Source organism: Bidens hawaiensis, unplaced genomic scaffold (assembly GCF_021521415.1).
Source record: "Bidens hawaiensis isolate Kalapana, Puna unplaced genomic scaffold, B.hawaiensis_p1.1 tig00067079_1, whole genome shotgun sequence".
Classification (NCBI taxonomy): domain Eukaryota; kingdom Viridiplantae; phylum Streptophyta; class Magnoliopsida; order Asterales; family Asteraceae; genus Bidens; species Bidens hawaiensis.
The window spans coordinates 1-55,940 of record NW_027501883.1 but is presented as its reverse complement, the minus strand read 5'-3'; the positions used below and the strand labels follow the sequence as shown (position 1 = coordinate 55,940).

Sequence of the window (55,940 nt, the reverse complement as noted above, 5' to 3'; positions counted from 1 at the left end):
ACCGACGTGAAGATTTGGTTGATGTGCAATTCTTTGAGCCAGCTTGATATCTTCCTGTCAGTGAATTGTTTGCCATTGTCGCTCACAATTTCCATAGGAAGGCCAAAACGGCAAATGATGTGGCTCCAGATAAATTGCTTCATCGCCTCAGCTGTGATTTTTGCTAGTGGCTTGGCCTCAACCCATTTTGTGAAATAGTCTATCGCCACTACCAAAAATTTCACTCGCCCTTGCGCTTGCGGCAGGGGCCCCACAATATCAATGGCCCATTTGTGGAAAGGCCATGCGGAGGTCACTGGAATCAAGTTGTTCTTTGGACGCATGGTGTTTGGCGCGTAGCTCTGACATGCCTTGCATTTTTGGATTTCTTTTAGCGCATCCAAGTACATGCCTGGCCAATAGTAGCCTGAGCTCATTGCCTTGGCAACCACCATGCGCGGACCAGCGTGTATTCCACAGATTCCTTCATGAATCTCCCTAATCACATAGCTTGCTTCTTCAGCATCCAGGCATTTCATGAGCGGTTCAAGATAAGAGCGCCGATATAATGTACCATCAAGTAGTTCATAGTTCTGCGCCTTGTGTCTTATCTTTCTCGCCTGTGCGCGATCATCCGGTAACGTCCCCTCCTTCAGGAATTCCATTATTGGAGTTATCCAGGATGAATGGGTTGTATGAATTACAAGGACCGATTGCGTTTGCACTGACGGGTTTGCTCATCACTTCCACCCTGACATCTTTGCCAAAGTGATCAAAATTAGTTGATGCCATCTTACTCAACGCGTCAGCGGACTTGTTTTCGCTGCGCGAGATGTGTATGATTCTGAAGAAGTCAAACTGCTCAACGAACTTTTTTGCCTGCTCTAGATATAGAGGCATTGTGTTCTCCTTGGCGTCATATAGGCCGTTGACCTGAGCAGCTACCAAGTAAGAATCAACATGGGCCTCTAGCCTTTTAACTCCAAACTTGCGCGCAATGCGCAGACCAGCCAGCAGGGCTTCATACTCAGCCTCATTGTTGGTACTCTTGAAGTCCAACCTAATAGCATAAGTATATTCATGATTATCAGGGTCCACCAGTTTGAGGCCTGCGCCGGACCCTTCGCTGTTGGAGGCTCCATCAGTGAATAGCCTCCAAACATCTTCTTCATCATTTGCTCGCGGAGGGTCTACCTCGCGCTGAGCTTCTTCAATCTTTCCCTCTGGGATTTCCGTGATGAAATCCGCCAAAACTTGACCCTTTATCGCTGGACGGGGCTTATAAGTGATCGTGTGTTCACCTAATTCCAGCGCCCACTTTGTCAGCCTTTCGGAGAGCGCGGGGCGTCGCAAGACTTGCTGGATGTTGTAACCAGTCAGAACTTCAATAGGATGACCATTGAAGTATCTATAGAGCTTGCGCGACGCGTGTGTTAGTGACAAAACTAACTTTTCCATGATGGAATAGCGCGTCTCAGGGTCTGTGAGCACCCGACTCACATAGTATATTGGCGTTTGGATCCCTTGCGATCCACCAATAATACTGCGCCGATCGCGCGGTCTCCAGCTGACAGGTACAATGTAAGGGTTTCGCCAGGAAGTGGAGCTGTGAGCGCTGGCAACTTTATGAGACATTCTTTTATCTCAGTGAAAGCTTGCTCAGCCTCAGGCGTCCACTTGAATTGGCTCTTCTTCAAACAGTTCCTCAAGGTGTTAACGAATGGAGTAGATTTGCTGGCGTGGTTCGCTAGGAACCTGTTGATTGACACCAATCTACCATTCAGCTTCTGAACCTCTTTCATGGTGGATGGTGAAGGCATGTCAAGGATGGCTTCCACCTTTTCAGGGTTCACCTTGAAACCATCCTTAGTGACCATTACACCAAGAAATTTCCCCTCTTCTGCGCCGAAAGTACATTTGCTCGGGTTGAGCTTCATGTTAACTTCCGTTAGGCGCTGAAGAGTTTCGTCGATGTCTTTGAGCATTTGTCTCTCCTCCCTGCTCTTGATCACCAAATCATCAACGTAGACTTCTAGATTTCTTCCGATTTGTTCACTGAAAACCGAATCCATAAGTCTCTGATAGGTTGCGCCCGCATTCTTTAAACCAAAGGGCATTTTTGTGTAACAAAAAACACCCTTGTCGGTTCTGAAGGCAGTCTTGTCTTCATCCTGTGGTGCCATTTGAATCTGGTGATAGCCTTTGTAGGCATCCAGGAAACATTTGAGCTTGAATGGCGCCACGGAGTCCACCTTTGCGTCGATGTTTGGGAGGGGGTAACAGTCTTTCGGACATGCTTTGTTGAGGTCCTTGAAGTCAATACACATTCTCCATGACCCGTTGCTTTTCTTTACCATCACAGGATTGGCTACCCATGTCTGGTATCGGATCGGGCGGATGATGTTTGCGCGCAACAGGTCCTCCACTTGCTCATTCATGGCCTTCGCCTTTTCATCCCCCATGATTCTCTTTTTCTGAGCAATTGGCTCCACCGACTTGAACGTGTTAAGAGAATGTTGCGCCAAGTCTCGCGGGACCCCGTCATATCGGAGTGTTGCCACGCGAAAACCGACGTGTATTTTGTGAGCAACTTTTTCATTCTCAATCTCGTTTCGTCTGAAATGGTAGCGCCAATTGTGACCGTTTGCTCTGGGAATTTTGGGTTTAAAATCCACTTCTCTGGCGCATTGTCAGCCATTGGAAGTTTCATTCTCCCTTCCCGCGGCGTGCTTGTCACTGCGCACAAATGATCGCGGTAAACAAATGTTACGCCTGTTGGTGTAGGGAACCCCAATGTGCCGTGCGCTGGCGACGGTACAGCATTAAATTGGGCAATCGTTCCCCTACCCAGGATCATATTGTGGCATGACGTGGTGGGCAAGACCAAAAAGTTGACAACTTCGGCTCGCTTGTGCTCATCATCCCCCATAGTTAGTTCAAACTGAATCTGGCCTAGGGGATGTATGATTTCATTTGAGACACCACAGATTGGTGCGTTCACAATTTCGAGCCGCGCTTGGTCTGCCGGGTCTAACTTTCTGAAACACTGCTCATACATAATGTCAGATTCGCTTCCAGTGTCCACCAGGACCTTTGACACTTCTTAATGAGCAATGTGTGTGGTGATGACGAGAGGACTGCTTATTGAAGGGCCTCCCCTGATTCTTGGGAAGATGACTTGCTGCTCGCGCCAATCTCCGTGGATTTGCGCGCTTCTCTTTTTTGACGTCTGCCCTTGTCGTCCCCCTCAGCCACACAGATTCTTTTGTATTTCTTGCTGACAGAGGCTCCTTCCGGTTGCTCATCTTCTATTCTTTGGTTTTTTACCAAGTGAGCCAGCCTGCCTGACTTTACATCCTTCTCGATCGCATCCTTTAAATGATGGCATGCGTCGGTGTTGTGGCCCGGGGACCTGTGAAATTCACAATATTTGCCACTGTTTTGCGGTCCCTTGTAGTGTAGTTGCTTGGGGGGCTTGAATTGGACATTCTCAGTACTTAACACCTGTGAAGGTGTTTTAGTGAGGGGCGTCCATATTCTTGGCAGAGGTCTGCTAGGATCTCTGCCGCCCTCCCTCTTGTCACCCTCCCCGCGATTACGAACTTCTTTTTGGGGCTGGGGTGAGGTTGGTTGCGCTTGTTTTTCCGCGGAAGAAAAACTTGTTGGCTGCAACCTGGACCATACAGAGTTCTGTTTGGCCCTCTTCTCTTTGCTGCGCGGTGATTCTGCCTGATGCGCTCTTTCTCTTGCCCTATCTTGGGCAATCTGTTTCTCATTTCTCGCGAAAACTCGCGATGCCTCCATTAACTTGGCCCACGTGGTGGGCATACCATCTTTGCTTACGAGAGCCCGGCGGAGTTGATCACTGCGCGCGCCTTGTATAAAGGCCACGCGCAGGAGCTGCTCAGTTATACCCCCGATTGCCAGGGATTCCTGATTGAAACGAGTGATGTAATCTTCAATCGTTTCATCATTCCTGCGTATGCAGTGCATGATGTCATCAGGATCGCGCGTGTGCCTGCGCTGCTGTACGAAGTGGGCTTGGAACTTTTCTAATAGTTCCTCGAACCCATCAATTTGCCCTGTCGGCAAGCTCTCGAACCATACCCGCGCTGCGCCCGTGAGGCAGCGAGCAAACATATGACACCATGTTGGCATCGTCCAGCTCTCTAGGTTTCCCGTGTTATAGAAACCTTGCAAAAAGTCATCTGGATCTGTTGTGCCATCATATTTGCCCAGACCACTTGGCATCTTTGTCTTGTGCTGGATGGGAGCCTGCGCGATGCGCGCAGTAAACTTTGAGTGTTTTACCAGGATGGCTGGTCTGTAGGGCGTGGTCACGTCCACTTGCCCTCTGACCGGTGGGCTGTACGGCATGTGCAGATCCAGATCTGCTCTGGCTCCAGGCGCCATGTTCACAGGCGCGCGGAGCTGTGAGCCTCCTGCATGAGTATCCCGTGTCTTCCTCATGCTATGCACTTCTTCATCACTGAACTCAGTGTGTGCTGTGTGAACAGAATGTCCTTCTTCCGGCGCGCGCGGCCTCTTTGTAGTCTGCTTATCAAAAGCTTGCCTTTGTGTTTGGTCGGCTAGCTTCTTCTGCTTGACCATTTCGTTGTACTTTTCAATCAGACGCCGCTGCTCGTTTATGAGCCATTCATTCGGATCATTTGCTTCATCTTCTGGACCCATTGGTCCTTTCAGCTTCGCGCCGGCCATATTTTGTAACGTGAGATCGTCTGGAGGAGTTTCAGTCTGGCCGTGAGGGGTTGTGACGAAGGGACGGTTGCTGGTGGTACGCGTAGAATCACGCGGAACCCTCAGAACCTGCTGTCCGTCGTTAACACCCTCACGTTCAATATCCTCCAGAGCTTGATCAACGTTACGAACTCCAGAAACCATGGTGATTGATTTTTTTTTTATAGATCTGATGAGATCTGATTGCCGTTTGTAACAGTGGATGGCGCCAATGAAGAAACGTGGATCTCCTCACTGGTAGCAGATCTACTTTCCTCGGGTGTGATTATACTATTTCACCGATGGTTCCTCTGGGTCTGTGTTCTTCCACCTACAAAATGAACAGCGCCGTTACTTACCCCTCAGAAAGGGACAGAGGGGTCCTCTTTGGGGTAACCCTCCGGCGTGAGAATCAGTATATTTGTGGAGAAGATAATAATGTGTATAGGAGAATCTCAAGAGTATTGCTGAATAGCTGAATACCCTTTGATTGTGAGACTGTCTGTTTGTCTGTAACTGATTGTGAGTGAAAGTAATTCAATATGATTGAATGTGTTATCACTGCTTGTAACTGTCAATGATTGAGTATGAATGTGTCATCAAAGTGGAGTTGATGCTGTATTTATAGTGCTAGGGTTACCACCGGTTGGGCTCAACCTCGTTGGCTTCCTCCAATCGCACTGCGCCACGTGTCCTCTGGGACACCTGGCGCTTTCTCGTTGGTTGTAATCACGTGGTAACACATGTGTCATGCTGAGTTGTCGACCTTTCATTTGGCAGCTATCAACATCAGCATATTCTTTCTCCTTAAAAGATGCCTTCTGGAAGGTTGTCTGATGTGCACAATCAAGGTTGCCCTAATCCTGATTTGGATAAGGACGAGGTTGATTATGTGCACGTATGATATGCGCTCACCCTGAGGATGCGCGGGGTCTCCTCTTTATTCTCACGCGCAGATATTTCATGCGCAGATGTGATATGCACGAGCATGTGATATGCGCCGCGCGCTGATGCGCTGCGCGCATATATGATGCGCGAGCATATGTGTGCCTGGGCAGATGCGATATACACGGGCATGTGATATGCGCCGCGCGCTGATGCGCCGCGCGCTGATGCGCCGCGCGCATATGTGATGCGCGAGCATATGTGTGCCTGGGCATATGATGCCTGAGCATGTTTTGTATGCGCCATGCGCATAGGTTTTGGCTTTGTGCCTTCATAATTTCTTTATCTTGTGGGTTGACCCGCCTTGCTCGGTGTTGAGGCGGGTACATACCTCTTCATGTAGGTTCATATATGTATTGTGAAAATTTTATTATGTGCAGGTACAAATTGAATATTGAACATTTGCACTAGAGATCTTCTGAGAATTGGTTAAATTCGAAACGGTTTATAATGAACGAACTAACTTTGGATTAAAATTACAAAAAAAGAAAAAGGAAAGAACAATTTTGAGATAATAACATATTGATTTGTAACTTCCTCTTATAATAACTATTAGTTATCAAAAATGAAAAATAAAATGGACGACCTAATATACTCTTTTTAATTATTAATTAAAAAGATAAAAGAAAATTATGTGATTTGACAAAATCATCTCTTAATTTCCTGTTGTAATCTTCTTTCTCTCTCTCTCAAAATCCTACTAATATGAGAAATGTGAGAACGAATCAGAAAGCATAATACAAGTTACTTCAAACGGTCATTATAGTTCATTTTGGCTGATCCTTACAATTTTCTAATCTTTGCCCAGCTTATAATTATTTTTCAGCTTTCATACCACCTGGGTTTCAACAATCGTTCATCTGCATCTGTTCTTCAAAAATCACTAATGGAGATTTTTTATTTTAAGACGAATTTTCTTAGACAAATATTACTACTTCATAAATGATATGTGTTTTTATACACCAATGAATGATGATGTTAACACGTATTTTTGTTGTTATTTTTGTTCGTTAATGCTAATATTGGTTTTAAAATCTGCATTGCTATTGTGTGTTAGCTCTTAAGGAAATTATGTTTGTCTTTTGCATTTTTATAATGCCTATGTTTTTGTAAGGGTTTGTTGTTATTAACATGTGCTAATTTGTACTTCGTTGTTATTATTAAACTTTGTTTTTAAAATACCTATATTAAAAAAATTGTTGATTTAATATGGTTCAAAAGTAAATTAAAAAATTAATGAGTTATCAGAACTTCTGCTAAACGTGTTTATATTCAAAAACTTTGAAAAAAGTATGTAAAATTCCATTTTATATGTGTGAAAATAAAATTTTTGTAAGCTTCATATGTGAAACTAATGCAACATTCTCTGAGCATATCAAAAGTTATGCCTCCCTTTTTATTAATTATTTTTCTTTTTAAGGTGTGAGATTCTCTTATTCGTCTACCACTTTCTAACTGCTCCAATTATGAATATCTTATGGCCTCATGGGCTAAAACCAGACCACTATGAAAGGTACTTAGATTTATTATCAGTTTTTATAACAACTTTTATAACCATATAATGATTGGTGTTATCTGACGTATTTACAAATATAATATGCATCGTGTTTGTACTCATGAACCATACCACGGCCCATTCTAGAGTAGATTTCAATTATTGAGTTAAATTTATTTTTCTAAATATCAATTGAGTCGGTAGTGTAATTGATCTTCTAGTTCAGTGAAGTGAGAATGATGGTTAAGATTTTGGGATTTTTGAGGTTTCAGGTTTGTAACCTGACTTAAGTGGTTTTCTCACAATTGTGGTGGTGTTCCTAAGTGACGATTGACATCTTGTCTCAAGAAGTCTTACTCGTGTATTGAGGGTAATTCCAAACAGAAAAAAAATTTAGTCATTACTAAAGTACAGGAAAGCATTCCTTTGATGGATTCAGGATTTTTCGTCGTGTAGGGGCATATAATGAGAATGTCGAAACAAGTCAAATATAACAAAATGAAGTGGTTGAAACGGGTCCAATTATACCAATGTATTTGACTATTAGGCTAAAAGTAACCATACCGTAAAACAATCAATCAATTAACGCATCCAAAACATGTATATTGAGTAAGCAACTCTCCAAACCAATGGACAACAATAAAGTGTCCGATTAGCTAACCTTTTAGGGCAATAAGCTTCAAATTGTGGACTGAGTGACCAAACAAGCGTTTGTCAAGCCTTCACTCATCCGTTATGAAATAATACATGATTTTGGAACTTGACTAATTAGCTGCCATAATCGATTAAACTTCCAAGCACATTTTTTATTTTTATTTCAAAGGACATGTAACAATTTATGGGGCAACAATTTTGGTAAAAACTAGTAGCTCACCCGGCGCGTTGCGTAGGGGCAGGTTGACCAAATTCGCGTTGACTTACCGCCTCAACACTCGTGATTGACAACTTTTGGGTTTTACCATCGCTTGGGTTTTACGTGCGTTATTTATTGGACCTAAAACAAAAAAATATAAAATTTGAGGTGCCCAATGGGGTTTGTCGGTCGGTAAAACCCGAGCATTGTGAATCCCCGGCGTTGAGACGGTGAGTCGACTCAAATTCGATTGGTCCCCGTCACGTTTGTTACGTATCAGAACTAAACAAAAACAAATTTTCCATTCGTTCGGTTCTTGTTACGTTTGTTACGATACTAAAACAAAAACAAAATGTAGTGACCTTATGAAAATTCGATTGGTTTCCATCACGTTCCTTACGATACCGAAACTAAAACACAAAAGGAAAAAAAAATGCCATTCAGCCGTTTACGTTATGTTCACTACATTACCGGAACTAAAAAAACAAAAAAAATCATCAACCACTAAGGTACAACAAGTGACCCAATAAAGATCCTTATGCTACCAAAGTTGTCATTTATTATATATAATAATAATTTACAAGGAAAAAGGAAGTTTTTTTTTAAGTTGTACTTCAAACAAAAACGGCTAGGGGGCCCTAACCACCCCCCACCCACGATTGTGCATGTATCCGTTTGTCCATGGTATCATGACTCATATATGACTTAATTAACGTTTCCAATAATTTTAATAAGAAGAGGTATGATGTTTGTTTAAAGTTCTTATGGGGGTGTATGGCCTAGCTTTTTTATCAAAACTTATAGTTTTTTTAGCTTTTTTTTTTTTGTAAAATAAACTTAACTTAGTGTTTGGTTAGCTTTTTAAGCTTATGCTTATTAACTTATATAGGCTAATTTGAAGAAACTTGTTTGAAGATGGTTTTTTTAACTTATTTGAATAAGATTATTTGTGTAAGGAAATAAGCATAAGCCAAAAATTAAAAGCTAGGCCAAACACCCCCGAGTGGAGGGGGTGGGTTACTCCATCTTGAGCATGTCGGTTTGTGTTGGGCACCATAACTTAAGAGAGTACTACAAACGGTTTGATTGGCGAGTTATAGAACCCAAAGATGAACACGGAGAAGATAGAACCATATGAGTCATATGACAATAGGCAACTAGGAGTGGGTAGCGGGTTCAAGTATGAGTGTCCCTTCCCAGTGGCGGATGTTTCTTTGGGCCAAGGTGGGCCGCGGCCCCACCACGTTTTTCGCTCGGTAGTGTATTTTTTTCGAAAAAATCAAAAAAATATATAAATTATTGAGTTCGGCCTAGCCAAGTTATTTGAATCCGGCCCAACCATACAATTTGAGTTTGTGCCGGCCTTGAATTTTTAAAAAAAGAAAGTTTGTTTAAAGCCAAAAAACGAGAAATCATTTATGAAATAAACATATAGATAAAGAAAGGCTAAGAAATAAAACTACGCAAGACCAATGCCAAGCCCAAATAAATTTTAAACAAAAACCATTAAACCTAAAATCCAACCCTACCATCTGGTCGATGTTCAAACACAACAACAAATGGAGTTTTCATTGTGCGTTGGATGTTGTGTGACTTACTGACTTGTGAGGTTCGGCACAAAAGTAAGAACAAAAGCTCTGGTGAATTGGTGAAATCATTTTGGTTGTGAAATCGATTGATTGGGCAGTGTCGCTGTCTGTTGAGGCCTGAGGTTCGGAATTGACTCGTGTTGGAGTGAAATCGATTAATCTAAATAGTCAACAGAAGCAAGCAGAGACTAGGTTCGGCAATTCGCATTTCACCATATTGTATTTCTTTAAATTTGGTAGGTTAGGGCTTGGAATTATTATTTGACCTGGCACGAACCGGATTGTTGACCTAAAACTTAGGAGCACAAATAAAAATGTGGGTCTTGTGACTTGTGGCCCATGCATACTAGTGCCCAAAATCCGCCACCGTCCCTTCCCTTCTCGATTGAAATGAGTTGACACAGTATTACTGGATGGTGATATGGGTTCGTGTAGGTTGTGATAGAAGTGATTGTATTTGTTTTGGTTATCAAAATAAAACAAACTGATTGTATTAGTATTTTAGTGTTGTATGGGGAAAAACAATGGAAATTCCGTGCCAATGTTATGGTTTATTATCTATGAACTTCGAGTTATGGTTTATTATCTATGAACTTCACAAAATAACATAGATTTCATAGATTTTATAATCTATGTTATTTTGTGAAGTTCATAGATAATAAACCATAACTCGAATTAAGACATTTGTTTTGTTAGAACTATATGGAACTCTTTTGTTATGTCAAAATGTGAGTTTACAACAATGGATATGTGATGTAAATATGTAATGAAAAACTTTTGTGTGAGTAAAATGTAAATGTACTGATTATAGGGTTACAAAATGGGAGTTATATATGACATCCTCTTTACATAATTCTACCAAATAATATCATTAATTACAACATGATCTAACTTCTTATGCAAACTAAGGGTGAGAAGCGACTTGTAGCTTGCAACATAGTAATGTGAATCTTTGAGTCGGGAGCGGCTATGTGAATATTATATATGATGCATGGATTTTATTATTATTATTATTTTTTGTCTTTGCAGGTTGTTGGTTCATGTCATTGGCAATTGATATCTCGCTATTGAGATTCTATTTGTGCTCAATCTCCAAAACTTGAGATGGTTGATTCTCTGTTTAAGATGGTACATGGCACTGATGATGAAGGCATAATCCGGTGTCATCGTTCTTAGTTACAAATAATGACATATTGATTCTTTAAAATGATCTTATCTACACTTTTATTCTTGAACAATGGATATATATGTTTTCATTGATATTGTTGTATAGCAAGTCGTTTTCGGATCCCAACGCATCAAGTGGGTTTCCAACTAGAAATAATATACATGAGAAATATAAAGTGAATAAGAATACAGAAACCCTATATACACATGTTTATTAAAAATTCGTAAAGGACTAAAGTCTAATTAACTAATATTATGTTTTAACAATAATACAATAAATACTATTTCCTTTAAAAACAATAGATAAATACAACTCATTGTCCTACTAAGACTTGTACACAACCTGTAGGTTCATGAGGTGTTTAAAAACATTCGTGTACCGGTAATTTCTACAAAATTAATTGTAGCTATTCAAAGATATAAGATTTAATTAGTCGGATGCTTTTTTGGTTTGTGTATATTGCATGTATATTTCGCATCCTTTTAAAAATTACATCTATGCTCCTAGATACCTTGATTTGGGTTACTTTGGTGCTCCTAATGTAAATGGCCGTTATTTTTCCAGTTAAGTGCGTATGAAATTACTGAAATACCCTCTATTTAAAAAAATGTTATAATCCATTAAAATATTAAAATTAAAACAAACAAATAAAATGAATTTTTAACAAAACAAATTAAGCCAATAATCATTGATTAGTTGGCAAATGCTAGTCGGTTTAAACATGAGGCAAGGTGAGCTTACCATGTTTGAACCACACATGTGGCAAGAGTTATGCAGGAACCTCTTGGGGGGGCACACTACGATTCCAACAAAGAACATCATTGTTTTAGGTTACGAACTCGGGTAAGGTGAGTTATATACGGGTGGTAAGCCTTTCGGAGTTCCCATGATTAGGGGCCTTATAAAATGGTGGATAAACTTAAAGAGACTTGATGAAAGTTAAAGGACACCAGAAGAGGTGGCTGGCAGTGAACGAAGGTGATAATATCATCACCCGAAACTCAATCTGCTATAGTACGTTACACAACTCCGAGCATGTAGGAACTTCTTATTGAAGATTATAAGGTTGGTTACCATTTGGATATAGAATTGAAAGAAGACGTCAAAGCGTTAACTTACAAGTTGTCTCTACATGTATCATTTTATTTACTGGGTTATGAATTTGACTTCAACATTATATTAAACACCTTGAATTCTAAAGCATAATCTTACGATTAAAATATAACAATACTTACTAACATACTAAAACCAACAAGAGCTCATCTTAATTATTAAACTATGCCAAATCACCGTCTCAATCGCGAGTTTCTTCATTGTTTAAAGACTCTTATGTTAACTGAAACTTCAAAAAAGAATATAAGTGTTTACATTGACTCATGAATTTACAGAAAATACTGCAGTCTGCAAAGAGTAAAAAGTTTACCGAAACTTAAAAACCAATCATCTAAACATACATATATAAACCGAACACTATTTAGGCAACATTTTTAACACCTATTACAAAACATAAAAATAAACACGAAACCAGTCAAAAACGAACATCAAGATTAGAGTTGAGGCAAATTTCACTTACTTCAATATCAGTTGAATGCAAGCACTTGCTAGGGTAAGCTTCAGTTGAACCAATTATCGCCTGCAAGAAAACAACTTATATTAATCACAATCCACCATTTATGCCAGTTACTGCACTGGCTCGAACAATGTGTGTTTCTTTGTAGGATATAAAAGTAAAAGCAGCATTAACAATCTAACATACTACTGCTAAGGAGTAAAATTTCAGCCTGAGTGGTAAAGTCCTATAAGACTTGAATTTCTAATTTGCTAAGTATTCATATATTTAAATCCAAGTCTGCAATGATTAACATAAGACCTACCAATTGTCATTGTTGCAAAAATGGCACCTAGGCGCAGAGTACTCGACGAGTAATACCAAGTACTACCCACCTATAACGATTACTCGGTGAGTAATTCCAGAGTACTCGCTACTCCCCAGTCGACAGACTGACTTCTGCAACCATGCCAATTGTTCAACCTCGGATATCAAACAATCTTTGAATCAACCCAAAATGGAAACTTTGAAGTTTATAAAATATCATACGCACAAACACTGCTTTTACGATGTTACCAATTTACCATCTACAAGTGATCTAATTCCTGTGACGAGTATTGAACTCTAGTTTAAGAACTAATATGCATTGTAAAATCACATTAACATTATCACATACCAATAATACTAATTACTATGGTTCTGTTTAAGATCAAAACTTAAACTCAATTGAAGGTACCAGCATCAAAAAGTTATCTTTTTTTACCTTTTGCCATCTCCTAACTCTTTTTTACATCAACTAGATCCAGAAACCTAATACCTTCAAATAACTGGCATTCTCCAGGAACTACTACTTAAATGTACTCTGAAAACTAATTTCATACAGCAAAACTTTGCATAAAAAGCATTTTCACAAGTGGCAGACGCTCCCCGGGCCCCCAACCAGTACTGTATTAGCGCCATGACCCTTGCTCGATTTTCACCACACAAAGGGTTCAATGTGTCATGTCACTTAAGTAATGACGAGCCAATTCTCTATGTATGCATACTCAGATATCAATGCATTGTTTCATTTTTAGAAGGCCCACAATTATATTTAAGTATTTAACTAAAACATGGTTTCCACCATTGTTTGAAAAGGCGAGCCTTAGGCGCAAGATGCCTCACTTTTGACCACCTAAGGCGCAAGCTGTCACAAAGGCGCATTGAATAACAGCCGAGGGGCGCCTTTTTTACACTAGGTATTTTTATGCAACAGAATGTTGTACAACTAGCATTTTTGGTTGTACATGTAGTTAATTTATATTAAAGCTTATTTATAGCTAATATAATAAGGGATGCTAAAAAACTATGTGATAAAAAAACTTATATAAGCAGCTTGCAACACCCGTACGAAATCGGTGCGCTTTTGCGAGTTGCGCCTCAGTTTTAGACCCTGCCACATTTCTGTGTTTCACGCCTTTTTAAACAAAAAAATCCCACTAACAGAAAAAGCTACTTGTAGGGTCTAAGGAGGACAAGACGAGGGAAAACCTTTCCCTTAACCCCTGCCCTAAGACCTCGTCTGGTAAAACCAGTATAAGCAAGTGATTTTAGTGAGATGAAAATTCATAACAATCTTATTTCCAATCTATACTACTCTATGGCCAAATTTTGCAGATTGATCAGTAGTCAAATTACAATGTTTGTGAGTCGATTGATGTATAAACGCGTATGTAATCACTAATCCTTTATTATCCAAACCAACTTATTTATTAATCAAAAAGCTACAATTATCAATCTATGCAGTCGATATCGCCGATATATCAATGATATATCAGTTATCGGTCATTTGGCGAAATATCAGTCAGAATATCGGTACCGATAATATCAACAATATTGACCGTTATTGGACCGATATATCACCGATATTCCTGATATCAGTGTTTTAAGTCTTAATCAATTCTTACTTGCTACGATTGTTAGTGTTGTGCAATTTGCAAAAGGTTAATATATTAATAGTAGGAGACTATAATGAATTATTAGTGTTAAATTGCTATATATATGAATTTTACATGATATTAAAATTACCGATATCTCACTGCGATAACCGATATCTCAAATATCGGTCCTTGACCAATATCCGATATTTTTTCGCATTAACTGCTTAGTTATCAATGCATATTTGTTTCAACTTTCAAGCAAGTAAAACAATCCTGAAAACAACATTAATCATACACGCCACTAATCAATACTTTTCATAAACGTCATGGGCTTCTGTCTCTTAGTAACGATAACGAGTGCACAAGTGAAGTTATAAACTTTCCTTACAATCCAATGGCCTAAAATCACTTAAAAATCTTAACTTTTACACTAACAATTTTCAACAAGTAATAAAACTCTACTCAATCCAAATTTATGTATTTAGTATTTACCTTCTCGAATATCCTCCATTCCGAGCCACCGCCTCATGTCGCCCTTTCCGTCTCACCAACGCCCGTTCTCGTTCCTTCTCCCTTCCCTCTCTCTTCAACCTCTCTTCTCTCAACTCCTCCACACTCTTTTTCCTATTACTCTTCGTCACCGTCTCCAAACCACACTCATCGCCATTACCGCCACCACCGACTCGTTCCTCACCGTCTACTCGCTTCTCCAAGTACCACGGCACCTTTACGCCTTTCCCCGCCACTCCATACCCTAACCGATACTTCTCGTCCTCCTCCGGTAACACCGCCTTTACCTTCTCCACCTCCTTCTTCATCCTCTTTAACTGCTTATCATCTCCTGATGACATCCTACGCTTATTATTATTATTATTATTTATGACAATTGGATCTAAAAACCTAATTCCTTCAAACAGATTAATATGTTTTGACTTCGGCTCGGGCTCGGCTTCTGGTATTGGATCCGGCTTGGCTACTGGAACTGGAACCGGCTCAGATGAAGCCGAAGCCAAGCCGCGGGCTTGACGGAGCTGTTGGATGCGAAGCTCGGTGTGGCGTTTGCGAGATTGTTCGCGGCTGAGCTGTTCTTGTTTAGCAGCGGCTTCTTCGTCTTTACGGACTTTTTCACGGTTGTCGAAATTGTAAACGTTCCAGCGCTTCTGTGGAAGGATGTTTAGACCTCCGTGGCCTCCCATGGCGGAATATTATTATTATTGTTATTGTGATGGGTTAGGGTTTGGTTTTGAATCGTGAATAATTTTTGGCTTTGACTTGTTTATTATATCGTGAATAATAATAATAATAATAATAATAATAATAATAATAATAATAATAAACTTTATAGATTTTTTTAGAATATATATATTTTATTTTTAATGATTAAAACTCTAGACATGGCCCAAATACAACAATTAGTTCAATATAAACTTATATGAGTTGAGCGGTTGCAACTTTCACACTATATGTTTTCATTAAACCTTCGTTTAAATTTCAAATTGATGTTTAGGGCTTTTGATTGGAATAAGAAAACGAATCAACTGATAAAACTTAACTTCTCTCAGCAAATAACAATTTGAAAATTTTAACAGTTGTAAATTGTGGTACAACTTTAAAATTTGAAGGCAATTGTTAAGGGGTGGGGGTGGTTGTTTTTTCATCACTTGCAACACCCAATGAGGGTGTGCCACCTCATCTCCACATTCCATCATTAGTGATGAAATTTAGTTGGGGGGTAGCGTGATGGGTTTTGGTATACATACATACGTACATATATATATATATATATAGGGTAAAGATCGTAAGAGAACCCTTTGCAAATTGAAAACTTTGAGAACCATTTTGGACCACTAAAAACACTTTTAAAAAAATATTTTAAAAAATCATAAAACAAAAAATATTAAAAATTTTAAAAAAGTAAAAAAAAAAACAAAATTCTTATATTTCATTCCAGTTTCATTAAAAAAAATTGAAAAAAAACAAAAAAAAAACGTTGTATTATACACATATGTATAATTTTATTTAATCTTTTGTTACGTAATATACACATATGTACAACATCATTTATCTTAAATTATACACATGTGTACAAAAAAAACATGTAAATGTACATTTATGTATATATTATACATATATGTATATAAATTAGGTAGACCGAGTTTTTTTTATGAAACCGGGATGATAAAATAAGAATTTTGGTTTTTTTACTTTTTTGATTTTTGTGTTTTATTTTATTTTATGATGTTTTTTATTTTTGGGTTTTTTGTGGTCCAAAATGGTTCTCATATTTCTCAATTTTAAAAAGGTTCTCTCATGATCCTGATCCTATATGTGTGTGTGTGTGTGTGTTTTTGTGTGAGTGAGAGGAGTATATTTGGGTATATATATAGAGAGAGAGAGTTCCATCACTCAAACCCAATAAACGCGTGATGGCCATCACATAAACCACCCCATCACTCGTTATGAAAGGGGTGGCGGCGGTGTTCCAAAGGCTATCACTCGTGATAGGGTAGCTATCACGGACCACTCCGTCCCCCTATATGGGTGAATTTTTTTATCCCTGGCCAACATCCCTAATTCGTTCAGAATCTGATCCTTACTAAACCTACTATCTTGAGTACTTACGACACTTAACCATTTATCTCGCTCTTGTCCTTGACTTATTCTTACAGGTGACTATTAGTGACTTAATCAACCCTAAAAATTCGCCTTGTAACTTAAGAAAACGTGTTGAATGAGTATTATAAATTATAACGGCTAGTAGTGTTTGGTCACAAGTTTGTCTCGATAATTTGTTTTTTTACCAAAACACTCCCCCATGCGATATCTAAAAACGCATATATTTCCATGACACCGGTACTATGTACTCTATGGTAGAGGTGCACAAACCGGTTTAAAGCTCAAAACTGGTTTGGGTTGAAACCAGTTCGGTTTGGTCAACAAAAGTTAAAACAAGTTTATGATCGGTTTCGGCTCGGGTTGAAACTGGTTTCTTGACTAGGTTACGATCGGTTTCGGTTCGGCTTCTTATATGTTTTTGCCCGGTTAACCGGTTTTTGCGGAGAAAATTACAAACTGGTTCCAAATCGACGGTTTAAATCGGTTCCAAACCGGTTTCTACATAATCAATTTTAAACCAGTTTGGCTTCGGTTTGATTTTCGAATCGATTCAGTTAACCGTTTTATTTGTCCACCTCTACTCTCTATGGTTCGGTTCTTCGGTAAGTTTGTTAATCGAGGTTAATCAGTTAAAAGCTATCCAAAATTCTAAAGGTTCCATTTGTCAGTTGTTTGGTCAACTATCTATCTACCTCCTCAATTAATAAATAAATACTGCTCAAATTATTATTATTATTATTATTATTATTATTATTATTATTATTATCTTTACCTAAAACCAAAACCAAAACTTTCATCAATGCAGATTCCAACTTCGATTGCACCATGCTCTCGTCGGCAGTAGCCTTCAACCCACCACTAGTTTCGATTTCGAACCAATTGGGTATTAATCGGCGACCACCACTACCACTACCGCCCTCTTCTTTTTTTACTTTTACGTTGAAATTGAAAACAGAGTCCACCAAGATTGTTGTTAATCGGAGAACCATCATGGCATCTGGGTCATTGGGCGATGAACGTATACTTAATAATAATAATAATCAGGTGGTTGAAGCTTTCGAACAGGAAGCTTTGATTGATATTGAAATTGAAAATGAAAATGAATTAGATGGTGGTCGGCTACACGCTATGGTTAATCTTATGGTTAGTGTTTTTGTTTCGGTTTTTGATTTTTGGGTTCGGTTCGGTTTTGGATGATGTTTTTTTCGGTTTTAAAACATTTTGGGGAAAAAATAACACTTGACCTAAGATATTGAAACTGAGCATGATATTGTTTTTTCTTTAAACTAATTATTAATAGAATATTGAATATTTCGGTTTCGAATATTAAAAGCTAAGAAAAAATACATTTAAAATCAAAAATTAAAATCAAAACTATTATTAGTTATTATATGTAGCTACCAAATATATTTGTTATTAACCATATGTTAAAATTAAACAAATGGTCGTTAGTAGATTTTGTTTTAATGGTTATGGTTAAGATATTATGTCTTAACATGGTTATTTCAAGTTTTTGGTTATTTCGGTTCTTAACAAAATACAAAACCCAACCAAAACCAATATTTCGGATTTTGCTAAGTTCAAAACCGAACCGTGGGTTTTTAATTCGGTCCGGTTTTTTCGGTTCTTAACAAAATGCAAAACCGAACCAAAATCAATATTTCGGTTTTTACTAAAGTTCAAAACCGAACCGTCGGTTTTTTCGGTTCTTAACAGAATACAAAACCGAACCGAAACCAATATTTCGGTTTTTGCTAAAGTTCAAAACCGAACCTTTAGTTTCTAATTCGGTTCGGTTTTTTCGGTTCTTAACAAAATACAAAACCGAACCGAAACCAATATTTCGGCTTTCGCTAAAGTTCAAAACCAAACCGTCGGTTTCTAATTCGGTTCGTTTTTTTCAGTTCTTAACAGAATACAAAACCGAACCAAAACCAATGTTTCGGTTTTTGCTAAAGTTCAAAACCGAACCGTCGGTTTCTAAGTCGGTTTGGTTCTTTCGGTTCTTAACAAAATACAAAACCGAACCGAAACCAATATTTCGGCTTTCGCTAAAGTTCAAAACCGAACCGTCGGTTTCTAATTCGGTTCGGTTTTTCCAGTTCTTAACAAAATACAAAACCGAACCGAAACCAATATTTCGGCTTTCGCTAAAGTTCAAAACCGAACCGTCGGTTTCTAATTCGGTTCGGTTTTTTCAGCTATTAACTAAATACAAAACCGAACCAAAACCAATATTTCGGTTTTTGCTAAACTTCAAAACCGAACCATCGGTTTCTAATTCGGTTCAGTTTTTTCGGTTCTTAACAGAATACAAAACCGAACGAAAACCAATGTTTCGGTTTTTGCAAAAGTTCAAAACCGAACCGTCGGTTTCTAATTCGGTTCGTTTTTTTCAGTTCGGTTTTTTTGGTTTATTAAAAATGTTTAAATAAACATGATCTTTTTCGGTTCGGTTCCTATGGTTAGTTTTCTGGGTTCAAGAAATTTATTAAAAATGCTTAAATAAATTACAACTGAAAATATAGTATTCCAACACTCGATTTGTATTCCAAAAAGTTCATATTTTGACTTTTGAGTGTCAAATTCATCGGGATTTTGACTTTTAAATTAAACCGATTGCAGAGTAAATGGATTGTTGCTGTAAGTTTCGGCGGATTCTTGTTCGTGAGGCGTGATGCTCTTGCGTTATGGGCTGCAATGGGGTCTGTTATAAACATGATCTTATCAGTCACATTAAAGCAGATTTTGAAACAAGAACGACCCGTTTCTAGAGTGAGTTCTGGTCACGGGATGCCATCTTCGCATGCTCAAGCCATCTTTTACACCATCGTGTGTATTATCCTTTCATGTAATCTTCTTTTCAACTAAACAATAATAATTTCATATCAAAACAGTTAATGTGATTTTAATGATTTTTTATGTTTGTTATGACAGTGGTCGAGTTTCACGGATTCAGTGGAGTTTCAGCTATTTCTAGCATTTGTGTTGTAGCGATCGGCTCTTATTTTGTACGTCAAGATAATAAGTTTTTTTTATAACTTTCTGATTATTTTTGATTTCAAGTAATTAAGAATGTGAATTTGCTATCTGTACAGTCATGGTTACGTGTGACGCAACGCTATCACACTGCAATTCAAGTGATTGTGGGTGCGATCGTGGGGTCGGTTTTTGCTGTCGTGTGGTTTTGGGCTTGGGAAGCGCTTGTTTATAAGGCGTACGAGTCGAATTTGGTGGTTCAAGTACTTGTTACGGTTGGAGCTGCGGGTTTCACTTTAGGGTTTATTTCACATGTTATTAGGCATTGGTTGAAGGTGAAGATTGATGGTGTTTTACATTTTATTGGTAGGTTCAAATGATTCAATGATTGATTATACATTACTTTTATACATAGTTGTTTTGTCTTTTGTAATATTTCTTTTACATATAATTGTTATGTCTGGTATAATATTTTACAATGATCTTTTAGCTTGATTCTTCAGCTGACCTTTTTGGCATTTTCATATGAATTTACTTTCTTCATGCCATCAAAATATATCTATATCTATATTACATATAAAACATATTGAATGGACAAAATAGTAAATTAACTCTTTCCGGAGAGACGCCTGTAAAATTGAATGTAATTCACCTGCGGCAACACGCTACAATTAACATCAGGCGACATTAAATTATCTTAATTTGATAATCTATATCTATATTACATATAAAACATATTGAATGGACAAAATAGTAGATTAACCCTTTCTGGTGAGACGCCTGTAAAATTGAATGTAATTCACCTGCGGAAACAAGTTACAATTATCTTCAGGCGACATTAAATTATCTTAATTTGATAATCGGTTTTGAATCTAGGGAGTTTCTTGTATAGAGTTGATGCTAAAATGGTAGTAATACACATTCAGTTCCCATCAGACCCATTTTGGAAGATTGGTGTATTGTTGGTAAACTTCATTTTGGATCGGTTTAAGAATTGTGACTGTTTGACCTTTTGAAAGTCAAACCATCATTCAACAGCGGGTTAACGTATTTGGCTCAATATTGCACCAAATTTTACTCGTGGTTTCAAATTTTGAATTCTTGTTATTAGTGATTTATTTTTGTTTTGTTTTTTTTTTAATTTTTACGTGTAAGCAGGCTGCCGTCGAGAAAAACTATAGACATGATGCACAAAATGTTGGTGATGAAGGCGGCTTCTTATTCTGGTAATTATGGTTTTTTCATCTAATATGGATAGGATGCACCAAATGTTTAAACGGGTTGATTAGGTTCATATTAAACCAACGGATACGATGTTTAGGTAAAGGGGTCATGTTCACGTTAAACGTGTTTAGCGTGTTTAGTTTTTAAAACTATTACTCATTAATGCAGCAATATAAGCTTAAAGAAGCATGTGTGTGCAATCATCTTTTCTCCTAGGACTGTTTGCCATTTTGAAGCTTAGCAGGCTTGTATAGTTGTATGTGTCCGCTGCACGAATAATGACGAAGTACCCTTGCCTTTTCAATTGAGGATCGTGTCATATGGGGTGTTATAGTCAACTTTCCAAGAGTCACGAGTCTTTCAGAAGGTTGGACATGTATATTCCGTGATAGTTTCATTCTTAGATTTAGCGGTCACAAATTACTTATATCACAAATTACTTATATGTATACGTGTGTCAATGTATTTGCATGTTATTTAAAGGATGTGGACAAAAGCCCGGAAGATGCAAATTATACGGTGGATATTCTTATAATATGTGCGGTTCCTAAGGAAATAACTAAGCTTATTCCACTAAAAGAGCTCGACGAACTGACTGTTTTTTCTGTTTTAAATATATATTAAACAAATATATATTCAAATTTGTCTAATTAAAAAGTCGATATGGTCTTCCTCTTCCTCTGCACTTGCCTTTAAATATGAGCTCACAGAAAAGGAAAAGGGTTATGCGAAGACTCGGGTAAACATAATTTTATTATTAAAAGGCACATTTTATTATCAAATGGTATTAAATAACTAATAAGATGATGTGCAATTTGATGCAGATATGCGAGTAGAGACGATGCTGTGGAATTGAACCGGAAAGTTGCTTGTGAAATTTGTAGCCTAGATGTTTAATGGTGTTTTTGAAGACATAAAATTAGAAGAAATGGTTTCTCTTTTATTTTGTTTTGTGCGGCAAGAAAACCTTCAAGATGCTCAACAGCCCAGGGAGAACTGGACATGTTTTTTACACAATTGCAAGATACCGCGCCAAGGGCGACTGAAGTTCAGTTTATTTTATTCATATTTGGTTATACTGTTATATTGTTATCTCAACGAAAGAATGTTCTTAGTGTTGTCAAGGTCTCAACCCTCATCGAATCTAAAGAAATGAAACTTATGGCTTCTTTGGTTCAAAAATTCGTATGGGTTTTCGACTTGTCATAAATAATTATAAAAATGATTCGCGTTTGTAGCACTAGTTATTTATTTTTGTCAAATTTCTAAGATGGGAAAGTCATTAAAGACTAAAATTTGACATTATATAAATGATCAATGATGCATATTTTGACTCAAAATTTTGGTTTTCAGTTTACCCGAATCTGATACAGGTAGTAAGTGTATCACATTGCAAGCAAAATATATTTATTCGTAGAATCTATTAAATACGTGAGCGGTTTTTCAAATACTTCTTTAGTGAATTAAAGAACACAAATTGATTTATCAGTTATACGACTTTGTCGTAGTTTATTTAATATTTTGGATTATTAAATGTGCTTTTTGTATGTTGACGAATCCCCACATTGTGTCCCCGCTGAATGTAAATGAACGAAATTTTCGTCCGTTTATTTAATAAACGAACATAAATGAACTTCGTGTCGAATGGTTAATAGTTCACAAAGTTTTGTTCATGTTTGTGCTATGAAGTCTTTAACAATTGGTTAAAGAGTTGGTTACTATATCAGGTTCTAGCGCGTCTCCATTTTATGAATTTATTATTTAAGGTACTTTATATGCGAAATCAAGTTTCATTTGCTCTAAAATATGACATATTGCATATATTCTAGCTTGTAAAACTATGCTGGTTTTTGTTTGTCAGATTTGACCATGATACTAGGATACGGTGGGTTGTTGATATAAGATCTTATAAAGAATCTGATTACTGAAACGGGAGTAAATATCAGTTTGGATTGAAGGGAAACCTGCTGAAGTTGCTTGATCTTTTGGCTAGATTTAGTGGTTGGGTTCACAAGTTTTGTAGAACTGGGACGTGTATGATATCCGGTTGTTGGATGTTATGTGTATGGGCGTTGGGTTTATGATTGTTGGATTGGTGTTGTATATAATGCATGTCATTGTATCCACTACTTTGGTGCAAGTTGTTGATTTGGGTTTTGACTGGGGAAAAGTCGAACATTGGGTTTGTTGCGTTAATTTGGGAGTTATATGCTTTATAGTGTTAAAAGGTCTCTACAAATGTAGAGTGAAGACTTTATTACACTTTGCTTATGTTTTGTATTTGTTGGTTTGTTTGAATTTTGTAATGTTTGTTAGGTAGTTTGATCTTGTCCAGTTTGAACATGTCGATTAAATAGTGTTGGCAGTTCTTGTTGGGTCGTTTAGTTTTTTTTTTGGTTAGGTAGGGGTTGGTTTTGGTGAAATGTCTCGGACCACTTCTAGCCTTGGTTAGTACTTAGTTTTTGTTATTAAATTTTGGCGGGGCACGCTTCTTTTACCTACAAAAATTTTTTGTTTGTATATGTTATGGTCATACTCATTGGTAAAGATGTAAATAAGCCGATGCTTGACTTGCTAAAAACATTTTAAGCTAGACCAGTTCTCACTATTACTAAAATATCATACGATTAAGAAAATAATACAAGTTCGATATCATATATTTCAAGAGGTTTAATAAAATAATAGGAGACCGAGTAACGCGTTAACTTAAATATGTATTTGTGTTCAACTTAGTTTTTATGATAATATATTATATCGATTTCTTATTTTTTTTGTATCCTAAACTATACAGACTACAAATTTGACTATGCAAAATAACAGTAAATGAACGAACTAACCCTTTTTCGACTAAACCCCTCTTGTGTACTCGCCGCAAAGCGCGGTTGTGCGCATACATTTGACGTTGTGGGTCGATAAAGAGCCAGGCCATTTGGATGGACATAGTGGTCATTTCACACCTTTAAGATGGACAAAGTGGTCATTTTACACATTTAAGACACTTTTCAAATGAAAAACACATGAGTTAAAATTTGTACGAGAGGGGTATTTTTGGTATATTCTCATAACATGGCAAATTATGTCGCTGCGAATATGAGTTTTAGAACAACTTTAACCCGAAGTCCCCCACCTAACCTTTGTTTATAGTTTCGTGCCAATTCAAGTTTTGGCGTTAAGAAAATGAACATCTTTGCGTTCGTTTGTCTTCATTCGTTAACACTATAAATTAACGGTTCGCGGACGAGAATAGACGAACAAAACTAAATCCAGTCAAAAGACATGTGATGAACAATGTGTTTGGTCTAAAAAGTTTGAAAACCTAGACTAAGTTTTAATGGGCCAAAAAAGTTTATGTGAATACTTTAACAAGCGTAAACGAACAAACTTAAACACGTGTAAAGTACAAAAATAAATGAATATAAATTAATGGACATAAATGAATTTAAATGAACGAATGAGACATATATTCATGTTTGTTCGTTTAATTAAATGAACAAATTTTATTGAAACCTGGTTCCTGGCTATCTACCTGTTTAATTTGTAATCTACATAATAGAATACATTTTATTAAGTTTTAGTTTATTAACTTACATTTTTATATATTTGCAATCATAGGGTATTTTCGGTATACTCTCAAAACATGCCAAAATTTCGTGTTGTGAATATAAGTTAATGGTTTTACAACCACCACATCATTAAAAATTAGGCTTCTAAAAGAACCGGACAACGCGAACGGAGCATGTTCATGTTCGCTCATGTAACTCAAACGACGAACAAACAATCGAAGATGAAAAACTAAATGAACAAGAGTTTCTTGTTTGTGTTTGTTTGTTAAAACAATAAAATGTATTCTATTACTTTGTCTTTTCAAATTCTTGACTTTTGGGTCGAATTTGGGGGTTTGGGAAAGGATTTTCATGGGTATTCCAAGAATCAACGTGATTAACCTTCTTTCTCTATTAGTACGTTGCATCATAATCACATTCTTTAAACTTTGAAAACATGGCAAATGAACCTGTCAGGCTAAGTTACTTAGGCTAACCTGAAATGTTTTTCTTTTTCAGTTTTATTTTATTTTCTTTTCTTCTCTGGTAATAGAATAATCAGCCAATCTAATTTTGCATTTTATATTTCTAGTTTCCTTAGGTGACATAGTTAAATAAAAACTGAAATTGTATGAAATGTATTTGGACATCCCAACAGATAATCGTCATAAAAGCACACTAATATCCAATCAATCTTTTAAGTTTGATATTCCCGGAATCATCCTTTTTGTAGTCCCGGTTTTCTCACCTTGAACTTGAAAAAAAGCCTAAATTGATTGGTATTTTAATAACCTATAACAGTGGCGGCTCAACCTTTCTGATGGCTTAAAGCGAGTAAAAAACCCGGAAACTTTTCTAAAAAATGTGGGTTTGTACTTTTTGAAATTTTATTCAATTTGCTTCACATTTAATTAAACATTTAGGTTAAATTCAAAACCAAAATAATTTCATTTCTCATACTTTATTTTATAACATGAGCAAGATAGCTAGTATATGATTATTTTTTCCTTAAAAAATCCAACCAATATATAAATACTTTTTAGATACTCTACTTTATTGTAATTGTTTGAATGTTATATATGAATAATAATTACTTAAACACACAAAAAAGTGTATAAATAATGAAACACGTCATGAATTTAACTTGATCGAATAATATTGAAAAATATCTTGAACAACAACACACACATTAATTGGTCATACTCAACATGTGAGTTAATTATAATGAACGTATGTTATCTTACTTTTAAGAACAAAAATGAACAATTAAAATAAGATAATGGTCGAATTTTGTCATATTAACTTGACACAAATTTTGATTACAAATTAAGAAGTGTATATGCTCAGGTTATTTACTAATTTTGGTTTTTATAACAACACATGCTTAGGTTTCACCGTTTTGAATTAATCTTCAATTTAAGAAAAAAGAAATGTTTTATTGAAATACTAAAACAAAGAAGTTTTTGAACCAATATCTATTTTGAGAAAAATAAATATGTAATTCAAATATTAGAGGAAGACAGATATTTATTTGTAATTTTGGGCTTTTAAAGACATTCCTCTTCTTGAGGTTGGATAAAATAAAAATGTAAAGAAAGAGAAGGAGAAAAGGGAATCGAACCCAGGTGGCTGGTGGTAAGGTAACTTAAAAGAAGGGGAGACACACCACTACACCACAGCAGCATTAATTGTAGGAAAAAAAAACGAAATTTAAATATACTGTATATAACTGTTTTTAAAAATGGGGGCTTCAAAAATTTGTGGGCCTAAAGTCCTAGCTTTAGTTTGCTATTCATTTGGGTCGGCCGTGACCTATAACGACCATAAAGGTACGCCCATTAAGACATGTATGATACAATATCTCACTACAAACTAATGCTACTTGTCCTGGGTTTGGTGGCCCAGTGATAGGGCACAATTTTGTATTTTTACTTCCGATACAATAACATGCGTAATGGAAACCAACCAAACGTTAATTTTGTTTTTTTATTGTTTTAATTTCGGTACGGTAACGAACATGACGAAAACCCGAGTTTTTAATTTTGCTTAGACTCATAGCCTCGTCGTCTAAGACTGACAAAGCGCGGGTTTTACCAAAGCCCGAGTTTACCGAATGACGCCACCCCGTCCACCTCAATTTTTAAATGTTTTCCAATTTTTAGCTCCTGTACCGTAACAAAATTAATGGAAGCCGACCGAATTAATGTGGACTTACCGCCTCAATGGCCGAGACCGACAACGCCTGAGATTTTTCATTGCCCGAGTTTACCAACCAAATAAACGTTGAATAGTTTCTTTTTTATATGTTAATATTTTATACATTATCTTGACCAAATTTTTTGGGTTTTAACGTCAGGTTTTACCAACGGTGTCTATAGTGTAAAGAGCTTATATGATAATGTCCAAATTCGCGGCGACTCGCCGTTGTAACGCTCGGGTTTTACCAACATCCAGGGTTCAATGCTAGGGTTATAAGGGTAAATAACTAGTTTGTTTACAATTGAGATCTTTTAGAAATATTACACCTTATTTGGGATTGTAGCGTCATATAATAATTTAAGTAATCTTGACTTACGTTTAAATAGTATTTAAACGCGATCTATATTACTCTTGTAAGTGTATGAGTTTGTAGGATTATATGTTATTTGCAACACTGTCAAAAGTTTTGTGTTGTAGACAACGAAAGACGCCTAGCAACGTCTCACTCCCTTAGGGAAAGATATCATTTAGGTGTTAGACCTTTTGATTTAGTTTCACTCGTTCATTCTACCTATGATAACTGTCACTTAAAGTAATGGGCTCTGGTTTGGTACCAGAGGTGAGCTTATACCTAGAACTCCTAGACCCCATGTGTAGCTACCCTATGTTTTACTACAATGGTCCATGAACAACAACAATGAAGTTGGAGTGCTAGAATTAATTAGATCCGGTTAGGGCTTGTAGTCTCATGCTATGAAATGACAACACACTAATTTATTTCAAAACATAAATCAATCTATATTGATACAAGGTTTATTTTAAATTAAATCAACTTAATTGGTCAATGTTCATTGGTTAATTATTAATAGATGATGTTTACATCGGGACAATTACAGACTAACGGCAGATAGACGGGCAACAAGCTGCGCCGCTACCCCCTTTTGAATAGCAAACCCTACCCTACTACATACAACGTTCCCTTTAGCATGGGCGGAGTTACTGCTGACCACCTGCTGAACCCGCTTAAGGAACTGAACCGCGTCAGGGCCAAGAGCGCCAAAGGTGTCAAAAGCAAACGGTATGAACACGTGCTGATTCTCAAGGCAAGCTTTCTCGTGCTTAGCTACTTTACCCGCCTCTGCCTTGTTTATCGCATGACCCACCACAAACCCATGGCCCCGTAGCCCAACGAGGGGGGACACACCTGTCAAATCAACACACGCGTGCTTCCCTTTTTCCCATCCAAAAACAAGAATGTCAGCGGGTCGTAGGGTTGATCTCCCATCTAAAGGGTCGGTTAAGAAGTTCACCGGGGCTTCCTTTTTAGCCGAGATCCCGGCCCGCTTAAGGACGCCGTAAAGCACATCTTGAACTAAATCATGTCGATATTTAAAGCCTGGTAATTCTTTGCAATGGACTGCATGCTCCCCAAAAGAATCCAAACAAGCCTTTCGGCATACGGGACACGGGTCATCCACCGGGAAAAGGGGTACCATCAACCGGTATTTGAGGATGGCCTGATATTTCACTGGCGACATACATTGCCCTAAACTAAAGAAATTGGACGACAATAGTCCCAACTAAAGAAATTGTTGAGGACGATCCGAGCTTTCATGTTATTTTCTTTAATCGGGTGTTTTTAACTGATGTCTAACTTCGTTAGTTTCTGATGACGTGGATTATAACATGATGAGATTCCTCAACTAGCTAAAACTCAGAAACTTTGTATTGGATATGCTTCCTCTAACTTATTGCTTTTCTTCTTAATTTTACCTTTATTCTAACAATTTCTTTTCTATACTTTGGTATTTTAACCTATTTTTCTCATTTTTCTAATACTAGCATTAAGTAGACAATTTATAATAAATAAGTAGACTAAATTATTATTTTTGGAACGACAAATACTTGATTTATGTTGGTCCAGACTATCACGTATAAAGTTTTCACTAAAAACAAATTTTGTTAAGAAAAAAAAAATTCACAAAGGCTAACTGGGCTATTTTAGGAATAGTTTCATGTTATCGTATAGAATGATCAGCTTAATTCTATAATGTATATTTTAAGCAATGAGCTGAATAATACTTGCAACTTCTCTGAACTTATGTATTACATAAAATCAAAACAATTTCATTATATGACAAACATGTATCTATTAGTTGCAAAAATAAATAACCATAAATGTATATGTATGATAATATAATTCAACGTTTCATGTTATTTGTATAGATAAATATATATTTTGTATCTCTACATAAAAACACATAAACATATAAGCTGTATAATGAGTTTATCTCAAGTACATACTGATAATTATTATGGGTAGAGGTAAATAACTCAAATTTGTAGCATCTTTTCTATTCTTTGGGATATAGTTACGTGTTGCCTACGTCACACCTTTTCTTACCTTGCTAAAGTTGTGCTATTGGTGAAATTTTACTAGATATACTTACTGTTTTTTTTGTTGTAAATAACTCAATAGTGCCACCAACAGTGAAGGCATTATTATTATATATAATAACTAGCTTATATCCCGTGTTACACACGGGTTTAAAAAAATAATAATTAATAAATATTATCTTTAAAATTTGAATAATCAAATTAACATGCAGCTAAATAAGTTAAGTTAGAATATTTGGACACATGTTGGTTCCTATCACCAAGTAGAAGTCTATGTCTCCCTTTTTTACAAATGTTCGTAAGATATATTTGTTTAGAAGGTTTGTTATAAATATTTCTTTGAAAGCTTTATTAGAAAACCCATATACTGTTGAAATTTTGAAATCATATGTAATATTAAAAACACTAAATACACATACTTAATCTTCAATTGGGTGAGAAAGTTAGAAACTTTCAAATAAATACTCATTAACCAAACTAACTAATAGGTATGTTTAACAAACATTTGTATTAAAAATATTGAGACACTAAAGAAAATATAGCAGCATAAATATTAAATAACCTTAAATAGTGATTATCTTTGACTCTTTTTAAAGGTCATTGCAAAACATACAACAAGCACGAATTGTCTTATAACTTAAGGTGAAGTTTTTTTATCTCTGTGTTACTTCCAAATATAATTTCTATTTTTGTAACATGATCAACCAAAAACGGATCAAAGTTCACCGGTAAAGAGAATGTACCAAATTGACACTAAACATTTCCAAACAAACATCAACTTTATAACTAACTACATAAATATGTTTAGCGTAAGGACCTAGTTGACTGATTCCACCTCTACCCGAACAAAAAACTGACACTAAACTGGTCAAATACCTAACTATACCCGGAACCATTTTTTAAAAATAACTCAATTTAAGCACCTCTAAATTGACTCGTAATTTAGGAAAGATGGACATAGTTTCCTAGCAGATGTTGTTTAGTGTCACTAAATAGTAGTAATACTTTTTGTTTTATCACTGCACTCGCTTACGGCTTTTGTATTTGTCGCCGGCTTCCGGATCGTTAGAGAAAGATCTAACTCCAAAGCAAACTAATAAAAACCAAATAAGATATATTTAGTTTCGTTCATAAGGACTGCTAAACCGACATCAACGACATCTAAAAAATGAGTCGAAAACATAATTCAAATATGCACAATTTTATTTTTTAATGTCCAATAATGGATTTAAATTTAAATTTCTCTTATAATGTGAGGACAAATAGATAGCCATAAAAAAATATGTTTGATCTCTGGTGGGTCGAAAGAATTGTTACTCATAACAAACTTACAAAAACAGAAGAATTATGTAGTTGTCTTAGAATAGAAAATTAGTGCTAAACCGACATCAGGTACATTTTCAAAACTTTCCCAAAAACTGAATACAAATATGTACATCTAATTTTTTCTAAATATGTCCAAATATTGAATATAACCAGAACAATACCAGATTTATACCCATCTCCATAATCTTAGTTATACTCAAAATACCCTTATACTAGCTAGCACGAACTAAATAACCAGGTCTTTCAATAAAAGTTTACAGAAGTGAGCATTGACCAAAATTTGGTCAACCACACAAAAAAAGTGACCTTTGACCAAAATATACAAAATTATTCAAAAAAAAAGGCATAAAAATAATTAGAGAAAAGGCAACGGGGTGATTTTGTAATAGGAGTGCTATTATGAAATCTATGAATAAGAGTATTTTGATCTACTTCATTATAAATAAACGTCAAGAGCTTCTCAAGACGAGTCGAGTTTGAACCTAGACAAGTTCGAGCTCGGCTGGTTTACACCCTAGATTAAAAAAACATAAGGGTATTTTAGTCCTTTTTTTACCTGAAAGCATTGTAGTTTTGTTGCAATAGATACCACAAGGTCAGAGAAGAGTTCATTAGGTGACCGTTTCCGTCTAGTCATCCCCACCACTGTGACATCATCATTAGCTTCAGCCTACAAACATAACATCACAACAAATTCATTTGCACACTATAAATTAGTGAAAAAATTGTGTGAAGATCAAAAGAAAATCAAGCTTAGACTTTTTCAGCATAGGAGTATTGGCTCTTAAACAGAACCTAAAATATATAAAGCATTTTGATAAGCTATGGATGGACACCAGTTTAAGTTTTCTAAACAATTCAAATCAAATAAAGTCATATGTTTTCTTTTATTTATTTTTTTCAAATACCATGGCAGAATTTACAAACCAACAATATTGTAAAATTGTTGTAATATGATACAAAATATAAAAAAAAGTTGACTTATAAATAACTTGTTAGTATTTTCTGAAAACCGTACTGCCCCCAACCAAGATGATCATTTTCTAAAAGAACCTTTCTGATCTGAATTTAAATCACCATTTCGTTCAAAAGACTCGTTATGATGACCACTTTCTAAAAAGACCCTTTCTGGTACGAATCAAAATCACCATTTCGTTGAAAAGACTCGTTATGGCATGAACCAAATATGAGCTGAAACAAATATGAACAAAACCAAAATGACCATTTTTTATAATAAATAAGAAAACACAAATCCCTTTATATCTCGAACCAAAATTACCATTTTCTTAAAAGACCCATTGCATCCTAAACTCTTTTATTTTGATAAGATAAATTTGATATTTTAAGTGCAGACTATGTCACCATAATAATAATAATAATAATAATAATAATAATAGTAATAATAATAATAATAAGAGTACATGATCAACTTCGTATTGTTTCATAAAAATTGAAGAAATTAAATGAAAGAGGTGGTTAATTACCTCAGCAAATTTCTGCCTAGAAATTTAGCATGTTTCACATGTTGTTTCAATGATTCTAGAACAGCTGCAAGATCAACTTCCTCTAATTAACGAAGTTTACCACCGATAGTAGGGATGAGATCAGTACCGATACCGATCCCGAAAATCATAAATTCTTTGTACCGGTACCGAAATATTTGGATCGGTACCAGAACGGTACCGGTGTTGAAGGTAAAAGTTCAGGAAATATCGGTACCGTACCGGTACCGATCCCGAAACTCAAAACTTTAGTACCGATTCGGTACCGAGGTTACCATATCGGTACCAGTGCGGTACCAATCGATACCGGTACCGAATTTTCTCATCCCTAACCAATGTGATAAAACGAAACAAAGTTTAAAACCAAATTTTATATGTAGATTATGCATTATAAAAATAGAAATACTAATGAAAAATGCGGTTGAGATGATACTCCACCAATCTTTTTTGTTGACTTCATGTATGGCCCGCTCAGCTTCTACAAAATGTAACAGTGTTTCAAGGTTTCATGGTCTTTTCATATAAAAAAAATTGAATAACTCAAAAGAAATAAAGCTGAAAATGAAAGATTAGAACTTACTCCATTATGAAGATATTCCGGCTCCTCAGGCTACATTTAAAACAATTTGAACTTTTAGATCCCACTTTAACAGCTCTTATTTTTAACCTAAAATATTCAAAAGTAGCATGTTTATATTAAAAAAAATAATAACACATCTAAGAGTTTATTAATTATTTATATTAACAATGTTACAATATATGAGAAAGTTAATTGACTACTTACTGTACAGATGAGAAGCTAGACTGCCTTTTCTCATATAGACATGTATGAGCATATGTTCTCTCTTTTCTGCACCATATCCTACCAAACTCATTAGGTTTCTCCGAGTAATCTACCTAATAGCATATGCTACAAACATACATCAACAACAAAATATTAAAAACCGTTTTAAAATAAGCTATAAAATGTAAATTAACTAACAGTAATCAATCTCAAAACATATATGATAACTTTCTATTAATTTTCATTGCTTTTTACTACCTTGAACATATGCAGAAAGAAATGATATTTTCGTTTTCGACCGTTGCATGATTCAATGGTTTCATGAAATAAAGCAAATATATAATAAATCTTAACTTTGCTTCTATTTTACCTTGTATTATTTATTTAAACATTTAGAATAACATCCGATAATAATTACAAAACCAAAAAGATGAAGAATACTTGCAATGAATTGTTTGTTCCAAAACTTTGAGAACCAATGGATCCAACTGTAATTAAATAGCTGAAAATTTGTTTTAGTTAGAGAACCATATTCTTCAACATGGATATGGCGTGAAAAGCATTCACAAATATAAACAAAATTGAGGCATCCAAACCCTAAATTGTATCAACATTCTTGAAACCCAGATTAATCGACATCTCAAGTGCCAAATTGAATAACTAACTTTCACTCACAACATATAATACAAAATTAATCAAATCAATTACCTTCACTAAAGAAACATCGAAGACGATTCTGAATCTGAAAGTAGAATCACAGACGCATGAATAAAAATTTTGTTTCCGGTAGATGAGCCGTGCCCGGTTTGTCGTACTTGGATTCTTTTGGCGAGCATGTGGTTCACTGCAAAGAGTTGCCTGGGTTTAAGTACAGGCATGATTTGGTGAGGGATGTTCTATGCGATGTTCTTAAACGAGCCGGAATTTCGGCTAAAAAGGAAGCCCCCGTAAACTTTCTTACGGATCCTCAAGAAGGAAGATCTACATTACGACCGGCCGATATACTTGTTCTTGGGTGGGTAGGGGGAAAACACGCTTGTGTCGACCTCACAGGAGTGTCCCCTCTTATTGGGATTAGGGGCACTGGATTTGTAGCAGGCCAGGCAGCGTTGAAGGCGGCATCGGGCAAGGTTGCTAAACACGAGAGAGCTTGTTTGGAGAATCAACACGTGTTTATCCCCTTCGCCTTTGACACTTTTGGTTTCTTAGCTCCGGATGCCGTGGACCTTTTGAATAAGGTTCAGAAAGTTGTGTATAGTAACGTATCAGCCCATAAGAATCAAAACTTTGTTTTTAGTCGGATTGAGTTTGCTATCCAAAAGGGGGTTGCGGCGCAGCTTGTTGCCCGCTTACATGCCGCTTCATTGTAAATCGTTTGGATATTTCTATGAAATATAAAAGAAGCCAAAAATGATAAAGAAACAAAACCTAATAAAGATGTCAGAAGGATCTTTCACCAATGGCTTCCAGAGGAAGACTTTCCAAACCAGAGGCGTGGCTTTCTAGGTTGTGAACACGTTAGTAAATTAAAGATGGGGCTGCCACGTGTCCCAAATGCATGTGGTGGTGACACATGTCAGAACATGTTTTCCTTTATTATATATAGAGATTAAGGAATTTGGTGCCATTAAGTGCTGATTGGGTTGCTAAGTGCTAATTGACACCTTATTAGTCTTCACATTTTTGTTTTTTTTACTTCCGGTAAAATAACGGACGTAATGGAAACCGACAAAACGTCAATTTTATTTTATATTGTTTTAATTTCGGTACGGTAACGGACATGACGAAAACCCGAGTTTTAATTTCGCTTAGACTCATAGTCTCGACGTCTAAGAATGACAACGCATAGGTTTTACCAAAGCCTGAGTTTACCGAACGACGCCACCCCGTCCACCTCCATTATTATACGTTTTCCACTTTTAGCTCCCATACCATAACAAAATTAATGGAAGCCGACCGAGTTAGTGTTAACTTACCGCCTCAATGCTTAGGACCGATAACGCCATGGTTTTTTTCACTGTCCGAGTTTACTTACCAAATGACCCCTAGGGAGAGATATCACTTAGGTGTTAGATCTTTTGATTTATTGATTTTGCCTATGATAATTGTTACTTAAAGTATTAGGCTCTGGGTAGGTACCACAGGTGAGCTTATACCTAGAATTCTGAGACCCCGTGTGTGGCTACCCTAAGTTTTACTACAATGGTGTACGAACAGCAACAATGAATTTAGAGTGCTAGAATTAATTAGATTCGGCTAGGGCTTATAGTCCTATGATATGAAATGACAAAGCAATAATTTATTTCAAAACATAAAGCAATCTATATTAATATAAGAGCATTCGTAATGCTAAAGCAAAGTGGATGATCTAGTTATCCACTTCTCTCTTATCTCTCTATTTTTCTGTATCATCTCTCTAACGCTATGTGTAGTGGAGGGGCTATAATTGGGGGCGAATTGTGACACGTGACGCCCAATCAGAATGGAGTAGAAATTTGCTTTTGGGGTGTAATGGTGTAGGGGATACAAGTTGGGGCCACAGTGTGTTTTTTTATTATTTTCTTTTTATAATTAAACTAATTAAATAAAAACTAATTTATTTAAATAATTAAATAAAAATGCATTAAAATTAAAAAGAAATACAAAAAAAACATAACTAAAAAAATGCATAACTAAAAATATTAAAAAACATAACTAAAGAAAAAAAATAAAAAAAACATAACTAAAAAAGAAACTAATATTCGTAATATTCGCGCATTTTTTCACGTCGGCGTTGCATAAATAATGCGACATCCTCGTGAAACCCCTCCGTTTTGAGGGATTCGTAGTCGTCTTTCATTTGTTTTAATTCGAACGTCTGGTTCAGCTTTTCTTGTTGTTTGTTGGATGCTCGAATGTCGGCTCCAATTATGGTGGCATTTGTTTCCAAACGACCGACCAACTCGTTTATTTCAACGGGCTCCGTATTGAATGGTGTTAACGACGAACCTTCCCCCTTTCCTCGATCTCACGCGTGGTCGAGGCAACTCCTCTACCTCATCTTCGTCGGGTATATTCAAATCATCGGCTAAATTGACCGTGTCATCGAGGAAGAAGCTACGAGCATCGGAGGGTGTGTTTGGTGTGCTCGAATTTGTCGACGATGATGTCTTCGACCTTTTTGAAGGCCGGGATGAGCCGGCTCGTCGGGCGGCCGGAACGGTTGGTACCACATTCCATTTCGAGCAATGACGTTGCTTTTCCCAACAACTCAAATACTTGAACGGTTTCCCGGGTCGCTCAACAGTGTGACCCTGAGCTCGAAAGTCGCTCAAGGCTTGACCTATAATGTCGATGTCGTTATGCCCGCTACGCCAGCCGGACCCCTTCAACCGGTTAATTATCCCGGCAAATTTTTGACAATCGACGTTAAGCCCCTTCCAGTGGGCTTGAACCGCTTCTTTTCCCCGGTAGTCTTCGGGTTTACATGTTATCGCGAGCCAAGGTTCAAATACTTTCTTCCAAAACACCCCGGTGGCTTGAAAGTTAGCTACAAATTAAATTTATTTGTAACAATTAGTATATATTTTAATAAACACTAAATACATTTTTAATAAATACTTAATATTAAAAACTTACCGACGTCGGGATCCTTCGAAATGACGATCCAAGCCCTTGCAAGGGCCACCTCCTCCTCCTCATTCCAATGCTTGTATGGATCACGTTGCGCCATCGTCTCTGGGTCGGCTTTTTACTTGAACCGGAGGCCCGTGACGTTTGCGTATCCGGTACCGTCACTGGCTCTGACTCCGGTGGTGTAGACCCGAACGCCGGCATTGTGTTTTGGGGGTTGAGAAAGTTGGCGTACATGTTTAGGTTCGGGTCGGAAAGTTGATACGGATAGCTCGGTTGGTTCGGTTGGTTCCATTGTAAGTTCGGTTGGCTTGATTGCGAACCATACGTTTGACCGAAACCAGGGAATTGGTAGTTCGGTTGGTTCGGTTGGCTCGATTGCGAACCATACGTTTGACCAAAACTAGGGAATTGGTAGTTCGGTTGGCTCGATTGCGAACCATACGCTTGACCGAAAGTAGGGAGTTGGTAGTTCGGTTGGTTCGGGTTGTTTCTAGGATTCATTTTGTTTATTTTTTGTAAGAAATTGGGTATGATTTGTGTATAAAATGTATATAAAATGGAGAAGAAGGATGTATGTTTATATATATATATATATATATTGTTTATTATTATTATTTTTTTAAATTTGACCGTTTCACAACGGTCATTTTATTAAATTATTATTATTTTCTTCTTCAACGGGTGACAATTATACCTCGCCCCCGCCCATTTTCGCCCAATTATCGCCGGGGGGGGGGGGGGCGGTGTTCCACCTCTTTATCGCCCCTTTTCGCCCGGTACACATAGCTTAACTTTTCACCAACTTCACACTCACATAACTCATCCAAACTTGTTCACTTTTGTGAACATGAAACACCCTCTCTCATCTATTTCTCTCTCATCTCTCATTTATGTCATTTGTCACCTAGACTAAATGAGAAAGTGGAAACATGATTGGAGATGCTGAGGTTTATTAAATTTAAATAATCTCAACACTAACATATTTGATGACAACAGTCCAACTAAAGAAATTGTTGAGGACGATCCGAACTTTCATGTTATTTTCTTTCATCGGGTGCTTTTCAACTGAGGTCTAACATCATTAGTTTCTAATGACGTGGTTTATAACATGGATGAGATTCCTAAACTAGCTAAGCTAAAACTCAAGAAACTTTGTTTTGGATATTCTTCCACCAACTTATTATTTTTCTTCTGAACTTAATTTTATTCTAACAATTTCTTTCTGAACTTTGGTCAATTTTAACCTGTTTTTCTCATTTTTATAATACTAGCATTAAGTCCTTCCGGATTTACACAATTCATAATAAATATGTAGACTTATTTTTTTTACAACAAATACTTGTTTATACTAGCCTAGAGACTATCATGTATAGATTTTTAATTTTAATTTTTTTCTGAAGAATTACAAAGGCTAACTGGGGTATTTTAGTATTAACAATAAAAAGAATTGGCCTCAAAGTTGTCTAATAAGAGTTAAATTTGCACGTATGGAAAAACAATGAATAAAACGTGGGTTAGGCTAAATGTACCCCCCCTGGTTGCTTGTCATACCCCTCATTAGAAAAACCAATTTTCATTTTAACCCTTAAAATCATATAATTACCAAATTAGCATAAAAGTAAGGATTTAATATTTTCTTTTACAAATTGCGTTTTCTTTTTATGATTTCGAGTTTAGGGTTTTGGGTTTCGGTTATAGGGTTTAGGGTTCGGGTTTAGGGTTTAGGGTTCGGTTTCGGGTTTCGGGTTTCGATTTTAGGGTTTAGGGTTCGGTTTTGGGTTTCGGGTTTAGGGTTTCGGTTTTAGGGTTTAGGGTTTCGGTTTCGGTTTAGGGTTTAGGGTTCGGTTTCGGGTTTCGGGTTTAGGGTTCGGTTTCGGGTTTAGGTTTAGGTTTTAGGGTTTCGGGTTTATTTTGTAAAAGATAAAGTGGTAAAATAAGGATATTATAAATCCATATACTATTAAAATTTAAAAAAGATATTATAAATATATATAATATTAATATTAAAAAAATTAATAGTAATACTTGATAGTTTTTAATTTGATATATGTAGTGGATGTTATTAAATAAAAGTAATGTTGTAGGGACTAATATGTATATAAATAATGTTAAGAGCTAATTGTAATTTATATAATAAGTTCAGGGAAGAGTATATTTAGTAAAAATGGAGTAAGGGGGGAGGGTACGTTTAGCAACACCTATAAAACGCCCCAAACTCGATACAATATTGTTCTTAAATATTTGTAATTTATTAAAGCGATGGAAACATTCAAGCCTTCTCACCCGAAGGTGCCAAATTCAATAAAAAAGCATTATCACTTCTTAAAATATAAAATATCTAAAACTAGATTCTTCAGTTTCATGTTTGCCGATCTTTAACCAGATAACCCAACTTCAATGTCTGCATAGCCATTGTTATAACCTTTCAACCTCCACTGCATTTTTTTTCAAACAATTTAATTATGTTATATATAACTAGAACTTATTAGCAATATAAAGAGAATGAGATGAAGAGAAGTTAAGTAGATGAAGAGTCCAAACACTATGGCATACATGTATAAGAATAGTCACTATTAATTATAATTCATAACAAATTGGTTTTCCTTGTTTATTTTTAAATTGAATTTATATAATTTCAATTATGGACTATTGACAAATAGCAGTTCAAACTAAAGAGGTGGCTGCTGATTAACAAAATTTTCTCTCAAAGGCCCGCAATTAACAAAATTGGGATCCCGACAACCTCATTAATTTGGATTTTCTTAGTCGCCGAGCGATTATGCTAAAAGATGAGACTATCTGCAGTCAACTCGTAATTAGTTGGGATTGTTACTTGCCAATAGTCTATAGCTGAGACTATTTAAATCCTATTTTCCTTTAAAAAATGATAACTTGATACATTATATTTTCAGTTTAGTTCAAATATCGTAACAAACCTAATTGATACCAACCAATTCGCGTTGACTCGCCGTTGCACACTTTTGTTTATATTTTTGTTTTTTGCTTTAATTTTTTTTTTGATTTTACAAATTATCTTTTGGGTTTGGTATTAGTATCGTAACAAAGCTAACTAATACCAAACGAATTTTCATTGACTAGCCGCCGTAACGTCCCTGTTTTACCAACCAAATAAATGTCATTTAATAATATTTTTTCTGTTTTAAACATGTTAATTTCAAGACATCTTTTGTCTTTAGCTCTGATACCGTAATGAACCTAGCCAATACCTCCGACTAGATTCGCGTCGACTCGTCATCGCATCGCATTGTTTTATCGACCACACGTGTTACCAACCGAAAAACGTCATTTAAATATGTTATCTTTTTGTATAATAAACTATATGGGTGTCACTACTATTCTCAGCATTTACTAATTTGGTTTTTGAGTATAGTTCTAGTTCTGGTACGAGCCTAACCAATACCAACCAAATTCGTGCTGCTTAATCAATAAGCTAATATTGTTTTAGGCCTTCACATATTTATTTATTTTATCTAGTGTCATTGTGTAACAAACTTAATCAATACCAATCAAATTTGTGTCGTGACGGCGGGTTTGGTTACCTGGTTGAAATAAAGTTGGATGGGGGTAAGAATGATGATCAACCATCTATCCAACCATTTTTGTCATTATTGTTAAAGCCTGTACTATGTGGCAATCAATTAATGGTACCTACAGAAAAGTAACTACGAGGCCATCGAACACCAAATATACAGGATATATATTCTAGTGATTTTCCTTCCATTATATATATAAAGTGACATAGGAGAAAGTTGGAATACGAAATTAAAACCAAATAATAACATGGACATCTTCACTGAATGGCCTCTTACAACCATACTAGGCCTCTCCATTTTATGCATATTCATATACACTACTCTAACCTCCACTAGTTCATCCAAGGCAAAGCTTCCCCCAAGCCCTCCAAAGCTTCCCATACTCGGAAACGTTCACCAACTGCTCGGTAAGCCTCGTCATGAGGCCCTTTGGCAACTTTCCAAACAATATGGCCCCGCTATGCAAATCTATATTGGTTCACAACCCTTCCTTGTCATCTCTTCTCCTGACATGGCCAAAGAAGTCTTGAAAACTCAAGATCACATTTTTTGCTCCCGTGGACGTTTCCAGGCTACCAAACGATTTACATACAACTATAATGATGCTGCCTTCTCGCCACACAGTGATCACTGGAGGGAAATGCGCAAGCTTGTTAGTTAATCATCGACCCTGTTAAGTTTATTAGAAAATACCGTTAGTATAGTTTAGTGCCAAAATTGTAATTAGATGATAGTTTGTGTAGAAACTGTAAATATGTAAAATAGAACAGATGTGACGCTTTATGAAACGTCATGACCCTTGCTGGAGTAACCGTCAAGTAACCGTCGCCGGCAATAACCGTCACCGGAGGGTATAAATACCCCCTCCTTGGTTGATTGTAATCATCACAAACACATTCAGATTAATAAAGAAATCGTTTCCATATTATTGTTTATCGATCCAATTTAATTATCAAATTGGTATCAGAGCGCAGGCAGAAACAAGAAGAAGATCTGAGTGTTTCTGATTCAATTTTACTAACCCTAAAATTGAGAATAGAGAAAAGCGCTTACCGGTTCCGAAATCGAAATCCCGAAGTGATTGTGGATTTCATAAACTTGCAGATTGTAAAACCCCATATCAGGGCTACCAGTTTGTGTCACAAGTAGTGCGATTACGACGAGGGAAGATTCGCTAGACGAGCGATTAGAGGAGACAGTGGATTCAACTCTATTCTGGAAGAAAGATTGAATCGAGATTCAATCACCGTAGTGGAACCAGAGGAAGAAGAATAAACCACGAAGTTGGTTTTGTGAAAGTGGAAACGTGTGAACAAGAAAAGAAAAAGTCATAAGGACTTTTTAATTTGTTAATTATCAAATTAACAAATTATTCTTGTTTAAAAAAAAAGACTTTTATAAACAAAGTATTTTTGTTTATTTTGTTTAAAAGAACATTCAAAAAAAAAATCAAACGAAAGTTTTTTTTGTAAAAAATTATTTTAGTTTTAAAATTAAAATAGTTTTGGAAAATAAAAGTATTTAAATCTTTTTATAAATCTTATAACAAGACTAAGTGGGATCGAAGGCTTATACCGATCAAAAATTTTGCATCGAAACAACGATAGCAAGCCGACCCGTTTATAGCGATTAAAGAAAATATCGCACAATGTCAGACGGACAAGAAACCTCGACAAGTCAGAATAGCCAACCCAACCACCCAAGGGATAACACATCGTTATCCTTTCGATGTCCCATATTAAATTCCACTAACTATACAATATGGGCAGTAAAAATTAAAGCAATTTTTAACGTTCATGGATTATGGGAAGCCATTGAACCAGAAGAAAGAAAAGTTGTTGACCCAAAAAGGAACAACATGGCAATAGCCTACCTTTATCAAGCACTGCCAGAAGACGTGGTACTACAAGTAGCTCAATATACGAAAGCTACAGAAATATGGGAAGCAATCAAAGTAACAAATATGGGTGTCGAAAGAGTAAAAAAGGCACGACTCTCAACTCTAAGGGCTGAGTTTGAGTCATTAAAGATGAAAGATGGAGAAACCATCGATGACTTCTCGGGAAAATTAAACGGGCTAGTCTCCAAATCCGTAACGCTTGGCGCAACAATTGATGAATCTGACATGGTCAGGAAACTCCTTGACTCCATGCCAGATCGTTTTATTCATATCATTGCAACAATCGAACAATGCTACGATGTTGACAACATGAAGTTGGAAGAAGCCATAGGGAGACTTAAAGCATATGAAGAACGAATCAAAGGAAAAGAAGATTCGAGTATGAAGGATAGTAAACTGTTGTTTACTCGTTCGCAAGGAAAATATAAACAACAAGCTGGTCATCGTCCTAAGCAAGGACAAAATCGTAATAATTACAACGGCCGTGGAAAGAGCCGTGGGCATGGAAAGCCATTTAGACAAGACCGTGGAGGTCAAGGATCATCGTCAAATGATCGGAAGGACCAGTCAAAGTATAAAGACAAAAGTTAAATAAAGTGTTACCAATGTAATGAACTTGGTCATTACGCATCTGAGTGTCAAAAGTCCAAGAATAAAGAAGAAGCCAATATTGTTCAAACCGAACAAGTAATAAAAACTCTCTTGTTAGCTAGCTATAGCTCCAAACAGGAAGATGCAATTTTCCTCAATGAAGAAAAGATAACACCAAGGAAATCCGAAGCCGGGCCAAGTAACAAAGATATATGGTACTTAGACAATGGAGCAAGCAACCATATGACAGACATTAAATCTCATTTCTCTGAATTAAATAAAGACATTAATGGAGAAGTAAAATTCGGAGATGTCTCGCATGTGAAGATAAGAGGAAAAGGCTCAATACGAGTAAATTGCAATAACGGTGAAGAAAAGACGATCACTGACGTATATTACATACCCGATCTTCAAAATAACATTTTGAGCTTAGGACAAGCTACTGAAAATGGGTGTGATATACGAATAAAGAATGAGTTTTTATGGATATATGATGACTCTGGTGTTCTCCTGATGAAGGTGGAAAGATCACAAAATCGTCTCTACAAAGTAAAGCTTGATATGGGAAAATCAATGTGTTTTCTTACAAAAGCAAACGAGACGTCAATGTTGTGGCATGCAAGACTCGGACACATTGGATTCGAGTTCGTTAAAATGATTGTTAAGAAAAATATGGCCAAGGGTGTGCCAGATTTTACCCATCAGCCACAAGTATGTGATATATGTCTAGCTGGAAAACAAACACGACACTCATTTCCAGCTCAAACACAATTTTGAGCAAAGCGACCGCTCAAATTAGTCTACGGCGACCTATGTGGCCCAATCTCACCAACAACACAATCCGGTAACAAATACGTGTTTTTATTGGTGGATGATTACTCTCGATATATGTGGGCATATATCATAAAGTCTAAGGATGAAGCATTAAACTTTTTCGTTAAGTTCAAAGAAGTAGTTGAAGTTGAAACAGGTCATAAGATTAAGACCTTAAGAACCGACAGAGGAGGAGAGTTTACCTCGAAAGAGTTCAAGACATTTTGTGAAAGAAATGGTATACTACGACAACTCACAGCCCCCTACACTTCACAACAGAATGGAGTGGTAGAACGCAAGAACAGAACCGTGATCGGAACTACACGGTGCCTACTAAAAGGTATGAATGTCCCACAAAACTTTTGGGGTGAAGGAGTGAGACATGCGGTGTATGTGCTAAATCGCACACCAACAAAGGCCCTTGAAAACATTACACCATATGAAGCAATGTCAGGGCGAAAGCCGAATTTAAAACACTTGAGAGTGTTCGGCTGTGTGGCTCACGCAAAGATTCCTGCAGTAAATTTAAGGAAACTCGATGATCGAAGTGAAAAAACTATTTATTTGGGTACCGAACGAGGAAGTAAAGCATATCGGTTATATAACCCAAACACAAATAAAGTAATGGTGAGCCGCGATGTGGAATTTGAAGAAAACAAGGCATGGGATTGGAAGAATCATCTCACAAATGCCGATGAAGGACCCGAATGGGTAGACTTTGTGGTTGAAGGAGAATTAACCACAACCAATGATAATGAAGATGAGACCTATGGGGAAGATCCCGATGAACCAGAAACCCCAAGTACCCCACCAAGCCAAGGATCACAGTCGATAGGGCAAAGTACACCCTCAACTGACTCTAACTCATCTAGTCCAGGTCAAGATGAATCTCATGTGTTTTCATAAAATGAATCTGTAAACGAAAACACTGAAAGTGAAGAGATAAACCCTAACGTAGATGACACACCAATTCAAGGTTTACGTAATTTGGCCAAAATATATGAAAGAGCTCCAGCCTTGGATGAGCATGGAGATTTTGTAATTCAAGGAGTTGACATGTATGGAAATGAACTCCTATTGATGCACGAAGAACCAATGAATTACAAAGAAGCGACTGGAAATAATGCATGGGAAAAGGCAATGAAAGAAGAGTTAGATTCGATAGAAAAGAATAAAACATGGACACTGACCAACCTACCTACTGGACATAAGCCCATTGGTTTGAAATGGTTATTTAAGTTGAAGAAAGACGCAAAAGGTGAAGTAACAAAATATAAAGCACGCCTTGTTGCAAAATGATACGTACAAAGACATAGTATTGACTATGAAGAAGTATTCGCACCAGTAGCTAGAATCAAAACCATTCAATTACTACTCGCACTAGCTGCACATGAAGGATGGACTATTCATCACCTCGACGTCAAGACAACATTCTTGCATGGTGAATTAAACGAAGAAGTATATGTAGAGCAACCTGAAGGTTTCGTGAAACCAGGAGTTGAAAACAAGGTCTAAAAACTAATAAAAGCATTATATGGACTACGTCAAGCACCATGAGCTTGGAATATTAAATTAAATAATACTTTAAAGGACCTTGGTTTCAAGACATGTCCAAGAGAAGCAGCAGTGTATACACGTGAAAAGGGAAAAAGAAAGTCAATAGTAGGCATCTATGTTGATGACTTAATCGTAACAGGAAACGATAAAGAAGATATCTCAAAATTCAAGCAGCAAATGAAGAAATCATTTGAAATGAGTGATCTTGGAGAACTAAAGTACTATCTAGGGATCGAAGTACTACAAAATGAAGAAGGGGTGACGTTAAAGCAATTGGGTTATGCAAAGAAGCTATTAAAGGACGCTGGGATGTTAGAATGTAATCCTACGCGATACCTGATGGAAGCAGGTCTAAAATTATCAAAGAATGAAGAAGGAGCTAAAGCAAATGCAACGGAATACGGAAAGCTGATAGGATGTCTAAGGTATCTAACTCATACAAGACCAGACATCAACTTTGCAGTAGGATATGCAAGTCGGTTTATGCACTCGCCAAAAGTAGATCACATGAAAGCCGTGAAACACTTACTACGATATGTAAGAGGTACAATCGAGTATGGAATTCATTACAAGAAAGGAGGCAGAAAAGTATTGAAGGGTTATAGCGATAACAGCTATAACATGGACGTTGATGATGGAAAGAGCACAACTGGAACTGTATTTTATTTCTGTGATGCTCCAATTGCATGGAATACTCAGAAACAATCTACAGTTGTTCTATCATCTTGTGAAGCAGAATTCATGGCAGCCGCCTCAGCTGCATGTCAAGCCTTATGGTTACAAGGATTATTAGAAGACTTGACTAGTTGGAAGCAGGAGAAAGTGACACTGTTTGTGGATAACAGGTCAGCAATAGCATTGATGAAAAATCCAGTGTTTCACGGGCGAAGCAAACATATAAGTACAAAATACCACTTCATACGAGAATGCGTGGAGAAGCAACAAATCGAATTGGAGCACATTAGTGGCGAGGAATAGAAGGCAGATATACTAACGAAGGCATTACCAAGAATCAAGTTCATGGAGATGCGTGAACTACTAGGTGTCAAGGACCTCGCAATACAAGATCGAGATTAAGGGGGTGATTGTTAGTTAATCATCGACCCTGTTAAGTTTATTAGAAAATACCGTTAGTATAGTTTAGTGGCAAAATTGTAATTAGATGATAGTTTGTGTAGAAACTGTAAATATGTAAAATAGAACAGATGTGACGCTTTATGAAACGTCACGACCCTTGCCGGAGTAACCGTCGCCGGAAATAACCGTCACCGGAGGGTATAAATACCCCCCTCCTTGGTTGATTGTAATCATCACAAACACATTCAGATTAATAAAGAAATCGTTTCCATATTATTGTGTGTTCATATTATTGTTTATCGATCCAATTTAATTATCAAAGCTTTTGGTGACTGAGTTCCTTGGTCCGAAGAGAGCTAAATTGACTAATCATGTGTTGGTGACAGAGATGGAGAGTTTCATCCATTCTCTTTCGTCAAATCCACCAAGCACGGAGGTAAATCTAAGTAGTATGTTCTTAGAGATAGTGAAAAATAAGGTGTGTAAGGTGGTATTTGGTAACAGCTATCTGGACCAACTGCTAAAGGGTCCGTCGTTAGATTTTATGTTTGACGAAACCATCCGACTGCTAAATGGATCCGTTGGCGATTCTTTTCCGTGGTTAGGTTATTTTATTGACCAACTTAGTGGATGGAATCGTAGGCTGGATGATGGCTTTAGAAATCTTGATACATTCATCGATACAATCATTGATGAGCATCGAAAAAATAAGGTGGAAGAAATAAGTGATGAAGAAAAAGATTTTGTACATAGTGTACTTGACATGGCTTCCAAAGAAAATGCTTCTGGCTATCAACCAAGTTATGTAGATTTAAAAGCTCTTATGATGGTAAACCATTTATTTTATTACATTTACTTTTATAAAGATCAAATTAAATGCTTAACTAATATTTCAGGATATAATTATGGGGGGAATTGATTCAACTGTCCTGGCTTTGATATGGGGAATATTTGAGATAATTAAAAATCCGAGAGTGATGGAAAAACTACAACGTGAAATCCGAAATTGTGCGGGAGAAATACAAAAGGTAGAAGAACTAGATACCTCAAAATGGTGTACTTGAAAATGGTTGTCAAGGAGTCACTAAGATTGCACACGCCTGCCCGTACTTGATTCCACATGCATGCTTAAAACATACTAAAGTTAGTGGATATGATGTCTTTCCTGGTACTGTTGTTCTAGTCGATGCTTGGGGGCTAGAAAGAGACCCAAGCATATGGGGGGAGAATGCAAATGAGTTCTATCCAGAGCGGTTTACTGCCAATCCTGATGCTGATTTTGGAACCGATAGATTTGAGATGCTTCCGTTTGGAGGGGGGCGAAGGTCCTGCCTAGCAAAGAACATAGCACCAGGAAATTTAGAGTTCATGATCGGAAACCTTCTTTACTGGTTTGATTGGAAGCTTCCCAGTGGAACGACGATTGAAAATTTGAACACGGAAGAACTGGGTACCGCGGTTCTGAGAAAGAAAGATCCACTTTTCCTTGTACCCATAAAGCATAAGTAAGAGTTTATCAAGTACCGTATAATTAAATTGTCAAACATGATTTCATCTTTATGCAACACCTTAAAATAAGCACAAACATGTTATGTGCTGGAAATAATGTATTTGAGTTATTGTATGTTTAAACTTAGTTGTGTTATATGTTTCTGTAAGTTATAGAACAATAATCATCTTTCACGTGTGGATGCTTTGATTGTCGGTCAATTGGCTAGTTATGTTTTCCGACAATGGTGTGTTTCCTCATTAATAATGTTAAATTAGTATAGACGTATGACATCCCGTCTGAGAAAGGTTCAATATTGACATTTCGAAATTAATGCTTTAGAAAAGACGATTGTAAAAAGTTCCACACAAATTAAACGTCACACGAGGACCATTCTTAAATTTTCACAAATCTAAAATGTCTCTCCGCAAAGTTTTACAATTGCATTGTGGCATACTATTTAATAGACTTTCATTGGATTTATAGGTTTTGCTTTCATGTTCTCATTGTGTGTTTGTTTCCGATGACACCATAGTGTTTTTGGAGGTGATATTTCGCACAAATAATTGGATGATGGTGGTGATGAAGGAAGCCAATGGTGTCATTGATGGATGGAAAGTGCTCATGGTGGTGGGTGGTACAAAATAGAATTATATGTAAACTTAATAGTATGAAATATTGTTAATTTGTCATATAAAAGTTTAGCATAATAGAATATAGGAAAGGTTAATGTACAAATGAAATTAACGTGCTAAACATGAGAATCAAGTAATGTGATTATATATACATAATTACTCTACTTGTATATATAATTACTCTACTTGATTCTCACGTTTAGCACGTTAATTTCATTTGTATTAATTGATCCAAACCTTAGAATATATATCTTAAGAATTGGGCTTAAAAAGATTATTAAAACATAAGAGATAAGGTACAAATCAGCCCGCCTAGGTTGCATACAACCCCGATCGGGATAATTCATAGCATGACGGGTGCACCCTCAATGCGTATTTACTTACGTGACAAAAGGTGTGAAGTGCATAATCAACTAATCATTAATTATGTGGAAAGCTCTATGTGCATGTTTGTAAATAATAAGTTAAGATATCTACAAGTCATGTCAATGTGATTATCTAATTGACAGGAGTTATGATTAGTCAGTATATTGCATAACTTGAATGTGAAGTATTGTCATCATTTTAAACTTGCTACATGTTGATACGATGATGTGCAATGACGAAGATAACTAGTGGGACCTTTAGGATTATTTAATTATAATGTTATGCTATTATTTTAATGTAATGTTTATTTGGATAATTATTATGTACTTGTGACTATTTTAAATTCAATTAATATATACACTTTAAAATAGTGTTACGAGCAATGAACAATACATGTACCGCTCTGGTGTATTTGATGTGTTACAAGTTAATCGTGTTTTCACCAACAAATCAATTTATAAAATGTTTGATATCGTATGTCCGCCTTGTTATAATCCATTAGTTAAAAATGAACTTTAGTAGCACTTTCCACCGATTCCCTGTGAATTCGAAACCTTAATTGGTGATCGATGTCGAAAGGCCAATCAAAAACATTTATAAAATACCTTTACTAGCTAGGGCAAGTAAGGTGTCGAATCCACATGGAATTAGTGAAAAGTGCAAGTGGAACTCAATTTCTATTATAAAAATACTTAAAAGTGGACAAACGATGTCAAGCGGTTTAAAAGAGTAGTTTGTAAACAATGTTGTGAAAATAACCAAACTCCAGGGTTCGGGTTTTGTAGCAAGTTAAGGAATTGATAAACCTTTTTTTTGGACAGTTTCTTATAAAATATGTAAATCAAAAGACTTAACGATTGACTGTGTTGATCGTCAAAACTGAATCCGAACAATTGACACGACTAAATGGAAATCTATTTGATAATCAATTTTACTTGTTGAAACATAAAATCAATAATATGGTTAACGATAAACGGGTCAATCACGAAATAACTTAATCCTAATTGTTGATGACCACAAATCAATTAACTGACAAAAGATTAAGTAATCAATTAATACACCGTTTAAGCACAAAAGCAAACGCAAAGAATTGATTAATCGAATGATTAATCAATTACAATCCAAAGTTAAAGTATTAAATAACAAAACCTAGCATGCAACTCAACCCTACACCCGGAGATGGTTATGAAGCCTTTAGCCTAGCATCTCGATCTTCACACTATTGATGATTGTGTTGGAGAAGGTGTTCATAGATCAATCTTCTGATTAGGATGGGTGTTGGTGGTATAAGATAGCCTCCAAGAAGTCCCAAAACTGAATAATATTGAATAATATCGATTTTAGGGTTTTAGGGCTTTAAATATAGAAGAAAATCACCAAATCCCTTTTTCCATCAGACCCAACCGTAAGCTATGGTTGGGCCACCGTAGCTTACAGTTCAACCGTAGTTTACGGTTCTTGAACTCTGCTTTACGGTGGTACCAGGCCAAATACTGTTTTCTTCATAAAATCTTCATTTCAACTCCGTTTCCTCCCAGTTTGCGGCCACGTCTTCGTATTTCAATTCTCTATCCTATCATAGATCATTACTTTCATTTCCACTCCATCATGAATGCTCCAAATTCGCTCCTTTAAGCTCCGTTAAGCTCCGCTAAGCTCCACACACCTATAACCACAAACGCACTCAAAGTAATCGTGTTCACAATATATAACTAATCAAAACACACGAATTTACACTCTTAATACACATATTTTTACCCACACATCAATTGGCCATGCTAGTAAAGGAAGTTCTATAAATGCTTTTTATTGGCCTTTTCACATCGATGCACTATGTTTTTTTTAAAGGTAGTGGAATACAAAATCGACGAAAAAAGCGGGGGCTACCCCTTCCTTCAAGGCGTGTCCACCCCTTATGTGCATAACGTGAAAGCAAGCCCATGATGCAAGTAATACTTAATGTACCAGCAAAACGGGTTACTGGGCGCCGATATATATATACGAAACTGGTAACCAGGCGCCTGCACAAGTGAAATGGGTAACCCGCCGCTGATACGCGTGCAACGCAACACCGATCCCAGGACGCGCGAACGTGTTACCTAGCTTGGTTCACGAGTAATTTGAGCCCGACATGCGCGAAGCGTGAAACCGAGCCCTCCTACTCACAAAACGGGTACAAAAGAGTTTCTTAATGTGTGACTAAAAAGAATATGCTCTCTCTGAAATTATATTCTAGATCTGTAATGTACATTTGAAAAATGAGATTTTTGTTACATGCACGAGTATTGTCCCCCCCCCCCCTCCGATTTTTTGGTTTGGCGTTTTGGGCAAAGCGTTTCCTACAAAACGCGTATATGGCACAATTTTTGAGGGTTTTGTGAGAGAGAGGGGGAGGAGAGAGAGGCACTTTGGGGTCTTTTTACCACTACACTCACTTTTTGCAAAATTCCCAAAAGCTTACTAGGCGCCACATGGTATAAAATGCCCGGTGTGCCTAGTTTTTACTATGCATGGTCTAACAAATAAAAATATGACAAACTTGAATGTTCCGAATTTTAAGCAAAACATTTTGAAAAATAGTTATTCTCATGAAGTTCTAAGAGCATCAACAACAGCCTTTTCAAATTATGTGAGGGGGTCCTTTATTTTTTTTAACGTATGGTTGCAAATGGTGTGGCGGAGTGGGCGCACAACCTAACACCAACCGCATAATCAGTGTCGGTACATGATTCACATGATGACAGTGCATACATAACCTGAATGTAAACGTGTAATTCATGGAAAGGCAGTAAGCGTGTAACTGATGACGAAAATCAAGAAACAAATCTGAAATATACAGTAATTTCGAATACATAATTTTTTAAACCAACCAATTTTGATAAGAATCCCTTTCTGAACATGCACTGTTCGAATCTGAAACATTTTCTGATCTGACCCGTTTCGACTTAAAAGCGTACCGACACGAATGGAATTAATTTAACCATTTTTGTATCGATTTGTTCTGACCATAATTTGGTCTTACACATGACTCAAGTCATCTTACTTGACTCCTAATTTGGTCTTACACATGACTCGAGCTCACCTGACTCGACTTGTTACCGATCTTAACCGATAATCACGTAGTATGTTAATTTTTTAAAGTTAAGAAGTATAACAATATCATACTCAAATTAAGAGAATAAAATGCTCGTTTTTATGATGTAATTTGTTTAAAAAGTTATTAATGTGTAAAAAAGTTATGGCTCCTAAAAAAGTCGTGTGGTATTTAGTTTTGAATAATGGTTGAATGTGTAATTATTATATAAATTAACAAAAGTTGATAGAAGTTCAAGTACTAAACATGTAAATTCAAATGTAAAAGCTTCTAATTAGCTTTTTCTCAAACGCTACCAATACTAGCGTTCAAATATGGAGCTTTTTCTACCAATTTAAAAGCTTGAAGCTACTTTAACCAAACAAAGGTTTTTATTAAATATGAGTTTTTTCTTAAAAGCTTAAAGCTTAAAGTTTAAAGCTCCTAAAAACTCATTGCCAAACATACCCATTATTTCAATTTAAAAAGAAAAAAAATAGTGTTTTTTATATAATTATAGAAATTGATATATAATATCTACCAGGAATGCTCTAAGACATGCCCTTGCACTAGAGCGTACAAAATTTAATTAATTACAAAATCTTGTTTAAGAGGATATTTTAACCCATGACAAATTGAGAGGCACTTCATCTATTTGAACCATCTTTGTGTAAAAACACATTTTTTTTTCAACCTTTAAAATCCATTTTCAGTGTTTAAAAGTTTAGTCAAACATTTCATAATCTCTCATTTACCTCGGTTATAAAATGATATTTATAGCATAACTAAGGTTTTTTCCAGACGAAATTTAATTAATTACAAAATCTTGTTTAAGAGGATATTTTAACCCATGACAAATTGAGAGGCACTTCATCTATTTGAACCATCTTTGTGTTAAAACACATTTTTTTTCAACCTTTAAAATCCATTTTCAGTGTTTAAAAGTTTAGTCAAACATTTCATAATCTCTCATTTATTTTGGTTATAAAATGATATTTATAGCATAACTAAGGTTTTTTCCCGGCGCAACAGAGCAGGTTGGTAAACCCGGGTGGTGATAACCCAAGTGTTGTCGGTCCCAGGGTGTTAACATATGGACCTGATCTCACATTGCAAATTAATTATATTCTATTTGTTTGATCGGTTTGCTTATCCTATGTTATGTTAATTGGATCTAATATTCCGTCTTAGCGGCTGCGTTTATGTTAATTGTTAGTTTACGAGAAATATTGTTATTAGTTTGTAGAAAGTTTAGAAAGTTTAAATTTCAGTTTATTTTAGCAGTATGCAGATGTTAAAAAACAAACAGTCTTCTTGTTGCAGACTACAGAGGTTTGGTCCACCTCTTCTGCTACAGATGTGGTCCGCAGACTGCAGACGTTTTACCTCTGAAAAAACAAACAGCACCTAAGAGTCCATCCCCTTTTTACGTGGTAATGTGAAAAGACTCAATTCCTTCTTTTGTTTCTTTCTCAGCGAAATGTAGAACTAACGGATAACAAGCTAAAGCACTAGCCATTTTTAGATAGCAAAATTAAGTCGTTTAAAAATAACATTCATATATAGATCGTCGTGTCATAACATTCCTAAGCATCATAGTAATATGTGGTCTAGTGGTAGAATGTGTGTGTTCTCCAGTGAAGAATCAAGTTCGAATCTCACTTGTGTCACTTTTGAGTGTATATTGACAATGAAGAATTTTAGCTAGACCTTATGCAAAGGTTGTCGATTCAAATCCACATGTGTCCTTTAACTTTCAAAATGAGCTAGCTACATTTATTTAACATTAAAATGCTAATTACGGTTCAATCAATCAATCATAGCTTGATTCCTCGTATTTTCATGAGTTTGTAACATATTATTTATATTATCAATTATTATTTTTTTTCTGAATAGCAACATTTTATTCATAACAACGGTCAAGCAAATACAAGAACCGAAAGTTACTTTCAACATTAAAAAGGTAACTTAGAGCATCCACAATAGATACCATTTCCTGAGCTTAGGATGAGGTGCAGCAAACAACAAAATCACAAACTCCACCGTTGTGGAGCTAAATTTGTCTTAGGAAGTTTGTTGTTGCAAACTTGCAACAAACGGATGATGTGGCAACCTCCCTCACATACACACATACATATTATATATATATATATACACGTTTAATATTATTTATTGGGTTTGTGGAGGTTGTTGTTGTGAAAAAAAGTTGAGGTATTAAGAAAAGTTTGGAATGTAATATGACTATGATTTGACAGTTTGTGTTAGTTTCTTGTTGTAGATGCTCTTATACATGAAAGTTGGTCAAACTTATTTCTTGTAACAACAAATACAATAGTCACAATCTTTTCAGGTTCTCTATCTTTTTTATTCATTAAAAATGGTGTTCACATTGATATCGGGTCAAAATTGACTAAGAGGTTGTTTGGCAAGTGTCGAGTCATTAAGTGCTTAATTAGTAAGATGTCTGAATGATTAAGAGAATCTGAACCACTAAGTGATGAACCAGTAAAGTGTTGTTTGTTTGGACCTCTGAATAATTGTATAGAATGACTATTTTATCCCTCTAAACTATTTTATGGTGAATGAAATATATGTGTTTAGTCATAGCTCCTAATAATTGTACTGAGTGACTAATACTTTCATTACAACCAACCAAATTAAATATATCTTAAAAAAAACTTTCATTATAACCAACCAGCGTTAGGTAAGGCACCGGACCCGGTGCCCTACTTGGGTGTTGGATTTACTCATAAACACATTTTTAATCATTAGAGTGAATTAAAACTTTTCGCCGAATAATTGAAAGTCAACCATATATTACATAACATCTGAATGTTGTCTTAACCTCATTCAAATTTGTCTTGCAAAATAAAAACATAACAAAATATAACATTTTCTCAAGATGTTAGCCTTTTCAATTCAATGTCATGTGTCACTCTCAAGCAAGCTGTTTTAACAACAACAACAACAATAAATAAATCATAAAGAACTAGGCCTCATAAGGTAGCAAACAACCATACCTTCCAAGACAAAAGGCTCAAAATACGTTTTTTTTTCTCCAATAGAAAACACGAACAACAAAGTTTGATAAAAAAAAATCAACATATGAAGACGAGTTTGGAAAAACTAGTTGGCGTCAGAAAAGAACCTACACATGGGATCTTCACACAAGAACAACCGGGTATGTGGGCGGGTGCGTGAGGCCTAAGCCCCGACATGAACCCTTGCAATCTAACTCCAAATCAATCCATAAGTTATTCTATGGTAGCTTCAAATCAAACAATCCAGGACGCACAAATACCTCACACAAAACGATAAAACACAATATACACTAGTAATGTTTTCCTAAAATAGTCATTCCAAATCTATTTGTAATCAACAATAACTTTTAGATTCATTATTGACCAAAAAAAAAAAAAAGTAGGCACAGAATGCCACATGCTATTCCATAACATGCAGTATAAAACTCCACATAAAAGAACAAACTATCAAATATTTATATGATTGTATAACAAATATCTAACACAAAAAGTCACAAGACTTTTAAGACAAAAGAATGAAAACCACAAGGTTCTAACTGTAGGGGTATGGTACTAAACCCGGTTTTACGACCCTAAATTTATTATGTTTGGCTTATTTTATTATATGGACTAATACAATGTTATTGGGCTGAGGGGGTTTTGTGGAGGTAACCCTAACTGGGCTAGGTCCATTAGGGTACCATGATGGTGGCCATGAGACTTGGGGGGCTTGTAGGGGTATGGTACTAAACCCGGTTTTACGACCCTAAATTTATTATGTTTGGCTTATTTTATTATATGGACTAATACAATGTTATTGGGCTGAGGGGGTTTTGTGGAGGTAACCCTAACTGGGCTAGGCCCATTAGGGTACCATGATGGTGGCCATGAGACTCTCTATATAAGGAGGTCTCCACCTCCTTATTAAGGGGTCATGCTCAATAAGAGCCACCACCACTTTTTTGTGTCTGTAAACAAGAGATCTTCAGGATTTCTTAGCAGTCACCTCCACACCCCCGAAAAACCATTGCAGGTCTCAAGCAGCCGGAGAAGAAGATCAAGACGTGGTTCGTTCATCTCGAAAATCCGTGGAAACATCGTCATTGATCAGGTCAGATTCATTTCATGTTTCGACATTGGCGCCATCCGTGGGACGGCAACGAACTACCCTTCGATCTTCATCTCGGCTGTCAGATCTCTCCCAGGAAAAACCCAGATCTGGAAGTTTACAGAAAAAGGCTTCAAGGCTTGTTCTATTAAAGCTCAAAAAGATCCATAGATCTAAAAGAGGCTTCCAGATCTGTGCAAAAAGAAACGGCCTGATTCGAATGATCAGGTCTCCGGATCTGTGATGGTTTTAAATCTGCTCCGAGCTTCAGATCTATCTAGATCTGATTTACAGATCTAGATCTAGATTACAGACCTGGATTTTAGGTTTAAAGTTGCA

General features: G+C 36.3%; 2 protein-coding genes and 1 pseudogene across 2 annotated transcripts; 2 read left to right on the top strand and 1 right to left on the bottom strand.

The window, feature by feature from the left end:
- Window positions 1-12,118: 12,118 nt before the first annotated feature.
- LOC143604838 (uncharacterized) lies at window positions 12,119-15,485 on the bottom strand. The gene is made up of 2 exons (XM_077081196.1): window positions 14,727-15,485; window positions 12,119-12,399 (listed from the first exon to the last, which is right to left on the bottom strand). The coding sequence occupies exons 1-2, from the start codon at window positions 15,428-15,430 to the stop codon at window positions 12,393-12,395; spliced, it is 711 nt and encodes a 236-aa protein (XP_076937311.1). The 5' UTR covers window positions 15,431-15,485; the 3' UTR covers window positions 12,119-12,392.
- Window positions 15,486-17,639: 2,154 nt separating this feature from the next.
- LOC143604839 (lipid phosphate phosphatase epsilon 1, chloroplastic-like) lies at window positions 17,640-20,482 on the top strand. Its single transcript, XM_077081197.1, has 4 exons — window positions 17,640-17,993; window positions 19,476-19,701; window positions 19,788-19,861; window positions 19,949-20,482. Exons 1-4 carry the CDS (start codon window positions 17,676-17,678, stop codon window positions 20,207-20,209), a joined length of 879 nt encoding a protein of 292 aa, XP_076937312.1. The 5' UTR covers window positions 17,640-17,675; the 3' UTR covers window positions 20,210-20,482.
- A 19,665-nt stretch (window positions 20,483-40,147) lies between these two features.
- Window positions 40,148-47,551, top strand: LOC143604837 (parthenolide synthase-like; annotated as a pseudogene).
- The last annotated feature ends 8,389 nt before the right edge of the window (window positions 47,552-55,940 follow it).

Coding starts and splice junctions, on each gene's coding strand:
- LOC143604838 (XM_077081196.1), bottom strand. CDS start 15,430: ATGGGAGGCCACGGAGGTCTAAACATCCTTCCACAGAAGCGCTGGAAC.
- LOC143604839 (XM_077081197.1), top strand. CDS start 17,676: ATGCTCTCGTCGGCAGTAGCCTTCAACCCACCACTAGTTTCGATTTCG. Junction 17,994..19,475: donor ACGCTATGGTTAATCTTATG/GTTAGTGTTTTT, acceptor AACCGATTGCAG/AGTAAATGGATTGTTGCTGT. Junction 19,702..19,787: donor CGTGTGTATTATCCTTTCAT/GTAATCTTCTTT, acceptor TTGTTATGACAG/TGGTCGAGTTTCACGGATTC.